At 48.3% G+C, this 66,207-nt stretch overlaps 2 protein-coding genes and 1 long non-coding RNA gene across 3 annotated transcripts in view; 1 reads left to right on the top strand and 2 right to left on the bottom strand.

The window, feature by feature from the left end:
- The window catches only part of LOC132388360 (CD209 antigen-like protein B), a 4,403-nt gene extending 3,028 nt beyond the window's left edge, over nucleotides 1-1,375 (top strand). Inside the window, exons 3-4 of the mRNA XM_059960698.1 lie at nucleotides 698-762; nucleotides 1,204-1,375. Coding sequence (XP_059816681.1) covers nucleotides 698-762; nucleotides 1,204-1,375 — 237 coding nt within the window. The remainder of the gene's footprint in view (nucleotides 1-697; nucleotides 763-1,203) is intronic.
- Nucleotides 1,376-31,269: 29,894 nt separating this feature from the next.
- On the bottom strand, nucleotides 31,270-33,106 carry LOC132388363 (uncharacterized). Its single transcript, XR_009510214.1, has 3 exons — nucleotides 32,924-33,106; nucleotides 32,360-32,424; nucleotides 31,270-31,406 (listed from the first exon to the last, which is right to left on the bottom strand). It is a non-coding gene; the product is annotated as an uncharacterized LOC132388363 (long non-coding RNA).
- A 3,240-nt stretch (nucleotides 33,107-36,346) lies between these two features.
- On the bottom strand, nucleotides 36,347-55,839 carry LOC132388361 (uncharacterized). The gene is made up of 8 exons (XM_059960700.1): nucleotides 55,702-55,839; nucleotides 55,225-55,298; nucleotides 50,406-50,473; nucleotides 46,760-46,846; nucleotides 41,932-42,111; nucleotides 40,210-40,326; nucleotides 37,198-37,296; nucleotides 36,347-36,378 (listed from the first exon to the last, which is right to left on the bottom strand). Exons 1-8 carry the CDS (start codon nucleotides 55,837-55,839, stop codon nucleotides 36,347-36,349), a joined length of 795 nt encoding a protein of 264 aa, XP_059816683.1.
- Between the last annotated feature and the right edge of the window lie 10,368 nt (nucleotides 55,840-66,207).

Raw genomic sequence — 66,207 nt, forward strand, 5'->3', positions numbered from 1 at the left:
CGGAGTGAATCTGACTCCACACTGTCCCATCAGACACTCCCGGGGTCAGGGACAGAGTGAATCTCACTTGATACCGTCCAATCACGCACTTCCGTGGTCAGTCTCATAGTGAATCTCCTCGCGGTCAGACACAGAGCGAATCTCCCTCCACACCGTCCCAACACACACTCCCGGGGTCGGACACAGAATGAAGCACCCTCCACACCATCGCATCACACATTTCCGCGGCCAGACACAAATTGAAGTTCCCTCCACACAGTCCTATCACACACTCCCGGGGTCTGAAACAGAGTGTATCTCCCTGCGCACCATCCCATCACACACTCCCGGGGTCTGAAACAGAGTGTATCACCCTGCGCACCATCCCATCACAAACTCCCCGTGACAGACACAGAGCGAATCTCCATCCACACCATCCCCACACACTCCCCAGGGTTTAGGCACAGATTGAATCTCCATGCACACCGTCCCATCCCACACTCCTGGGGTTAGACACAGAGTGAATCCCCTCCACACCGTCCCGTCACGAACTCCTGTGGTTAGACATAGAGAGAATCTCCTCCACACCGTCCTATTACATACTCCCGACGTCAGACGCAGATCTAAGATCCCTCCACACCGTCTCATCACAAACTCCCGGGGTCAGGCATTGAGAGACTCTCTTCATGCCATTAATTAAACACTTTAAATTTCGCAGGATGTTGTTTCCAACGCTCTCGGCGATAAAGACAGAGCATACCGGATTGGAAAATGTGCAGACCGGTGAGATTCGCTTTCTTACTTGATTGCGAGTGGTTCATTACGATTAGTTTGGAGACACACCGGGGCTGTGGGAAGTGAGAGGTCACGATCGTAGATTTGTTTCCGTCACTGAGTTATTGGTGAGATTGTGGGGTAACGAAGAACATTACGGGTCTGTGGGGAGAGAGTGGGTCAGTAGGATTTGTTTGGAGACAGATCTGGGCTGTGGGAAGTGAGGGGATCTCGATGGTTGATTAGATTCTGACTGAGGAATTTGGGGCAAGTGCGTTAATTTGGGGAGTGATACAGTCTGTTGGGTATAAAGTGTGTCGCGGGATTAGTTTGGATACCGATATGGTGCTGTGTGTTTAGTGCGATGCAGTGGAATTAGATTGGCACTGTCTGGGGTGTCCGCCTGCAGCTGATTTGACCCTTTTGAAATTGTTTAATCTTCTTTGATAGGGAAGAGGCGTCTAGTCTTTTTGTCAAGTACTCAAGTGGAACGTCAAACTGCGTTAACTGCGACTCGTCCAGCTGGAGGGACTATTGCAAACGTCAACACCCTTTCATCTGCCAGAAGTCTGCGCATTTGTGCCCGCATATACCTGAAGAGATCCAGGATATCTGTCAATAGTCCGTAGGGCCAACTTGAATTACATTACAAACCGTTTTCCTCCCCCGTCTCTCTTCCCCACTCTTATCCACCTCATCCTCACATTCCCGCTTCAATATCTCTGTCTCTCCGCCAACCATTCTCCTCCACAACTCGCATTCCATTCCACCAACACTCTCCTACATTCCTCTTTCTCCACCAATCTCCTTCTTTCTCGACATCTGTCCCACTCTTCTCTTCCCCCGCACCGTTCTCCACCCCTCTTTCTATATTATTTCTCTCCTTCCTCTCCACCAACTCTCACCTCACTCCTGTGCACTCTGATTCACAGATGACCCACCCTGCGGTAAGATACTGTGCGCATTCACTCTACCTATACCCCTCGGGGTTTTATACACCTCTATAATTTCACCCGTGATCTCCAAAGAATAACCTCCTCACGCCAGCCCGGTCTCCACAACTCGGCGCCTCGGATCCCGGCAACATATTCGTAAATCTCCCTCTGCCCTCTTTCCAGCTCATCTTTCCCACAGCAGGACGACCTGAACCGAACACAGTACTGCAAGTGTGGCCTGACCGATGTCTGGTACAACTGCGAGGTGAATCCGCCTCCCGCTGACGCACATGTGAGACTTGTTGACTGCCCTTCATCACTCCCTTTTCCGATTTAAACTTTGACATTTTAACTTTATTCAGTCGTACTTTTGTAACATTAGTTAGAATTATGGCTAATTCGAAGAGCACCAGACGAAATCCCAACCCCTCCAAACGAAAATCTAAAAGAACTGACGAATATTCGGATGAACCCCCTTGGTTCAGAAGATTGGAATCTCGAATCACCGGTACATGCACTGAAATAACTCAACTAAAAGAGAAAGTTGAAGAAAGAAATTGACCCTTTGAGCCTCGATCTTAATGAAGTTAGTGGAAATGCGGCTGACCTTTCTTCTCGTTTGGAAAAGGCTCAACAAACGAATCGTGGATTTGGAAGCTGGAATAATATTCGAATCGTTGGATTAAAAGAGAAGTTAGAATCTGCCGACATACCAGATTATTTTGCTAAAATATTCCAGTCTTTGATTCCGGAGGTTTGTACGCAACCCGCGGAGCTTGAATCTGCTCACGGAGCCGGTGACTTCAAATCTTTGAATGAAGGTAAAAACAGAGATATTGTTGTGCGTTTTCTCCGTCTTAGAGACAGGAACCACAATGTTTAGCTTGCAAGAAAACAAAGATTATCTCAATATCATGGTTCTGAAGTTCGTTTATTCCAAGAATTTCCACGTGAAATTGTTAAGAAAAGTGCAGCATTTGCTTCTTCTATGAAATTGGCTTTTCAAACAGAGCTCTTTCCAATATTACAATACCCAGACAAATTAAGGCTTTTTGTTAAAAATTCTGGAGCTCGTATTTTTGATGATCCAGCCGAAGCATTGACTTTTATTAACTCTTTGTCTGACGAGCCCGACGGCGAATCTGAAGTCTGAAGTTTGAACGATTTACAATAATTTGACTGTCACGTGGTGTAAAGTGATGAAAATGGAAGATTTGAATGTTATAGAAAGTTTTTACCTGAACATGTATTCTTTGCTTCGAAAAAGAATGGTTTGGATAGTTTTAACCTTCGAAGATATAGCGGGAGTACTGTTAAAAGACTGTAGATAATTCTGAACCATCGAGTTTTTTTCTGCAGCATTTAAATGAACGAACTGTTTTTTTTTTGTTCTGTATGTTTGTTTTAAGTTATTCGTTGCTTGGATTTTTTTTTACCTTTGAAAGAAAGACTGGATAATTTAAAGATGGCGATTGTTTTTCCTTCTCTGCCAAGATTTCAATGTCGACGAGTCTGAAGTTTGAAGTTTCAATGTCTTATAATGGCGTGAGTGCATCTTTGTATAGGAACTGATAAGACTGGAAGATCTGGTGGTCACAGAAAGTTTTTGCAGTAAAATTCATTTTTATTTTTGAAAAAGATTGGTTTGGATGGTTTTAACTTCAGAAAATATAGTGGGAGAACTCTTGATAGGTTGTAGTTAAGTTTGAACTGTCTAGAACTTTTTTTTCTTTCTCCAGCATTTAAATGAATTAATTGTTTTTTTTTAAATTATGTATGCTTCATTGAAGATCGTTTAATTAATTTCTTGTTTTTTGTGTTTTAAAGGAAAATTGGATAATTTAAAGTTGGCGATTGTTTTTCTTTTGTGCAAATACTTCAAGAATCGTTTTGGATTTGTTTTTCTTCCCTTATCTAATATGACAACTGGAATGAGATTTATGTTCGGCAGATGGAGATAGAGATTACATTTTTATCTTTCAAGGTGGCTGAACGATATCAGGATCCCTCGTTTCCTTGGGGCTTGCGTTGATAGATATAGACTTTTTTTTACAGCGGGCTTTGTCGTCTGGGAGAGTTTTTTTTTTTCCTTTTTCACCCCCGTTTTGGAATCCCGGAGCACACGCTAATTATTTTTATTGTTGTTCATCTCCGCCATTTTCGATCACCTTATCCTGACTTGCGTCTAAAAACTCCTTTTAGATACAAAGTTTCATGATGATATCTAAACAGCTAAGTGTCTTAAATTGGAATTTTCGCGGTTTAGGACGCGTAAGAAAACATTTAAATTTATAAATCGATTCCAGCCTGATAGAGGCGCATATCAGATTATGAGATAAAAACCGATTCTTTAAATTTTCGAGGGATCCACAGTTTCTTGCAAAATCGCAGAGTAAAACTAGACAAGTCTGAATTTTTATTAATTCCAATATTCCTTTTAATCAGGAAGATATTATAGCCGAAAGTAAGGGTAGATTTTTAATTATTGAATGAATAGTTTGTAATAAGAAAATGATTTGGTTTCATATTTATGGACGGTTCATATTTATGGATCAAACATTGACGATCCGTCATTTTTAAAGCCGTTTTTGCTATGTAACCTGATTGTAATGAATATATGTTACTAATGGGTGCAGATTGATTAAATACTTTAATAGATAAGTCATCATCCAAACATCAACTCCCTAATCGTTCTGCATAACTTATTAATTGTTTTTTAACTGAGTATGGTTTAATTGAGGTCTGGAGGCACATACATCCTTGTGATAGAGAATATTCTTTATATTCTCACATATTCACGATAAGTATCCGAGAATCGACTATTTAATAGTCGTCCCTCGACTCTTATATAATGTTCAGAAATGTGAGGATGATGCGATTGCTATCTCTGATCATGCACCTTTAATCTTAACATTCGAATTGAAAGACCATTCTGACACTTCCCATAACATTTATTACAAAGTTCAGAAATTGTTGAGTTTATTGAAACTCATAAAAGAGTTTTTATTTTCTCTTTAACAATATAGGAAAAGTCTCAAAATTAGTAATTTGGGACACTTTAAAAGTTTATTTACGTGGCCAAATTATATCGTATATAGCTAAATTTAAGAAACAAACAAGAATGGAATTAGATAAAATTTCTAAACAAATTAAAGAATTAGATAACATTAATGCAATATCTCCAAATCTTGCTTCATTTAAAAGAAGAGTCGAATGACAATCACAGTATAACTTATTACTAACAAAACCTATTGAAGAATATTTGCTTAAAATGAAAAGTAAATTTTAATGCTGCTAGCAGTAAAATAGATGCATTTAAGAAATTCTGCACATCTTACTCTCTGTTTATCCCTAACAGTGCAAACAACTTTATTATCGTTTTCCTCTGTCTCCCCTACATCCTCGGTCTGAGCACTCTCTTTCTCTATCACCTGACTACCCTTCCTGACACACAGTCTACGAGGTTTCTCTATTTATGGACTAACATCCTCTCTCCTAGTCACTTCAGTTTGATTCCCACCCTCAACCATTCTAGCCTTAGCATATCTCCCTGCCAGCTTATTGGTCCACCTAGGATTCAAATACAATCCGTCCTGTTTGTACAGGACACACATGCCTCCAAAAGTGGTCCCAAAGATTCAGAAACTTAAAACCCTGCCCCCTGCTCGAAGCCCTCAGCCACGCATTGATCCTCCACCTCATTCCATTCCTACCCTCACTGTCGCGCGGCACAGGCAGTAACCCGAGACTGGTACCTTTGCGGTCCTTCTTCGCAATGCCCTTCTTAACTCAGTATATTCTCCTATCAGGATCTCTTTCCTTTTCCTACCAAAGTCATTGGTAACTATATGTATCACTGTCTCTGGCTTCTCACCCCCAGACTTCTGGATATCTTGGAAGAAATCAGAAATATCCCGGACCCTGGCACCAGGGCGGAAAACTAACATCCTGGCCTCCTGATTGCGTCTACAGAATTGCCTATCTGACCCCCTAACTATCGTGCCCCCTGTCACTACTGCCTTACTCTTCCTTTCCCTACCCTTCTGAGCTACAGGGCCGGAATTTGGGCCTGAGCCACGGCCACTGTTGCTTCCGCCTGGTAGGCAGACCCCGTCCCCCAACAGTTCTCAAACAGGAGTACAGCCACTGCGGTACTTTCTAGTGCCTGACCCTTCCCCTTCCCTCTCCTAACCGTGACCCACTTGTCTGCCGGTGTGAGTACCTGCCTGTAACTCATCTCTATCAACTCATCACTCACGCTGACCAGACGAAGGTCATCATGCTGCAGCTGCCGTTCCCTGAGGACCGTGTGAGGACGTGTCGCATCACTGTGAGGTTTTATAATAATACTTCATTCCCTTCAGTTTAATTACGGACTGGCGGGACCCTGAGCCCATTTGAATCACTGTGGGTCGAGAGCCCGGCCACGATCCCAATGATGATGGGCAGAAATTATCAGAGTAGGCAGATCTTGCGGTACAATCTAATTCCAGTGTTCTCCATCGGCTCTTGTTTCTGCCTACTTTAAGAGAGAACATTGAGCATGTGCGTGAAATCAGCCCAGCCGTGACTGCCACTGCCTCTCTGTCCCACCCAACATCCGCGCTCTCTCCTCCCACCACGATCAACCCACCCTCTGTCAATCTCATCGACTTTCAGCCGTTGTCGCCGAGAGTCCAAATTGCTTGACTTGGCAAAGGCTGACAGATGTCTGACGGATTCCAGAGATCAATCAGATCTCCCCTGAGCCTCCTCCGCTACAGAGAAAACGACCCAGGTCTCCGACCTCTCGTTGTAACACAAACCACCGAATCCCGGCAGAGTCCTGTTAAACCTCTCCGGAGGCTCCCCAACGCCCTGACATCCTTCCGATAATGGGGTGACCAGAACTGTATACAATACGCCTGATTCAGCCTAACCAGTGATCTTTTATAAAGTGGTAATAATACTTCATTCCATTCTGTTTATTTACGGTCTGGCGGGACCCTGAGCCCGTTTCACTGACTATTGATCGGGAGCCCGGCCACGATTGCAATTATGATGGGCAGAAATTAGCAGAGTAGGTAGATCTTGCGGTACGGTCTATTTCCAGTGTTCTCCATCGGCTCCTGTTTCTGCGGACCTTTAAAGAGACCATTCAGCATGTGCGTGAAATCGGCCGTGACTGCCAATGGCTCTCCCTCCCACCCAACATCCGCGCTCTCTCCTTCCACCACGATCACCCCCTCCCTCTATCAATTCTGATTGCCGCACTGTAGGAAGGACGTGGAAGCCATAGAAAAGGTACAGAAGGGATTTACAAAGATGCTTCCTTGATTGGGGTGAGTGCCTTGTGAGAATAGATTGTGTGAACATCGCCTTTTCTCCTTGGAGCGCCGAAGGATAAGAAGTGAACCGATAGAGGTGTACAAGATAATGAGAGGCATTGATCGTGCGGACGGTCAGAGGCTTTTTCCCAGGGCTGAAATGACTAGCACGAGAGGGCAATGTTTTGAGTTGCTTGTAACTAGTTACGAGGAGATATCAGGAGTAAGTTTTTTTTACGCAGAGAGTGGTGAGTGGAATGACCTGCCGACGAAGGTTGTGTAGACGAAAACGATAGGTTATTTTAAGAGACTTAAGAGACTGCGGACAAGTGTGAGCTATTGCTCTTCGGAAGGTCAAATCAATGTAGAACATACAAAGTAAATGGTAGGACACTGGGGATGCAGTAGGGCAGACGGATCTGGGAGTACAGATACATAATTCCCTTAATGTGAAGATAGAGTCGTAAAGAGAGCTTTTGGTACCTTAGCCTTTCCGGGCAGATGGAGTATAAGAGTTGGAATGTAATGGTGAGGTTGTATAAGACATCGGTTAGACCGAATTTGAAGTATTGTTTGCAGTATTGGTCACCTAATTACAGGAAGGATATTAAAAAGTTTGAAAAAGTGCAGAGAAGTTTTACAAGGATATTGCCGGGACTTGAAATACTGAGTTACACAGAAAGGCTGAATAGGTTCGGACGATATTCCCTGGAGCGCAGGAAAATGAGAGGTGATCTGTTAGAGTTATATACAATTATGGTGGGTATAGGTAGATCGAGCGCAAGCTGGTCTAGTTTGACTGCGGCCAGTTGAGAAGAATAAACAGAGGTCGTGGGTTAAGGGTGAAGAGGAAAAGTTTAAAGTGAACATTGGGGGGGTGGGAGGGCTTCTTTACGCAGAGATTGCTGGGAGTGCGGAATGAGCTGCCAGATGAAGTGGTGAATGCGGGTTCACTTTTGACTTGAGAAAATCTTGGGCAGGTCTATTGATGAGAGTGGTTAGGAGGGATATGTAGAGGTCAGTGGGACCAGTCTGAATAAAGGATCGGCAAAGCCAAGAAGGGCCAAAAGGCCTCTTTCTGTGCTGTAATGTTCTATGGCCCTATGGTTCTAGATGAACTAACGCAGCTGTTTGAAACCACACGGGGCACAGACAAGGTGAACAGAGTCAGTTTTCTCCAGGCTTGGAGAATCGTGGACCAAAGCGCTCAAGGATAAGATGACCGCAACAGATGATGCAACAAGATCACACACTCCCACGACCAGAAACAGAGTGATGCTCCCTTCACCATCGTCTCATCACTACTCCTGGGCTCAAACACATAGTGAATACCATCCACGACGTCCCACCACGTTCTCACGTATCCAGACGCAAGGTGAAGCTCCCTCACTATCGTCCCATCACTCCCGGTCTCAATCACATAGTGAATACCATCCACGACGTCCCATCACCTTCTCACGCAGCCAGACACAAGCTGAAGCTCCCTCCACGACATTTCATTTCAGAATCTTGGAGTGAGTCTCAGAATGGATTTCCCTCCTCACTGTCCAATCACACACTCCTGGGTCAGTGTGAAGGTCCCTCCGCATCATCCCATCCCACATGTCGGGGTCAGGCAAAAGTGTATTCAGTCCACGCCTACCCATCATTCACTCCCGGGGGTCAGACGCAGAGTTAGTGTCCATCCACACTGTCCCATCACACAATCCCGGGCTCCGGCACAAAGTTTATTCTGTCCAGGCCGACCCATCACATACTCCCGGGTTCAGACTCCAGTGAATCTCTCTCCACACCGGCCCATCATTCACTCCCGGGGGTCAGACGCGAGTAAGTGTCCATTCGCCCCGTCCCATCACACACCCCCGGTGTCAGACGCAGGTTTAGCATCCATTCGCACCGTCCCATCACACACTCCCGGGGTCAGACGCAGGGTTAAGCAGTCTCCACCCCGTCCCATCACACACTCCCGGGGTCAGACGCAGGGTTAAGCAGTCTCCACACCAATTCATCGCACACGACAGGGGTCTGACAAGAGTCAATATCCCTCCACACAGTTCCGTCACGCATACTCGGTGTCAGAGGCAATCTCCCTCATCTCCGTCCAATCACACTCATCAGGGTTTGGAAGACTGGAGGATATCTCATGCCGTTCCCTTATTTATAAAGTTTTAACAGTCATCCGGTAAATGTGCCGTTGGTTGTAGGTAAATTATTGGAAGGAGTACTAAGAGATAGGATCTACGTATTTGGATCGACAGGGACTTATCAGGGACAGTCAACATGACTTGTGCGCGACAGGTCATGTTTAACAAATCTATTAGAGTTTTTCGAGGCGGTTACCAGGAAAGTGGATGAACGGAAGGCAATGGATGTTGTCTACAGGGATTTCAGTGAGGCCTCTGACAAGATCCCGCATGGGAAGTCAGTTCGGAAGATTCAGTCGCGAGGTATAAATGGTGAGGTGGTATATTGGATTAGTCATTCGCTCAGTGGCAGAAAGCAGAGAGTGATACTGGAGGATAGTTACCGTGAGTGGAGGCCAGTGACGAGTGGTGTGCACAGTGATCAGTGCTGGGTCCATTGTTATATATCATCTATATCAATGCTCTGGATGATAATGTGGTGAATTGCTCCTGCAAATTTGCTGATGATACAAAGATTGGAGTTCTAGTGGTCAGTGAGTCTCGGACCGAAACGTCGAAAGTACATCGCCTTACAGATGATGCCTGGCCTGCTACATTCCAACAGCACTTTGTGTGTGTTGTATCAATTTCCGGCATCTGCAGATTTCCTCGTGTTTGCAGATGGGGTTTGCAACGGACAAGTGTGAGGTATTGCACTTTGGAAGGAAAAACCAGGGTAGAAAATACAAGGCAATTGGCAGGGCACTGAGGAGTGCAATAGACAAGAGGGATCTTGGTATACAGATACAATATTCCATGGAAGTGCCGTCTAAAGGAAAGAAGTGTAGTAAAGAGAGCTTTTGGTACATTGGCCCTTATAAATCAATGTATTGAGTAGAAGAGTTGGAATTTTATCGTGAGGTTGTATAAGACATTAGTGAGGCCGAATTTGGAGTATTGTGAGCAGTTTTGGTCACCAACTTACAGGAAGGATATTAATAATCTTGAAAGAGTGCAGAGAATGTTTACAAGGACTTACAAAGACAGAGTGAATCTCCCTCCACATCGTCACAGCACACGCTCCCGGAGTCAGTCACAGAGTGAATCTCCCTCCACACTTTCCCATCACACACTCCCGGCGTCAGACACAGAGTGAATCTCCCTCCACACCGTCCTAGCACTCGCTCCCGGAGTCAGACACAGAGAAAATCTCCCTCTCCACAGTCCCATCACTCACTCCTGGGGTCAGACACGGAGTGAATCTCCCTCCCAACTGTCCCATCGCACACTTCCGGGGTCAGACACAAACTGAAACTCCGTTCCTTCGTCTCTCTGCCCCACTCACCTCGGGAAGGAGACTGTGAGTCCGTTTTCGTGAATTTCACGTTCACGTAAGTCTCGCTGTCGTCCATCCTGGCGAGGATCCTTTGCGTCCCTGAACTCAGATAGTTGAAGTGACCGTTGACAAAGGAAGCCCGTGTTCATAGGGGAGTTTGACCTACAGCAACAAACACCAGATCAAGGGCCGATAATGAGAAAGGCCGAGAGTAGGGGAAGGAAGTTCAGGGGAGGAGAGAGAGAGAGTAAAGGAGTGACAGCGATTGTCTCAATAGATGAGAGTGGTGGGGGCAGGAGCAGTGAGAGTGGAGTGAAAGTGAGAGAAGGAGAATGATGGAACTTTCAGGGAGGTCGGAGTGAGAATAGTGGGTGAAGTTGACAGAGTGGGCAGGGGAGTGATAGTAGGGGCTATAGGTGGGAGTGAATGGGTAATATGAGAGAAACGGGAGAGAGGGAAAAAACAGAGGGGAAGCTGACGGAGGAAGAAAGAGAGGGAGTTAGAGTGAAAAGTACAGGTAAGGGGCGAAGCGCATGAAAGGGAAGAGAGAGCTGCAGAGAGGGAGGAGGGATGCAGTGAAGGGACGATTGACAGAGATGTGGACGATGGAGTGTGATAAGAAGAGGAAAGAGGAGAAAGGAGTGGATGAAGGGGATTAGTGAGGGATGACGAGTGAAGAAGGAGTGAACCACAGCTAGATATGCGACACTCATGCAGAGCTTCAAAAGTCCTCTCCACCCCCACACGCGGTTAGATCCTGGTTTGATCCTCTGACCCTCATACTGCTCTGCTCATCACCGGGGATTCAGACCCTCTGTGCGCGGGAAACCACGGCCCCAGGGACAAACACCCAACACCCACCGAAGTAAGCAAGTCCCCTCACTCCGAGTGAAATGAGCAACTCCTCACAGTCTATCTCTCTCTCTCTCTTTGTCTCTCTCTCAAATCTACACCAAATTTAAACCTGAAGAAGTCGAAAACAGGAGCTTGTATTTTTAGACAGTGTAGTACTTATCAAAGAAAACGGACATTTTTCCGTAGAATTTTACAGGAAACCAACGCAGGCTGATCGGTATCTGAGGACTCTCGTCACCCATGGGAACATGAACTGGGGGTTGTCAGTTTTTCAGAGAGGCTTTGAAATCCTGCGGCTACACTGAGCGGGTCTTGGTCAAGACAGAAAAGCAATAGCAAGAATAGCAAAAGACGGAGTTCAGGATCTCTCACAAACATCCTGCATCACCCTGTGAATACCCCTTTGTCCTTTCTGCAACCCTTACGTTCTCTCTATTTGTCCTCCATTAATGCCTCTATCCCGGTCGAATTTCTCTCTTCCAGCTCCCTTCCTCTCTTTATCCCTTCGCTCCGGATGTCTTTCTATCTCACTGCCTTCTTCACTAAGCCCTCTCTTTTTATCCAACACTCTCTTGACCAACTTCCCATTCGCTCCCGCTCACGCTGAAATTTCACCCATCGGAAATCTGACCAAGAGAGAGAGAGAGAGAGAGAGAGAGAGAGATCCAACAGCTACTATCAGACAAACCTTCCTCTGCTTTCTTAATCCGACATATTATTGTGGTCATTCAGCTATGACCCCTCCGTCCTTCTGCTGGACCGCTCTTCTATGGTGGACTGGTCAACCCAGCATGAGTAGACACACGCACGTCCCCACCGGCCCTGCTTTTACACAGTGAGCTTTACTGATCGATCTCCTGGTTCGGTCTCCGAAGCCCCCACCTTTATTTTGGGTTCCAACACTCAATCAGTGTCCACTGGCGTGTCACGAGGGTGTCTCTCTAGACCTGTCTTTTATCCCTACTCACGGGGACTCAGCTATCCATCACTCCTGAATGACTGTGTCCATCAAATAAGGTCACTCCTTCAGTCCACTGAGGAACGTTTATGAGCAGAATAGTAAAAAATAAATAACCATTGCGGAGGTCATAATCCAGTAACATCAACAGTCTCACTCCTCCTCTTATCTGTAGCAACTGTTCTTGCCTGGGCTTTATCTCTCTCTCATGGTAAGCATAGCAGCAGGAGTAGTTCGTGTTTCTCCGGGGGGGGGATGGTTATCTCTTCACCCCTTTGCCCCTTTATCCATCAGGTCTGTTCATCACTCATAACACCCCCATCCTTATGGGAATTTTCACCAGGGGGAAAATTTACAGATAAAGCACTGAGTTAAAGAGTTTAACAAAATACAGAGGTTGTCTTCACTACAAGAATATTACAAATACACGTTCAAATTAACATCTAGATAAACAATCAGCAATAACATTATCTCTCCCCTTTACATGTTGTATTTTAAAATCAAATTCCTGTTACAACAGACTCCAATTTAGTAACCTCCTATTTTTCTTGTTCATGTTAGTCAAAAAAAACTAAAGTGTTGTAATCTAAGGGTAGATGTATATTACAAAGTGTGAACCAATACACGTGTGATTATACTGTGGTACATTACAGAAGTGGGTGCAAACACTATTCTCTGTTTTACTTTTAAACTTAACTTTCAAACAGTCAAACTTCCATGGTGTTTTTATTTTTCACATGCTTTGTCAAATTCCCTCAAAACCAGATCCTGTTTTTCAAAGTGGCATTTGATCAACCTTTGCCCCTTTTCAACTTAACTCTCACGTGGTTAGCTTGCTCACCAGTGTGGAATAGGACTTCACAGACTCCTTTCACAGGAGCTATCTTATCACCATTATTTTCCAAACTAAGCCCATTTGCTGAACTTCCACACAATTCGTTAATTTTAAGCAAGTCATTAATTTTATCTTCAGGATCTTTCATTCTATTTGTTTTCAGTTTAACAGCAGCAGATGTTTCCTCTTGGTCAAAACAACATTTCAAGTTCTGCTTCTCCCAATCACATACCTGAAGAACATCAGCAAGTTATTTATCCTTGAATTTCGCAACAAACTGTAATTGATTCACAGGCCCCTTGTTAACAAGCCATTATTCAGTGAACGGTCCCTTCCCTTTTGTCAATCCTTCTAAACCCAATCCAGACTTTAAATTCTCTTTATTCAATTTAGGAACAAAACCTTTTCCTTTTCCTTCAATAATATTCACATCACCAGCTTTCATCTCATCATTAACTTTTCGCACACCTTCTAACAGAAACAACTGAGAATTCTCACTTTCCACTGGTACCAGGGTAACCCCTTCTTCTCTGAAACAAGTCCATCTAACCCAAAAGAACTGCATTCTATTTCAACTAAATCAGATACCCCAGACCTGAGTTTCAATACTAGGTTCAGTACCCTGTGACTCCACAGCTACTTCAACAACCTGAACACTCTCAACAACCTGAACACAAACAAACTCGACATCTACCTCTTCCAGGCTTTCAATACCAGTCCCCTTTTCAAATTCTAAGATCCCCTAATCCTCCCAGTTACTCTCTGGGCAACTCCCCTTTGGAGAAAACTCAACCTTGCGGACTACAACAACCTCGTCTGCTAGCCAAGCAGACACCCTCAAGGGAGCGGCATCCTTTTCATCTAGGACAGCCCTTACATCATTATCGGGAACACATTCAAATTTTTCAACTGCAAAAAGATCTGCAAAGCCAGACAGATCATCCGTGTCCAATGCGGGACCTTCTAACTGCCATATCTGTTTCTCATCTTTACTCTGTGCCTGTATAATTCCCTCCTAACTAAGATTAGATCTACCTCCTCTCCTTTACTCTCTTTCACCTCACTATCCTCCGTTTTATCACCCTCTAACCCCTGTTGGTACAGGATCGGTAAAAACGTCTCCGCCAAATCAACACTGGACTCATTTAAACTGGCTCCTTCCTTCACAGACACTTCCCTTTCGAGATAAACTTCTCAAGCCACTCTTGTTCTCTATCTATCTTTGCCTTCCTCATCGATCTGTTGACCAACTCAATGCAACCTGTAGGCATTGCCGTTTTCCTTTTTCCTCTCTCCTTCTAGGAACCTTCCTGCCAGCCTGTTTTTACTCCTCCTTACCTTTTCCACTAGTTCCCGGCTTATTCTCTGACTTAGCCGGTGGACTTTCTCTACCGTCCCTACTGCCTCTCTGGTAGCTCTTGTTTGAGGAAAATTTTGACTTGTGGGTTAAGGCGTACTCGTCTGCTAACTCGGCAGTCGCAGACAGAGTCTCTGTGTCCTTCTCATCCAAGTACGTCTTCATACTCTCAGGGATACAACTTTTGAACTGATCTGTCAGTATTAACTGTAACAGGTTATCATAGTCTTCATCAACCCCTTTTGAAGCGCAACAACGCTCACAATATACTTGCATCTCACGGGCAAACTCTAAATACCCGTGGTTCCACGACTTTCTCATTTTCCGGAACTTCTGCCGGTATGCCTGTGGCACCAACTCGTAACTCCTCAGTACAGCCCTTTTTACTTCCTCATATTTCCTAGACTCATCCATGGACAATGCCGAATACGCTTGCTGAGCCTTCCCCCTAAGTACGCTCTGTACCAGAGCAGCCCATTTTCTCTCAGGCCGGTTCTGATTCACAGCCACTTTCTCAAAATGGAGGAAGAAAATATCGACACCCATCTCCTCGAGTGGAGGTACCAACTGGATCTCCCGTCTAATTTTGAACCCCTAATTTGTGTCATCCGCTCGGTCTCTTCCCTGCTGTACCTTTAACCTCTCTACTTCCAGAGCATGCTGCCTCTCTTTCTCCCTTTCCTCCATCTGCCTTTCAGCTTTCACTTTCCTCCTTTAAGCTTTCCTTTCTTCCTCCTCTGCTTCCATCTGCCTCATCTGAAGTTCATGCTGCCTCTTCATTTCCTCAGCCAGCTTTATATTTTCAATCTCTAACTGAACCTCCCCCTCAGCTGGTTTCCTCTCAGGGAACAGGTCCAATACATCTGGTGTCAACACACCCTTGGATACATAATGCTTAACTATTTCTCTCTGTATATCCACCTTTCGCATCGACAATTTCACCACTGGGAGATCTAATCGTTTCGCAACAATCACCAATTCAGCCTTCCTGGCAACTCTAATGCCCCAGAGTCGGGTCCTTTAAAAACTGTCAATGTCCATCTCTGCTGGTTTCCCGTCTGGATAATCTCACAACCAGCTCAGATAATGGACTTTTATCCCGAATTCACTGGACCCCTAATTTGGTAATCAAATCTCGAGACGAGGCCTCAATTTGTTACGTATCTCGTAACTGGTTGTCCAAACAGCAGAGAAAGGAGAATCCGTTGCAGATTGGTGGTACCGAACTAAAAGTGCTCATTAATAAAAGCAAAAACCATATCAATAATGCAAATATACATATAAAACAAGTTAGCAGTAATAACCCTAAAAGTGTAGGAATAATAAGCAATAATAAACAAGCTCTATGGATGTCTAGGGGTAAATAAATTGTCATAGAAAAGCATAAAGTTCAGTTCAGTTCATGTGTGCTGATGTAGTTATGATTGCTGTATTGTAATTATTGGAGAGAGAGACGAGAGAGAGAGAGAGAGAGAGAGAGAGAGAGAGAGAGAGAGAGAGAGAGAGAGAGAGAGAGAGAGAGAGAGAGAGAGAGAGAGTTGAAATCATCTGCTATCACAATCTTATATTTCCTGCAACTGTTTGCGATCTCTCAACAGATGTGATCCTTCTAATCCAGCGGACTGTTGGCTGGACTACAATATAGACCCACTGTCATGGTCATACATTTCTTGTTCCTCATTTCGTCATTTCCATTGGTGAAGGAAGAGCAGTAGATTTAGTATACTCTACATGAACTTTAGCAAGACATTTGATGCGGTTCCCCATGCAAGGCTTATTGAGAAAGTACGGAGGCATGGGATCAAAGGGGACATTGCCTTGTGGATCCAGACCTAGCTTGCCCACAGAAGGCAATGAGCGGTTGTAGACGGGACATATTCTGCATGAAGGGCGGTGACCTGTATGGTTCCTCAGTGATCCGGTCTGGGACCCTTACGCTTCGTGATATTTATAAAAGACCTGGGAGAAAAAAGTGGGGGGGGGGGGGGGGTGGGTGAGTAAATTTGCTGAAGGCACAAAATTTTCTGGTGTTGTGAATAGTGTGGAGGGCTGTCAGAGGTTACAGCGGGACATTGATAGGATGTAAAACTAGGCTGAAAAGTGGTAGATGGAGTTCAACTCAGGTAAGTGGTTCATTTTGGTAGGTCAAATATAAGGGCAGAATATAATATTATTTGTAAGTCTCTTGACTGTGTGGAGGATCAGTGGGATCTTGGGACATGAGTCCATAGGACGCTCAAAGCAACTGTGCAGATTCACTCTGTGGTTAAGAGGGCATACGGTGTACTTGCCTTCATCAAACATGGAAATGAATTTAGGAGTCGAGGGATAATGTTAGAGCTGCGTAGGACACTGGCCAGACCCCACTTGGAGTACTGTACACAGTTCTGGTCGCTTCACAACAGGAAGGATGTGGAGGCCATAGATAGGGTACAGAGGAGATTCACAAGGAAATTGCGATTGGGGAGTTTGCCTTATGAAAGGTGTTTGAGTGAACTGGGCCTTTTCTCCTTGGAGCGAAGGAGGATTAGAGTTGACCTGATAGCGGCGTATTCGATGATAAGAGGCTTCGATCGTGTGGATAGTCAGAGGCTTTTAACCAGGGCTGAAATGGCTGACACAAGGGGACTCGGGTTTAATCTGCTGTGGTGTAGGTATGTAGGAGATGTCAGGGGTAGTTTTACGCAGAGATTGGTGAGTACGTGGAATGGGCTGCCGGGAACGATGGTGGAGGCGGATATATTAACTTCTTTAAAGAGATTTCGCATAGATACATGGAGCTTGGAAAAATAGATGGCTTTGACTAAGCCTAGTAATTTCTAAGGCAGGGAAATGTACAGCACAACTTTGTGGGACGAAGGTCCTGTATTGTTTTGTAAGTTTTCTATGTTTCTATATTTCCACCCGTAAAGCTTCACTTAGACAAGTTGCCTTGTCTGTTCTGGCTGAGTTTTGTGGTGACACTTGCTCATCACTGTAATGTCACACCTCCTCCTTTAATTCTTCCTTTATCTCACGTCTAAAATAGGAAAACCCGAAGTATCGTGCTGTACTGCTTGCTCCTCCTACACCCAATTCTCAATAATGGCTGTAAAATCATATTCACTGTGTTGATTCGTATCCTGAGCTTAAATGCGCCGCTTAGAAGCTTCCTGCATTGCAATATACGGAGCTCAGGGCACCAGTCGCTTGATGCACAACTTTTTGACTCCTGACGTTTTATCTGAGGTCTTAACATTATCTGTCTCCATATCGACTCCGCTATTTTCTCTCGATCTCTGAATCCCATCCCCCTGCATTCGAGTTCAAATACTCTCCCAAAAACTCTCATGCACAGTACTGACAAACCTTCCCTCTAGGATATCAGCTCCACTCCGGTTTATCTGTGAACCGTCTTCCATCTCTTCTATTGACATCCCACGTTCCTTGGTATAAGCACAATGAATTCTGAAGCCCTCCCATCTGCACCGTAGCTTGAGCCACGTGCTAAACTGTATGGTCTTCCTAGGTCTGGGCACACTGGGACGGGTAGTGGTCCTGACCTTTTATTTAATAGCTAAATCCCTGACCTCACGCTGCAGGACTACCTCCCCATACATATCGATTTCATTGGAACATATATGGACCAGGGAGTCGAGCTTCTCACTCACACACTTAAGAATCATTGAATCGTTTTGCAATTGCAGTTGAGCCTCTTTCTATTGCACTTGCGTCAACTACATTATTTCAAGTTGTAAGGGGAGGGGTCACAGAACATTTCCATTAAAATCTTCTCAATTCACATCTAGTCCTGTCGTGCGTTCCACCCTCAAAAAAATTTACAACAATTTTGCTGCCACTATGCGTTCACATCAGTTCAGTTTTGGGTCCTGTTCATAGAAACCATCTATTTCTTCCCTGCATACTCGATTTTGTTTTTAGGCAATAGGGTTTGAACGGTCTTATGCACATGAAGGAATTGTGCACTGATAATATATTCAATAGTTTTGATAACTTGAATATGGCCTTCTGTATAATCATTTTTTTCAATACTTGCAGATTCTCCTCTTCGTCAAGGAAAAACTTCCCTCTTTTCCTGATCTACCACCTGCTATGTTCTGGGACAAACTCACTCTCTGCTGGAATGATAAACAGCTGATCTCTGTGCTATACTCTCAGCTGATGTCTTTGTGTGTTCAAGATCTAAACAAAGCTACTACTAGCTGGGAGGATGACCTTGGTGTGGATCTGTCTGAGGAATATTGGGCAAAAGCACAGAATAGGGTTCATTCCTCGTCATCATGTGCGAGACTCGGGACTCATACAATTTAAAGTTTTACACAGTACATTTTAGTAAAGCCAGGCGTGCTGACATATATCCTGTGACAGGTGGTCCTTTTCTCTGGCTGGTTTATTTCATGCATTTCGGTCTTGCCCTCGGATTGATGGCTATTAGGCCCCGGTTTTTAAAATTATCAGTGAGGTTTTGGGGGTGACACTCAGACTTTGTCCGCTTATAACTGTGTTTGGTGTGGCAGATGATGTTTTAGGTTTAAATGCAAAGCAGTTGGATATCATTTCACTTACACCGCTTTTGGCCCGTAGGAGAATCTTGCTGGTCTGGAAATCTGCCACTCCCCCATCTGCTGCTGCTTGGTTAGAGGGCGTTTTTTTCCCTGAAATTAGAAAATATTAAATTCACTCTGACGGAGTCTGTGAAGAAGTTCTCTTTGAAATGGAGAGATTTCTTGTCATATTTTGGGAGTCTTAAGGAATTACCTACTAGCTGAGGGCATTTGATTGTACTTGGGAAGTTGCTTCCGCTTTAATACTCATATGGTTTACCTCACACGGTGGTTGATGAATTGTAATATGAGTGTATTCTGGATCATCTGAGATGTTGTAGATGTGTGTGGGACTTCGTCTTGAAGTAGTGTGTGGGTATGGCTGTGAAATGTCCGTACTTGTATTTGTGAAGCGTTGTATAGTAAATACATTCGCTGTCATCGTATGTTCGGGGAGGGTAGGTGAGGAGAGGTTTGTTCAGGGGTAAGATACAATAGCAAAATGGAGGAAAATATAATTCATTATGTATTCTTTATTGTGCCGTTCCTTCAGTAAAATATATTATAAAGAAAGAATCATAGAGAAAGGATGGTGTTCTGTCAAAGAGGAAGGAAGGGGCGGAGAGTGGGGCCACAGAAAGGGTGTTCAGTTTGCAGCCGTTGAAGCAGAACGTGTGAGGCGCCATTTTCTGGCTCCCTGTCTTTATTTGGAGTATGTTTCAACGCCAAAATCCACTGAACCATGTCTAGGAATCACAGACAGAGCGAGCATCCCTCCATACAATCCCAACAGCCACTCCGGGAAACACTCCTGAGTAACGCTCGCTCCGCAAAGATCAATCACACACCCCCGGGATCATACACAGTGTGCAACTCCCTCCGTATTGTTTCAACCCACACTCCGGGCTGACACAGAGTGAAGCTCCATCCACACCGTCCAAACATGGAATTCTTGGGTCTGATAACCGGCGAAGCTCCATAAATATTATCCCATCACACTCCCGGTGTCGGACATGTGAAGTACCTCCCGCCCCATCGCAGCACACCTTACCGGAGTTAGCAAAAGTACGAAACCCTATCCCTCCTCCCATCTCCCTACTCACCATTACCAGATTTGCGGCTTTCCAGTAGTCTTGAATCGTGTGTGTCTCTCGGAGATGGTGTGTGCGTGTGAGCGGACTGTGAGCGGACTGTGAGCGGACTGTTTGCTGCTGTTAGAGGAAGGAAGGGGAGGAGAAAGGAGGCCAGAGAAGGGGTGGTGAGAATGAAGACACTGATGGAAGTGGTGTTGTACACGTGACCGGCCTGTGCATGCAGAGTTGTGGAGAGATTCAGATCCTGGCGATCAATATCCACGGTACGTGGGGAGGTGAAACACCACCCATTATCTACCCCTCATACTCTGCACAAATGCCTGTTTCATAGGGTGTGAGGAGAGTGGGGAGGCGACGTGGATGGGGAGCGTTTAGCGGGTGGAGTGTATCAGGGAAAGGGCGGGGCGTATGGGTACGTACCCGATGATGGAGACGGCGAAGTGTGCAGGAGAGTGTGTCGGTCACGGAGACTGGGTTGCTTGTAGGCGAGTGACGCGTGACGGAGACGGGAGTGGTGTACTGCAGTCTGTGTGACGGTGACTGGGAATGGTGTAGGAGTAGGTTAACGGGTGGGGGAGTGGTTTTGGAGAGGGAGAGTGTTATGCATACGGAGAGGACTGTACTCAAGTTACAGTGCAGGGCCTGACTCTGTGTTGGTATTGTTGAGTGGTGAGATCCTGCTGTGGTGCAGAGCCTGTCAGTGTGTCAGTGTCACGATGAAGGGCGTGTTCATGTCAGATGTGGGTTGTGGTCGTGACACCGAAACACTTCCAGTGATCCATTGAAGAACTTCTTCGTATCACAGTGAGGGTTGTGTGTCTCGTTCAGAGCTTATGCAAACGGTACTGTCCCGCCTGCAATCAAGTCTCACTAATAACTGCCGTGTCAGGCTTAGAGGTGTTGACCCCTGACCTGAGCGCATCTGCCCTTCAAACAATACTTCCTGCATTGAAAAGTACGCAGCTCAGAACATGAGTCCCAGCAGGCTCAACCTTTTGCTTCTTGACTGCTGCTGTGACTTCTATAAACAACCACTCAACTATCTGTAAAGGCGTTCTTGTTTACATGTCCCTGCAACTCGAGTTTATACCACCACTCTCCGTTCCAATGGCAAAACTTACCGCTGGGATATTAGATCGATTCCAGTTCAGGTGCAAACTGAGAAAATTGTTCATGAGAGAGCAGATGAAGGAGCTGAGCAAGGTGAGGGCGGTGTGGCGCGGCCTCTAGGCTGGAGCCCGTGCTGCACCCAAGTGTTTGGTCGGCAGAATACAATCAGTTTTGTGAACAAATGTAGCTTGCAGTGGGATTAAAAATGCCAAGTGTGTCTCAAGCTGCATAAATGTGTGTGTGTGTGTGTGTGTGTGTGTGTGTGTGTGTGTGTGTGTGTTTATGTGCGTGTGTGTGCGTGTGTGTGTGTGTGTGTGTGTGTGTGTGTGTGTATGTATAAATTTCTAATTTTGGACACACCTGCACATACATAAGATTGTAGAACAGAGTCCCTTTTCCTCCAATACACTGGTGACGGTAACGACCGCATACCATCGAGGAATCTCGTACTCGTCCACAGTACCGCTTTTCCGTTCCCCTAAAAAAGAGAACCCTATCGATAGAGTTCGCCATATTCCACCCGTTTCACTGCAGAGCCACAGAACCATAGTCAGTGCCGGAGAGCTGATCGGTGCGACTTTCCCCTGCTTGGTCATTAGCACCTCTCTCCTCCCAGCCAGATGTGTCCAAGAGGGTTATCTGTTATTGAGCGGGTTGGCCACAAGGGCTCTCTGCACAGCTTCAGGCTGTTTAACCCCTTTCACCTGATTTTCTGTCACCCAGTTTTCTGTATCCTACACCCTGGGTGAAATTACCTCTTTATATGTCCTCCCTATCACCCCCTCAGCTTCCCGAATGATTCCCGAGTTCATCCAGTTCCAGTTCCAACCCTGTTACGCAGATCGTCACGGCGAGATGCGTGTGGGTGTCACGGTTTGGAGTCGCTTAGCGTCCGGTCGGGGTTATGTCCACGTCATGGTGAGGGATTTGTAGGTGCACAGTGACAGCTGTGTGTCTCGCTCACTACCGATGCTGTTTGTGAAGTTCTAGTACTCCTTTTTGAAGAATCTATCTTCAAAGTCGGTTATATAACCAACGCCATTGTCTGCCCACTCGATGTGGTGAAATCTGTCTTTTGCCCCACTTGCAGAGCAGTGAACGAAAATCTCCTAACATCAGACCCTTGGGCCCACAATGCTGTGATATACCAATTGAGTAAATCACTTCTGACTGCACGACAACCATCTCCCTGCATTCGCTTCACATTAACGTCCCTGTCAAAGAGGCACATGAACCCCTCTCTCCCTGAGTTTGTCAATGATTCTCATGCGACCCGTAAAGCCACCCCTCGACTTTGAATACTTCCTGCTCCATCACGACTAATACAGCCGATACCGGGAATGTTAAGCGGACGCTCCTGCCAGCCCTAAAACGCCGTCTCACTAATGTCTACACAATCATAATTCCAGCCATTGACCCCTGCCCTGAGCTTATTGGTCTTTCCTACAATACTTCCTGCATAAAAACGGGGGCAGCTCAGAACATGACTAACTGCAGGCTCAATTTTTGCCTCCCTCACTTTGTCTGTGGTCTTAACCCCATCTGCCTCAACAAACACTCCGCTATTTGTTTTGGCATTCTATTTTTCACCGCCCTGCATGTCTAATTCAATCCCCAACCCTTCTCCTCTTTAATGACAGAACTTCCCGCTGGAACATGAGTTTCAGTCCAGTCGACGTGGAAACGGTGAGATTTGTTCGGTAGCGGAGAAAGTGAAGGTCTGCGCTACGTGGGGGCGCTGTGGCGCAGCCTCTGGACAGGTGTATGTGCCGCCCTCTAGTGTTCGCCCGGCAGAATACAACCTTTGTTGGTGTCGAATCAAGATTTCGGTCGCATTTTGTGGTCCCCGGGCCTCAAGCTGCGTTGTGGTCTATTTTAAGCCTAATATATTATAGTTTGCTTTTGCAACTTGGTCCTGGAGTAACGCTGTTTCAGCTGGCTGCATTTATGCCTATTCATCTGAGATTGAATGAAAATTCATCTAGGATTATATTGAAACAGGACTCATACACTGGTCACACTTTCCTTAGAAGAGAACCCAATGTTCCAACCATCAGAAGCCCTCATTTATACCTCGACACCTTAGCCACGTGTTACTCGGTTTTGCCTTCCTATTTCTGGCCACATCAGCACGTACCGAACTTCGCCTGCTCACCCTCCCAATGAATATTGCTGAGGACCCGCTCAGAGCGATAGTGACCCCGACACTCGAGAGGCAAAATACCATCCAGTAATCCCTCTATCACACACAGAACGTCTTTTCTCATTCCCTCTCATCACAGCTCTCCTCATCTCGCCCTCCCCCTTCCCTTCTGAACCAGTCGAAAACCACTGCAAGAGACCCGACCTGAGATACTTCCATCTACTTTGTCATTTCACACCTCCGCCCAAGTTGATAGACCTGTTATTGTGTGGGTTGGCCACAAGGGGGCACTTTCTCTAGGTCTGGCTGTTTAACCCCTTTCATCATCCTGACTGTCACCCAGTTTCCTGTCATCTGTACATTAGGTCTAACTTCCTCCCAATATGTCCTCCCTATCACCCCTCAGCTTCCCGAATGATCCCGAGTTCATCCAGTTCCAGTTCCAACCCCTTAACGCCGATTCTGAGAAGCTGCATCATGATGAACTTCTCCCTGGTGAAGTCGTCAGAAACACTGAGGTCTCCCTGTCGTCCCACGTCCTGCAATAGAAACATTCAACTCTCCTACCAGGCAAGGCCTACTGCTCTAATTGAAGGAAACAATAAATAGACTGAAAACAAATACATCAACAGTGGCTCCTGTCTTTAGTCTTGGCTGATGAATCCGCTTCCCTGATTGGTTGTGGTTCAATGAAACGCGAGGCGCTGTCACAACGACTCCGTCTGTCAGACTCAGAGCGAAATAGCCACATTAAACCTCCCTCCCCTGTGTTTGTCAATGCATCTGATGTGACAGTTAAAGCCGCCCAGCTCCCTTCAATTCTTTCCTCCTCAACCAAAATCCGGAATGATGAGCTTGTAGCGGTGTGCTACACGCAGCGCTAAAATTACGACACGGAGTCGGTAACTGCAGTCGAAGGAAAAAAACTTTATTCGAAAACTTCAGCCTCACTTTTAAGCCTTTGTCAACCTGCCCCCCCCATGGCGCAGAGGCTCCAAAGCTCTGTGCTCGCAACCCCCCGTAGGCTATCTAATTGTGAGTCGGTTCGGATACGCTAGGAAATGGGTCGCCACATAACCCCCCACCCCCCAGAACCGGCGATACACCCCCCAATGTCCACAGTCTGGGCCAGAACCTGCTTGGGAGGTCGGCCTCTGCGCCGAGGCGCCGGAAACTCGGCCGGTTGCGCCAGGTCCACATGGGCCGGCTTGAGGCGGTCCACCGTGAAAACCTCCTCCTTCCCCCCAACGTCCAGCACGAACGTGGATCCGCTGTTCCGGAGCACCATAAACGGCCCCTCGTATGGCCGCTGCAGCGGCGGCCGATGCCCGCCCCTTCGTACAAACACAAACTTACAGTTCTGTAGGTCTTTGGGTACGCAGGTCGGGTGCCGCCCATGCTGTGAAGTGGGTATGGGGGCCAGGTTACCGAGCTTCTCGCGCAGTCTGCCCAGGACTGCTGCGGGTTCTTCCTCTTGCCCCCTTGGTGCTGGTAGGAACTCCCCGGGGACGAGCAGGGGCGCGCCGTATACCAACTCGGCCGACGAGGCGTGCAGGTCGTCCTTGGGCGCTGTGCAGATGCCGAGTAGGACCCAGGGAAGTTCGTCCGCCCAGTTGGCTCCTCGCAGGCGGGCCATGAGGGCCGACTTCAGGTGACGGTGGAAACGCTCCACTAGCCCGTTCGACTGTGGGTGGTAGGCAGTTGTGTGGTGCAGCTGAGTCCCCAAAAGGCTGGCCATAGCTGACCACAGGCTGGAGGTGAACTGGGCGCCTCTGTCGGAGGTAATGTGGGCTGGTACACCAAAGCGAGATATCCAGGTGGCGATCAGGGCTCGGGCGCAAGATTCGGAGGTGGTGTCGGTGAGCGGGACCGCCTCTGGCCATCTTGTGAACCGGTCCACGGTAGTCAGGAGGTAACGCGCTCCGCGCGACACTGGCAGGGGGCCCACGATATACACATGAATGTGGTCGAAACGCCGGTGGGCAGGATGGAAATGCTGCGGTGGGGCTTTGGTGTGCCGCTGCACCTTGGCCGTCTGGCAGTGCATGCACGTTCTGGCCCATTCACTGACCTGTTTGCGGAGACCGTGCCAAACGAACCTGCTGGAAACCATCCGGACAGTTGTCCGGATGGAGGGATGCGCCAAGTTATGAATGGAGTCGAAAACGCGGCGCCGCCATGCTGTCGGGACGACTGGACGGGGCTGGCCGGTGGCGACGTCACAGAGTAGGGTCCTCTCACCCGGGCCCACGGGGAGGTCCTGGAGCTGCAGACCGGAGACTGCGGTCCTGTAACTCGGAATCTCCTCATCCGCCAGCTGTGCCTCTGCCAGCGCCTCAAAGTCTACCCCTTGGGAAAGGGCATGAACGGTAGGGCGAGAGAGCGCATCCGCCACGACATTGTCCTTACCCGAGACGTGCCGGACATCCGTCGTGTATTCAGAGATGTAGGACAGGTGGCGTTGCTGGCGGGATGACCAGGGGTCGGATGCTTTCGTAAACGCAAAGGTAAGCGGTTTGTGGTCCGTGAACGCGGTGAAGGGCCGACCTTCTAGGAAGTACCAGAAATGCCGGATTGCCAGGTAGAGCGCCAACAGTTCCCGGTCGAAAGCACTGTACTTAAGCTCGGGTGGTCGCAGGTGTTTGCTGAAAAACGCCAGGGGTTGCCAGCGACCTGCGATGAGTTGCTCCAGCACCCCACCAACTGCCGTGTTGGATGCGTCCACTGTGAGGGCGGTAGGGGCGTCCATTCTGGGATGTACTAGCATTGCGGCGTCCGCCAAAGCTTCCTTCGTTTGAACGAAAGCGGGTGGCGGACTCCTCGTCCCAGGTAATGTCCTTGCTCGGACCCGACATCAGGGCGAACAGGGGGCGCATGCTCCGGGCAGCTGAAGGGAGGAAGCGGCGGTAGAGATTGACCATACCTACGAATTCCTGAAGGCCATTGATCGTGGTGGGTCGGGGGAAGTGGCGGACTGCAAGTACCTTAGCGGGCAGAGGGGTTGCCCCGTCTTTAGTAATTCTGTGGCCCAGGAATTCAATGGTATCGAGTCCGAACTGGCATTTGGCAGGGTTGATTGTAAGACCGTACTCACTCAGTCGGGCGCAGAGTTGACGGAGGTGGGACAGATGCTCCTGACGACTGCCGCTGGCTATGAGGATGTCATCCAAATAGATGAACGCGAAGTCCAGGTCCCGTCCCACCGCGTCCATTAACCGCTGGAACGTCTGTGCGGCATTCTTCAGGCCGAACGGCATGCGGAGGAACTCGAAAATGCCGAATGGGGTGATGAGAGCCGTTTTGGGGACGTCGTCAGGATGCATCGGGATTTGATGGTATCCCCGGACGAGATCTACCTTGGAGAAGATCCGTGCGCCGTGCAGGTTTGCCGTAAAGTCCTGAATGTGCGGCACAGGGTAGCGGTCCGGTGTGGTAGCCTCGTTCAGCCTGCGGTAGTCGCCGCACGGTCTCCAGCTTTGGGCACCATGTGCAGGGGGGAAGCCCATGGGCTGTCGGACCGCCGGATGATCCCCAATTCCTCCATCCTCTGGAACTCCTCCTTCGCCAGTCGGAGCTTGTCCGGGGGAAGCCGCCGAGCACGGCCATGGAGGGGTGGTCCCTGGGTCGGGATGTGGTGCTGTACGCCGTGCCTGGGCATGGCTGCTGTGAACTGCGGTGCCAGAACCGATGGGAACTCCGCCAGGACCCTGGTGAAGTTGTTGTCGGACAGCGCGATGGAGCCGAGGTGAGGGGCCGGCAACTGGGCTGCACCCAGGGAGAACGTCTGAAAGGTCTCGGCGTGTACCAGTCTCTTCCTGGGCAGGTCGACCAGCAGGCTTTGAGCCCGCAAAAAATCCGCACCCAGAAGCGGTTGGGCTACGGCGGCCAGTGTGAAGTCCCACGTGAACTGGCTGGAGCCGAACCGTAGCTGCACCTGGCGGGTGACATAGGTCCTTACGGTGCTGCCATTCACGGCCCTCAGGGGGGGACCCGGTGCCCTGCTGCGGGTGTCGTAACTCGTCGGAGGTAAAACGCTGATCTCAGTCCCAGTATCGACCAAAAACCGGCGTCCCGACCTTCTATCCCACACATACAGGAGGCTATCCCGATGGCGTTTCCCGGGAACTCGCAGGGCGGGCGACAACGGCGGGCTTCTGCACCCCACCGCTGGTGGTAGAAGCACCAGTGTTCATTGGGCCGGGGGTTAGCGGACTCTGCGGCCGGGCCTGGACTGGTTTGCTGCCGGGAGCGGGGCTGGGAGATCCGTGCTATGGACGCCCCGCTCACCTTTTTGGCGTTCCACAGCAAGTCCGCCCGGGCTGCCACCTTCCGGGGGTCACTGAAATCTGCGTCGGACAGCAGCAGGCGTATGTCCTCGGGCAGCTGCTCCAGGAATGCCTGCTCAAACTTGAGGCAGGGTGTGTGTTCGTCGGCGAGAGGCAACATCTCATTCATTAAAGCCGATGGAGGTCTTTTGCCCAAGCCATCCAGGTGCAGTAAACGGGCAGCCCGCTCACGCCGTGAGAGTCCGAAAGTCCTGAGGAGCAGGGCTTTGAATTCCGTGTACTTGCCGTCTGCCGGGGGCGACTGTACGAACTCCGCGACCTGGGCCGCTGTGTCCTGGTCGAGGGAGCTCACCACGTAGTAGTAGCGGGTGTCTTCTGAGGTGATCTGGCGAACGTGGAATTGGGCTTCGGCTTGCTGGAACCATAGGTCCTGGCGCTGTGTCCAGAAACCTGGCAGTTTCAACGAAACCGCATGAACAGAGGCGGCGTCGGTCATTTCTGGTCCAAAAATCGTTTGGACCGTCGGGGTCACCAAATGTAGCGGTGTGCTACACGCAGCGCTAAAATTACGACACGGAGTCGGTAACTGCAGTCGAAGGAAAAAACTTTATTCGAAAACTTCAGCCTCACTTTTAAGCCTCTGTCAACCGGCCCCCCATGGCGCAGAGGCTCCAAAGCTCTGTGCTCGCAAACCCCCGTAGGCTATCTAATTGTGAGTCGGTTCGGATACGCTAGGAAATGGGTCGCCACAAGCTAACTGTCCTGCCCGCCCTGCAACCACCTCCCACTAATGACTGCCATATTATAACACCAGTCGTTGGCCCCTACCCTGAGCTCATCTGCCTTTCGTACAATACTTCCTGCATTGAAATGTACGCAGCCTAGAACATGAGTCCCAGCAGTCTCAACATTTTGCTTCCTGACTTTGTCGGAGGAATTACCAACATTTGCCCCAACAACCACTCCACTAACTGTTATGCCAGTCTGGTTTTCATTCCACCGCAACTGTAGCTTAATCCGCAACATTCCCCCTTTTTAATGCAAACCCAACTGAGTTGTTATGTCCACAGCATGGTGTAAACTGAGAAGTTACTCGCTTGGAGGGAAAATGAGGTGGCTGTGCAACGTGGGGCGGTGTGCTGCCCCCTAGTGTTCGCCGAGTGCGAGAAACTCCAACTGGATGCACTTCTCACAGGTGAGGTCGTCGGTGTGACTGGAGGTCTCTCTTCCGTCCCATGCCCTGCAATGAAAACATTCAACTCTCTTGCTAGACATCCCTACTGCTCTAACTGTGCAATTCTAAATAAGCAAACTATAGATTAACTGAAAAATAAAAATCAACGTCGTAATTTCTTGCACTTGCTTAATGAATCGGCTTCAAACAAACAAACAAACAGCAAATAAATAAAAGAAACTCGTGCTACTGCTTTCTAATTGTTTCTCATTGAAACCAGTCCTAATGCCAGAATTTTATGAGTACATGACTCCGACAGTCATACACTGAGCAACGCTCCATCCACAACATCACATCACACAGTCCCGGGGTCAGACACGGAGTGTATCTTTCTCCACACTGTCCCATCGCCCTGATTAAACCTCCTCCAACAGTGTCCAGTCACTCTCTCCCTGTTAGAGGCATATCGAGAAATTTCTTCCTCATCCCATCAGACACACGCGATTTAGATATTATGTGTAGCTTCCCTCTGCCCACTCATTTTGAGAAGACCAGAATGTAAAACCAGTGCTAAACCATAAGAGTTCCGTCTCCAGTACGACTGCTGGAGATGTCGTCTTTGGTTTGGGTTGGTGCCGGCTTGTTCATTTCGAGTCTGAGTCTGAATTAATTCCAGACCTGACTCTGCATTTGGGTTCTACAACATCCAGAGCTGTCACGGTTCGGAAGGGATCACAGCTTTAGGAGTTTGAGGGGATGTGCTCTCTCAGTGAAGATGAGGAAAATTCTATGGATGTACAGTGGGGATCTTTCTGACTCGCCGCATCGCCGCCGGGTGCGGATGCTGCAAAGCACAGAATAGTAACGGGCTACAGAGGGTTCCAGCCTCAGACCGCCGCTCTGACGGTCAGACCTCTCCCTACCATGGAGGGCATTGTCAACAGGCGATGCCTCGAGAAGGCGGCATCCATCACTGAGTACTGTCCCCACTCGGGAGAAGCTCTCTGCTCGTTAATACCATCAAGGAGGAGTCGCAGGAGCCTGAACACCCACACACAACGATTCAGGAACATCTTCCCACCCTGCGCCATCACGTCTCTGAACGCACGAACACACACTCGACATTTTTGCGGTGTTTATTAATGTTTGTAATTTACATTAACTAACCATTTTTTTTTTTCAATTCTGATGCAGCACAAGAACACATTCTAAATTTCAGATAAAAAAAATAAAAATCAAATAGCAATTCTGCTTAAAAATATTCGATAGGACAGGACACTTGGCACGCTGGCCTTCACCGGTCAGGACACTGAACTCAGGAGTCGGGAGATCACGTTGCAGTGGTACAAGACGTCGGTGAGGATTTCTGCTTTAGGAAAACTGTCACTGAACCGGACAGAGTGTGCAGGGAGTTTTACGGGGATATTGCAGGAAATCGAGGCTTATGTAGAGAGGGAGGGAAGTTTGCGACTTTATTCCCTGGATCAGTGTTGCAAAGTTACAGAGATGCATAAACCCAAGAGCGGCACAGACAGAGGGAATGCGCACAGACTTTCCCCCAGTGTTGTGTTATCGAGAATCAGATGACACAGAATGGTGGTGAGAGCGGGTGGGAAGAGAGAGAGAGAGAGAGAGAGAGAGAGAGAGAGAGAGAGAGAGAGAGAGAGAGAGAGAGAGAGAGAGAGAGAGATGGAGAGGTAGCAGAGAGTTTGAGAGAGTTGGCTGAGAGAGAGGAGAAAGAGCGGGCAGAGATAGTGCGAGGCAATAGGGGGTGGAGAAGGACGGGACGGGTTGGAAATGGCCACAAAGCAGGGGGTCAATGAGGACAGAGTTTTGTCGGTGTGTAGTGAGGAGAATGGGGACCACTCAGCAGTTGGAGAATGGGGTAGGAGGAAGGGACAGAGAGGGCGAGGAGGGAGTTTGAGTGGATGGAGGCTTGATAGTTGACAAAGAGACAGTGGGGAAATAAAGGGGATGGCACTGGATTCAGATCGGCAGCACTGTCACAGACGACACAGGATTGAGGGGAGTGTGGATGGAAAGGAGAGAGAGAGAAATATCTGGGAAATGGAGAGATTAGAGTGAACGGTGAGGGAATCGAGTGGTGTAGAGAGGCGTACGAAAGTGGGGGAGAGGTGAAAAAGGAGGGTAGAGGGAGCAGAAGAATGCGGCCGGAGGAAGTACGAGGTAATAATAAGATAGGTAGAGGGAGCAGAAAGAGCGGGACGGGGAAATGGAGGGAAAGAAGGGGATGGACGGGGAGAGAGGTTTGTCGTGTGTGCTGGGGAGAATATAGTTGCGTTAAAAGGAGGAATTGGCGTAGGAGGGAGGGGCGGAGAGTGTGGGCGGGGAATCTGAAAGGATCGGGGAGTGTGAGTGAAGGAGAAACTGGAATTAGTCATTTGATTCACGTCGCCTCCACTGGCTGTTGACAGAGACCCTGTATCTTTTCAGGAATATCCGGCAACAACGACTTCTCGCAGATGAAATGCTGATCAAGATCGCAAGGATAATTCCTACTGACTGCAGTCGGATCACACTGCCAGCAGTAGGGCGTCCCCGAAATCTCCTTATACAGGAGACGGAAGCTCGCATTCCTATACAAGAGGGTTAAACAATTTCAACAGAGACAAAACAGCTCCAGCAGAGAACTCGAGCCGAGACCGTCCACAAGCTAATCCCAGGAAATCGCTCTCTCCCAACAGTCTCTGTCAGTCCCCAAACTCCTCCCACTCAAAGGCTCTCCCTCACCGCCCAGTGCCCGGTACCCAGACTGATACCACGGTCCCAATGTCTCCCCACTATCCTGGGTCAGTTCCCAACTAATTGCACTGACCCAATGTCTCCCCACAGCCCCGGATCCCCCAAACTAATCACACCGAACCGCTTCCTCAACACAGTCCTCTGTCAGTCCCCATACGAATCGAACATGCCAACTCTCTCCCCTCTGATCTGTTTCAGTCCCCGCACAACCCCCACTGTCCCACCGTCTAATTCCGCTGCCCAGCTCTGTTCCCTCAGATCTATGTCAATCAGCAAACGAATCACACTGTTCCTCCCTCTCCTCACAGCCCGGAGACTAGCTCTGAACTAATCACTTTACCTCACTGTGTGCCCATCGCCCTGTACTGATCTCCAAACTAATCCAGTTGTCCTACTCTCGCCCCTCAGATCTAACTCATTCACTAAACTAATTCCGCTGTTGCTTCCTCGCCTCACAGTCAGGCGACTATCTCCAAAATGATCCCACTGCAGCGCGCTCTCCTGACTGACATGAGTCAGTACCAAAATAATCGCCGTGTACTGATCTCTCCCTACTGCCCCATGCCAGTTTCCGAAATATTCACACTGCCCTGTCCTTCCCCGGCAGACATGTGTCGGCCCCAAGATGCTCCTTTTGTACCACCCTATCCCCTACCCACTTACAAACAATTCCCAATACCCCTCACTTTTCCACAAAACTACTTCAGACCGTAAACGAATTCTATTTTCTCCCATCAGGTCTATCACAATACCCAACTCTCACCCGACAGATCCGTCAAACTCTCACCTGTTTTCGCATTTTCCAATCCAGTATATGCGGGTTTGGTTCACAAGATTGCGGGATACAAAGTTCTGGGAAATTTAAATTTACTGTATCAATGCCAAGAATCGAAAACTATGATACGGAGATTCTCTCAGTTGAAAACAACAGGAATCTCGTCCGGGACTCTGTGAAGGTAGCTTCAGTGTGTGTGTGACCCTAGGTGTGTGTGATTGGACGCTGTAGAGGGAGGTTCGCTCAGTGTCTGACCCCGGGAGAGTGTGTGACGGGACGGTGTGGAGGGAGCTTCACTCTATGCCTGACCCATGGAGTGTGTGGTGGGACTGTGTGGAGTGAGTCTCACTCTGTTTCTGTCCCCGGGAGTGTGTGATGGGACGGTGTAGAGGGAGAGTCACTCTGTGTCAGACCCCAGGAGTGTGTGATGGGACAGTGTGGAGGTAGCTTCACTCTGTGTCTGACCCCGGGAGTGTGAGATGGGAGTGTGTTGTGCGTTTTCACTCTGTGTCTTAGCCCGCGGGTGTGTGTTGATTCATGTGTTACTGTCGTACCTGCTCGTGCTGTGCAACATACCGCTTCATCCTTTGAATTGATTTCGAGCAGCCTTGAATCACGGTTTGAACATTCTTGAATCGCTTTGTATAAAGTTGTTACAAACGTGGAAACGTAATAACACCAGTTTTTATTTGTGACCCAATTCTCGGAACAGGTTTGCTCTGGAAATCAGGAACAAGGAACAGTGAGACACAGAGTGAGACCCGGGGTGACGCTGAGAGTGAATTTCACGCCATGCGGTCCCATCACGTTCACCTGAGGTCAGGCACAAAGAGAATTTCCCCGCCTTCAACATCGTTCCATGGCGCATTAACAGTAGCAGGCACAATGAATATCCCTCCACACCATCCATCACACACTCCCGGATGAAAATACCTGAGCACACACGTCAGATAGAGGCAGATATACAACATAGATTAGTACAGCACAGAACAGGCCCTTCGGCCCACCATGTTGTACCGACTCTTAAACCCTGCCTGGAATATATCCCCAAACTTAAATTCCTCTATAGACGTATCTAGTAATATCTTAAATTTCACGAATGTTTGTGCCTGCAACACTCACTCAGGCAGTACATTCCACGCACCAACCACTCTCTTAGTAAAAAACCTTCTTCTAATATCCTCCTTGAACTTCCCTCCCCGTTCCATAAAGCCATGTCCTCTTGTACTGAGCAGTCGGCCCTGGGGAAGAGGCGCTAGTTGACCACGCTATTTATTCTTCTTAATATCTTGTATACCTCTATCATGTCTCCTCTCATCCTCCTTCTTTCGCAAACAGTAAAGCCCTAGCTGCCGTAATCTCTGATCATAATCCATACTCTCTAAACCAGGCAGCATCCTGGTAAATCTCCTCTTTAGCCTTTGCACTGCTTCCACATCATTCCTATAGTGAGGAGACCAGACTGGACACAGTATTCCAAGTGTGGCCTCACCATGGTTTTATAAAGTTGCATCATTCCCTCGCGACTCTAAAAACACTATCCCTTGGATTATGAAAGCCAATACTCCATAAGTTTTCTTAAATACTTTATCTACCTCTGAGGCAACTTTCAGGGATACGTGGATATGTACACCCAGATCTCTCTGCTCCACAACGCTAACAAGTATCCTGCATTTTACTTTGTATTCTGTCATGGTGTTTGTCCTTCCTAAGTGTACCACCTCACACTTCGGGTTGAACTCCATCTGCCATTCTCAGAACATTCCTGGATCCTATCGATGTCTCTCTGCAATCTTCAACAATCCTCTACGCTATTGACAACTTCACCAACCATTGTGTCGTCTGCAAACTTGCCAACTCAACATTCTACCCCCCCACATCCAGGTCGTTAATAGAAATGACGAACAGTAGTGGTCCCAGATCCGATCCTCTTGGAACACCATTAGTCGCAACTTCCAATCGGAATATACCCCCTCCGTCACGGCACACTGCTTTCTGCAGTCAAGCCAAACATCCTGGGATCACATGCCTTACTAAAATCCATATAGATCACATCCACTGCACTACCCTCATCTAGATAAATGGACGCCTCTTCAAAGAACGCTACACGATTCCTGGACACGATCTGCCCTTCACAAATCCATGGTGACTGTTCCTGATCAGACTATGATTCTCCAAATGCCTGTTCATCCTATCTCTAAGAATCTTTTCCAACATCTTCCACACCGCAGACGTAAGGCCTATAAATACCTGGACTATACCTACTAACTTATTTGAACAACGTACAACATTCACCTCCCTCCAATCCACCGGTGCCATTCCAGTGGACAACGAGGACAGAACGATCCTAGCCAGTCTCAGCAATCTCTTCCCTTGCCTCGTGGAGCAGCATGGGGAATATCCTGTCAGGCCCCGCGGTTTTATCCGTCCTAATGTACTTCAAAAACTCCAGCACCTCCTCTCCCTTAATATCAGCAATGATCCTGAGCTTCAACCTCGGTTATATTGTCCACACTTTAATCAGGTTCCTTCATTGGTGAATACAGAAGAGAAATATTCAGTGAGGAACTTGTTCATTTCCACAACTATCAGGCACAACTTCCCACCTTTATCGCTAATCAGTCCTACCTTCACACCTGTCACCCTTTTGTTCTTCACATAATTGAAGAATGCCTTTGGGCTTTCCCTTACCGTACTCGACAAGGCCTTCTCATGCCCATTTCCTGCTCTCCTCAGCCCCTTCTTAAGCTCCTTTCTTGCTACCCTATATTCCTCAATAGCCCCATCTGATCCTTGCTTCCTAAACCCCATGTTTGCTGCCCTCTTCCACCTGACAAGATTTTCCACCTCACTTGTCACCCATGATTCCTTCACACTACCATCCTTTATCTTCTTCACCGGGACAGATTTATCCCTAAAATCCTGCAAGAGATCCCTAAACATCAAACACACATCCATAGTACATTTCCCTGCAAATACGTCGTCCCAATCCCCAGCCGCAAGTTCAAGTCCAAAATATGCTTCCCAATCTGTTCCTCGATGTCTCTGCTGCTACGGGGGCCTAGAGAATATTTTAAATGGAGTAACTGCTCCCTTCCTGCTCCTGACATCCACCCACACTGACTCAAAGGAGGATCCTGCTGCATTAACCAACCTTTATGTAGCCGTAGTGTTATTGCAGACCATTAACGCCACCCCTTCTCCCCCTTTCCCTCTCTCTATCCCTTTTAAACCTCTGAAGTCCAGGAATATTGAGAATCCAAACCTGCCCTGGTGCCAGCCGTCTCTGTAATCGCCACTATATCGTAATTCCATGCACGTATCCAAGCCCTCAGTTCATCTTCTTTGTTCCTGTCGCTTCTTGCATTGAAGAGACGCACTTTAGCCCTTCTACTTTACTATCTTTACACCTTTAATTCTGTTTCTCTTTCCTCTAAGCCTCTTTATATGTTAGATCTGGCTTTGTCCCATGCACTATACTTGCAGTTCTCTCATTACCTTTATCCTCCTCCACCTCACTATTTGCTCTATCGCTCTGGTTCCGCCCCCTCCCCCCGGAAATCTTGATTAAATCCACCGCAGCAGCTCGAGCAAACCTTCCCGCAAGGACTTTAGTCCCCCTATAGTTCAGGTGCAACCCGGCCCATCGTAAAAGGTCCCACCTTCCCTGGAACAAGAAACATGAAGCCCTCCTTCCTGCAACAACTCCTCAGCCACGTATTTATCTGCATTATCACCTATTTCCAGCCTCACTGGCACGTGGCACTGGTAGCAATCTTGACATTGCAACCCTGGAGTCCCGTCCTTCATTGTTGTACCAAACTCCCTAAACCCTCTTTGCAGGACCTCCTCCTTCTTCCTATCCTCCATTACCTAATTTGAAGCTAATTAGATTAATTAAAGTAGCTTGCCAAGCCTTACCTCACTGGGAGCAAGCTCGTCTTCAGTCTCTGCTCGCAGATGTCTCTAGAGCCAAACCCTTGCTTCAGAGGCCGATTTTCAAGTGCTTGCGTAGTCGTGCCCCGTCCAAACTGCGGAAGAAATGACATCCCCCTCTCAATCTGCTCACTTTTTAAACTCACCCGTTCTCTCAGAGGAAGAGTGATTCTCCCTCTACAGCTTCTCAACACACCACAGAGCAAAGTGACAGACACAGAGAGAAGCTGCCTCTACACGGTCCCATCAGACATTCACGACTTCAACACCGTGTGAATCTCCATCCTTTCGTCCCATAACACACTTCCTGTCGAGTCACAGAGTGAAGCTCCCTCCACACTGTCCCATCACACACTCCCGGGGTCTGACATAGAGTGAATCTCTCTCCGCACCGTCCCATCACACACTTCCCGGGTCAGACACAGAGGGAATCTCCCTCCACACCGTCCCATCACACACACACGGGGTCAGACACAGAGTGAAGCTCCCCCCCCCCACACCGTCCCATCACACACACACGGGGTCAGACACAGAGTGAAGCTCCCCCCACACCGTCCCATCTCACACTCCCGAGGTCAGACACAGAGTGAAGCTCTCTCCACACCGTGCCATCACATACTCCCGGGGTCAGACACAGAGTGAAGCTCCCTCCACACCGTCCCTTCACACACTTCCGGGGTCTGACACAGAGTGAATCTCCCTCCACACCGTCCCATCACACACTCCTAGATTCAGTGATAGAGTGAAACTTCCTCAACGCAGCCCCATCACACAAACACCTGGTCAAACAGAGAGAGAATCACCCTCCACGCCATCTGTTCTCATACTCCTAATTTCAAGCACAGAGTGACGCTTCCTCTCTCCATGCCTGCCCTGTGACGAGGAACGGGATAAAGAGGGGGATGATGCCTCACCTCTTCTGCTGGTCAACAATTCACAGATTTGAGCCTTGGTTTCGTTGACAGATCTGTACTTCGTTTCCATCTCAGTGAACTTGTGACTGACCTGTGACACTGAGAGAGATGGTGAAGAATGTTGAGCCTTTAAGTAAGTCAACGTCACGCTACCGAACCGTTCAGAGTGTCACAGTGCAGCATGTCCTTTTGGGCACAGTGGGAGGCGTCGGCGCCACCTTGGGGGAAAATCAATGTTCCTGTGAAGATTTTGTTATTACTATGGGGGTTTGCGTCAGTGTCGTGCGTGGCATGTCCGGGTTGCTGTGAGGAACGTGTCGTTGTCACTGTGATAGCAGTTTCTGTGCCCCGGCGGGAGGTGGGCCGGGTAACAATGACGTGTCACGGTGTCATGGTGTGGGGTGTGCTGGTCGCACAGAGTAGGGTATGTCAGTGCCACGGTGAGAGACAGTTCATGGCCACGGTGTGTGTGAGAGTGACACGCTGAGGTGTGTGTCGGTGCGAACGAGAGTTCTATGTCCATGTCATTGTGTCTTTGTGAATTGAAGTGTCGGTATCTGTTAAGAATTTTACCTGTGTCAGGGTGAGGTGAGGGTAATTGCCTCAGTGAGCGGTACATCGGTGTTATGTTGAGGAGTGATACTGTCGCCGTAAGGGGTGTTGCAGTGAAGTGTGAGTCTTTGTCACAACGCGGTGTAGAGTGGATCACGCGGAGGAGAGTGAAGGTGTCACGGTGTACGGTACCTCAGTGTCACGATGAAGATCGTGTTGGTGTCACTGTGTCGCTTGAGCGGATTATCAGTAACACGGTCAGAGGCCTGTCGATGTTACAGACACGTGTGTGTCACGGCGATGGTCGTGTCAGTGTCGCGGTTAGGAGTGCATTTGCGTTTTGTGGAAGGTCGTGGCCGTGCTACGGTAACGGCATTGTTGATGTGATGGTGAATGGCGTGTCTGTGTCCGCATGAGTCTTGATTATGTTACGGTATAGACCGTGTTTTATCACGATTTGAGGTCTGTCCGTATTATGGAACATAGAATAGTACAGCACAATGTTGTGCCGACCCCTTACACGCTGCCTCCCATATAACCCATCACCTCAAACTCATCCATATAACTGTCTAGTAGTCTCTTAAATTTCACTGGTGCATCTGCCTCCACCACTGAATCAGGCAGTGATTTCCACGAACCAACCACTCTCTGAGTAAAAGACCTACCTCTAATATACCCCTTGAACTTTGCTCCCCTCACCTTAAAGCCTCTTGTATTGAGCAGCGGTGCCCTGTGGAAGAGGCGCTGGGTGTCCAATTTAGCTATTTCTCTTCATGTCTGGCATATCTCTATCATACTTACTCTCATCCTCCTTTTCTCCAAAGAGTAATGCCCTCTCTCCCTTTATCTCTGATCATAATGCATACTCTCTAAACCAGTCAGCATACTGGTAAATCTCCTCTGTACCGTTTCTAATGCTTCCACATCCTTCCTATAGTGAGGCGACCAGAACTGGACACAGTCCTCCACGTGTGGCCGAACCAGAGTTTTATGGAGCTGCATCATTACCTCGAGAGTCTTAAACTCTATCCCTCAACTTATGCAAGCTGACAACCATAAGCCTTCTTAACTACCCTATCTACCTGTGAGGCAACTTTCAGGGATCTGTGGACATGTGCGCCCAGTTCCCTCTGCTCCACCACACTACCAAGTACCCTCCCATTTACTTTGTATTCTGCCTTGGAGTTTGTCCTTTCAAAGTGTACTACCTCATACTTCTCCGGGTTGAACTCCATCTGCTACTTCTCTCTGCAATCTTCGACAATCCTCTACACGATCCACAACACCAGCATCCGTTGTGTCGTCTCCAAGCATGCCAACCCATCCTTCTACCCCCACATCGATTTCGTTAATAAAATCACGAAAATCCTAGAACCGATCCTTGTGGAACACCACTAGTCACGGCACTCCAATCCGAATGTACTCCCTCCGCCAATTCACTCTGCTTTCTCCAGACAAGCCGATTCTGAATCCACCCGGCCAAGCCTCTCTGGATCCCATGTCTTCTGACTTTCGAAGTAAGATCGACCGCGTAGAACCTTGTCAAATGCCGTACTAAATTCCATTTATATCACACCCTCTGCACTATCCTCATCTATATGCCTGGTCACCTCCTCAAAATTGTATCGGGCTCTTTAGAAACGATCTGCCCTTCAGAATGTCATGCTGACTGTCCCTGTTCAGACCATGATTCTCTAAATGACCATAGATTCTATCTCTAAGAATCTTTTCCAACAGCTTTCCCAAAACAGACGTCAGTCTCACTGGTCTATAATTACCCGGAGAATCCCTCTAACTCTTTTGACCAAGGTTCAACATTCCCTCGAATGCTCCCATACCATTACCGTGGACAACGAGGACATAAATATCCTAGCCAGAAGCTCAGCAATTTCTTCTCTCTCGTCGTGAGGCAGCCTGGGGAATATTCTGTCAGGCCCCAGTAACTTATCCGTCCTTATGCATTTAACAACTACAAGAGCTCCTCTCCCCTAATATCAACATGCTCCAGAAGATAACATTCTATCATATTGTCCTCACCGTCATCTCGTTCCCTCTCAGTGGAGTGTTCCGAATCGAAGTACTCATTGTGGACCTCGCTAACTTCCACAGTCTCCAGGCGCATCTTCCCACCATTATCTCTAATCAGTCCTACCTTCATTCCTGTCATCCTTTTGTTCTTAACATAATTGAAGAATTTCTTGGGGTTTTCATTTAGCCTACTCACCAAGGCCTTCTCTTGCTTCATTCTTTCTCTCCACAGCCCCTTCCTCATCTCTTTTCTAGCTACTCTATGTCCAATAGACCCGTCTGATCCTTGCTTCCTATACCTCATGTATGCTGCCTTCTTCCATCGGTGTTACGGTAAGGGGGGTGTTGGTTTCACTGTTGTGTTTTACAATCTCAATTTATTCCACTCTCTTTATTGCCGGTCTGACTCCACCCGGAGACGGTTCCACTCACCATGGATCGAGAGACCGGCCACTATCACGATGAGGGCGGATGTAACTAGACAGAATAGGCATATCTGACGATATGGTCTATTTCCGATCTTCACTTTCGACTCCCGTTCTGGCGCAGCTGTGGAGATATCATACGACCATAAGATCATAATAAATATTAAATAAGACAAAAGGAGTTACTTAATGAATATTTTACTTCGGTATCTTAGTGATTGTAGTGATGACTTCCAGCAGACTGAAAAGCCTGAGCATGTAGATCTTGAGAAATGGATGTAATGGAGCTTTTGGAAAACATTAAATTGTTAAGTCGTCGGTACCGGCCGAAATATACCACAGGCTAGTGTGGGAGGCGAAGGAAGAGATTGCAGTGGCTCTGGTGATGATCTTTGCATTATCAATGAAGACGTGAGAGGTTCCGGAGTATTGGATGGTTGTGAATGTTGTTCCTTTACTCAAGATGTGGAGAAGATATAGCCCAGGAAATTTTAGACCAGTGAGTCTTAACTCAGCGGTTGGTAAGTTGATGGAAAGGATCCTGAGAGGAAGGATTTATGAACATTTCGAGAGGTATAATATGTTTTGGGATTGTCAGCTTGGCTTTGTAAAGGGCAGTTCGCGCCTCACAAGACGGAATGAATTTGTGTGGGGATGTGACGAAACACACTGAAGAGGGAAGAACAGTTGATGTGGTGTAGATAGATTTTAGCAAAGCCATTTTATAAGGTACCCCATGCAAGGCTTAGTGAGAAAGTAAGGAGGAATGGGATCCAAGGGGGCATTGCTTTGAGAATCCACAACTGGCTTGCCCAAAGAAAGCAAAGGGTGATTGTAGACGGGTCATATTCTGCATAGGATTCGGTCACCAGTGGATTGCCTCAGCGATCTGTTTTGGGACCCTTATTCTTCGTGACTTTTATGTGAACTGGATGAAGATATGGAGGGATGGGCTAGCAGGTTTGCTGATGGCACAAAGTTTGGGTGTTGTGGATGGTTGTAGGGCTGTCAGACATAACAGCGGGGAATTGATAGGATGCAAAACCGGGCTGAGAAGTGGCAGATGGAGTTCAAACCAGTTAAGTGTGAGGTGGTTCATTTTGATAGGTCAAATACGATGACAGAATATTGTATTAATGGTAAGACACTTGGCAATGTGGAGAATCAGACTGATCTTGGTGTCCGATCACAAAGCAGTTGCGGAGGTTGACTCTGTGGTTAAGAAGGCGCATGGCGTATTGGCGCGACGGATACAAAAGAGGAGGGAAAGCGGGAAGGAAAGGGAGAGAGAGTGGGAGAGAGGGAATAGAGGGACACATAGCGTGAGAGAGGGCAGGGGAGAGGGGTAATAAAAGTGTATGTGGTTGAAGGAAGGAGAGAGTGGGGTGGGCCGTTAGAGGGAAGGGAGAGAAAGGGAACAGCATGGGAAAGAGAGGGAAAAGAGAGGGACAAGTGGCTGAGTGAGGACAGGAGAGCGGAGAGTGGATGAGATGGGAAAAAAGGGATACAGGGGAGAAGAGAGTGAAAGAAGAATGACGTGAGAGGGAAAGGGAGAGAGAAGGGGGAAAGTTATAAGGCTTGTGCAGAGTGAGAGGAGGGAGAGTGGAGCGAAGGGACAAGGGGGAATTAAAATATATTTTAGACGGCTCCCTGCACAACGTCCAATCCCACACTCCCGGGGTCAGACACAGAGTGAAACTCACTCCCTCCATCTCTCTACCCCACTCACCTCGGGAAGGAGTCTCTGAGTCCGTTTTTGTGAATTTTATATTCACGTAAGTCTCGCTGTCGTCCATCCTGTCGAGGATCCTCTGCGCTTCTGAGCTCAGGAAGGAGAAGTAACCGTTGTCAAAGGAAACCTGTTTTGACAAGGGTGTCCGACAGACACCATGAAAAACGAGATGAGCAGCTGAAAAAGAGGAACCGAGAGCAGGTGGTGGGGGAGGTTCCGTGGAGAGGGATTGGAGTGTGCGAGCGGTAAGAGATAAGAGTGGCAGTGGACAGAGTAATGAGAGAGGGGAGAAAGAGGGGGAGAGAGAGAGTGGGAGATAGCGTGTCGGCGGAGAGAGAATTGGGTGACAGTGGACTGAGTGCGGGGAACGGTAGAGGGAAATGATGGGAGAGATGTGGGAGTGAAGAGAAGAGCGATGGAGATGAGAAAACGGAAGTAGATGGGTAGCGAAATAGAGGAAGAGGCGTTTGGGAGAGTGGGGGAGAAAAGTGGGGGAGAGAGGGGGAGCAAAGTGGGGGCGACTATACGGGAGGAAGAGAAGGAGAGAGATGGAATGAGAGGAGCGGAGAGGAGAATAGGAAGGAGAGAGAGTGTGGCACAGGGAAGAAAGCGGTCAGGAGAGGGATGGATGAGGGAAAAGGAATGTAGACGATGATGGAGAGCGTAGTTGAATGGGGAGAGAGATGAAAGGAATGGAAGGAGGGAGGTAGAGAAGGAGGGCGGGTGGAAAGAATGTCGGAGAGACTTGCTCCAGAGCAAACACCCAAACACCAACGAGGTTAGTGAGCTCCCCCTCCCACCGATTAACCTGAACAGCTCCCCTCCTCTCGTGCACTTCGCATTGTTTTCCCGTCTATCTCTTTCAGTTGTGCACTCTATATTTTATTCTTTGGCGCTCTCTCTCTCTCTTTCTCTCTCTCTCTCTCTCTCCCTCTCTCTCTCTCTCTCTCCTCTCCCTCGCTCTCTCACACACACACGCCCACGTTCTCTCTATCTCCTCTCTCTCTCTCTCTTTCAGCCTCTCTGTCCCTTCTCTCTCACCCCCTTTGCCTCCACCATTCTTCCCTTCTCACCCACCTTCCCCCACTTTCAACAATTCCTCATTATCTCAACCCACTACTTCATTTGTCTGTCATTCGTTTTCTCTTTCTCCTCTCCACCAACGACGCCTGTCACCCCAAACTGTAGATACCCCTCAACCATATATTGTTCGCCCCCCGAACACAGTTCCCTGCATTATTCCCCATCATTCCGCTTTTTCGAGGGTTGGGGGAGGTGGTGTTTGGGAATTTTGTAGCGTTCAGCCGGGGACTTCCAGCTGTCTGTCAGAATCTCTCCCTTCTCCCAGTTACCCTCCCTCCCGCTCCGTCGCCCTCTATCCATCCCTCCCTTCCTTACTCCTCCACCCAACCCTCCCCTTCTCTTGCACCACATCGTTCCTCTTTTCATTTTGCCCTTTCCCTCCTACTTTCGTCTGACACAATCACTCCCTCTCTTAATAGGGTTTTATTATAGACTAACAGTTAGCAAGAATTGGAGGAGCAAACCTGCAGTGAGATGGCAGGCAACTGCAGTAAACATAAAGTTGTGATAGAAGGGGCTTTTAATTTTCGACATATTGGTTAGGGCTCTCATACTGTTAAATTTAAAGAAAGGTTTGGATTTGTAAAATATGTTCATTAAAGTTTTCTGCATCAGTATATAGAGGTATCGGCTGGAGATTATGCAATATTAGATCTCCTATCAGGAAAAGAGTTAAGACAGGTGACGGAAGTGTGTGTAGGGGGACACATTGGTTCCAATGATCATAACAATATTGGTTTCAACTTGATCATGGATAAAGATAGATCAGGCGCTCGGGTAGAGTTTCTAAAATAAGGTTAATTTGAAGACATGAGAACAAAATCTAAAAAGTGTGGATTGAGACAGGTTGTTCTCTGGAAAGAATATCGTTTGTAGGCGGAAGGCCTTCCAAGGACAAATGTTGAGAGTACAGAGCTTGTATGTTCGAGCCAGGATTAAAGGAAACGTGAAAAAGAGTATGGAAACTTGGTTCATTATGGATATTGGAACTCATAAAGAAGAAGAGAAAGGTCTATGACAAGTATAGGAAACAGGGAGGGAGCTACTTGAGGACTATAAAAGTGAAACAAAAACTACTTCAGAAAGAATTCAGGAGGGCGAAAAGAAGACATGAGGTAGCTTTGGCAGTCAAGGTGAAGGATAATCTCAATAGATTCTACAGGTATATTAAGAGCAAAAGGATAGTAAGGGGTGTTTGTCCTGAGCTTCCTGTACCTCCCTCCCTCCTGATGGTTGAAGTTTAGTAACTGTTCCTGAACCTTGTGGTTTGTGTCTTGAGGCTCCTGCCACTGTTTCCGATGGTGGAGGGATAATTATTGCTCCTGAACCTTGCGATGTGTGTCCAGAGGCTCCTGTAACTCCCCCCTGATGGCTGAGCGGCAGTAAGTGTACATGAAACAAAAGGTGTGCATCCTGAAGACCCTATACCTCCCTCCTGATGGTTAAGGGGTAATAACCGTTCGTAATCCGGGCGGTGTTGGTCCTGAGGCTCCTGCAACCTCTTCTCTTTCTTCTATTTGGGACTTCTACTTACGAATTATCACTTTCTTATGTTTCCTGCATGCGTCTGCGATCTCTCTACAGGTTTGTTTATCCTAATCCAGCGGACTGTTGTCTTGTCTATAATGTAGCCCCATGATCATGGCCATACATTTCTTATTCCTCATTTCCACCCATAAAGCCTCACTTTGACGAGTCGGCTTGTCTGTTCTCACTATGCACTGTGGTGACATCTCCTCAGTCAAGCAATGTCACCCCTCCTCAATTTCACGTCTAAAAATAGGGAAACCCGAAATATCGTGCTGTCATGCTTACTCCCCCATAAGCAATATTCTGAAAACAATATCAAACATATCATAATTTATTGTGCACAGCGGCTTAAAGCTTCCTGCATTCACATATACGCGGCTCAGGACACTGGTCGCAACATGCTCAACCTTTTGATTCGAGACTTTTTCTGAGGTCTTTACAACATCAGGACCCACAACCACTCTACTCCCTGCGCTGGAACTCTGAATCCCATCCCCCTGCATTCGAGTTTAATAACTCTCCCCAAAAGTTTCATGTATTGTTCTGACAAACCTTCCCGCTGGAGTATCAGTTCCCTCCAGTTCAGGTGTAAACGGTCCTCCACCTCTTCTGTAGACATCCCACCTTCATTGGTAAATAACACAGTGAAGCCAAATTTTGAAGCCATCCCTACCACACCATCTCCAGACCACGTGGTGATTTGTATGGTTTTCCTATGTCTCGCCTCACTGGGACGGGTGGTGACCCTGTACTTTAATTTAATTGCTAAATCCCTGCCCTCATTTTGCAGAACCACCTTCCTTTACATACTGATGTCATTGGTACCGATATAGAACAGGTCTTCCTCCGTCTGGGCACACTGCGACCGGTAGTGGTCCTGACCTTTAATTTAATTGCTAAATCACTGCTCTCACTATGAAGAACCATCTTCCCATTCATATATATGGACAAGGAATTGGGGGAAATTCAAGGAAAGGGAGGAGAGTTTAGACCACAGAAATGGTGATCAGATTGCAGTCTTTGCAGCAAAATATGTAAGTTACCATTTTTCTGCACCCTAACAAAGATTGGAGTCTGTTTAAACGCCGAAATCCACTGACCCATGACTGGGAGTCAGAGACAGAGCGATGCTCCCTCATTTCCCCATTTCCATCCATAAAACCTCAAAGAGACGAGTTCTCTTGTCTGTTCTGACTGTGCACAACGGTAACATTTTCTCTGCCCAGTAATGTCACCCATTCTTTTGTAAATCCTTCCGCTTTCCCTCGTCTGAAAATAGGGAACCCCGAAATTACGCGCTGTTCCGCTTTCTACTCTTGCAACCACGTCTCAATCATGGCCGGAATATCATATCTCCGTGTGTAGATTCATGCCCCGAGCAGCTCAGCTGCCTTTCTTTAAAGCTCGTGCTTTGAAATAACCCTTTGATTCCCGTCTCTGTCTTTACAACATCCGTCTCCACACCAGCTCCGCTATCTGCTCTGGAACACTGAATCCCATCCCCCTGCTACTGGAGTTCAACAACTCATCCGACAACTCTCATGCCCAGTACTGGCAAACTATCAGTTTATGAGTAAACCGTCCTCCATCTCTTTTGTGAAGATCCCACCTTCCTTTAAAAAATACACAGTGATGTCAAATTTTGAAGCCCTCTCACATACGTCGACACTTGAGCCACGTGCTAATCTGTAGGGTCTTCCTGTGCCTGGGCTCACGGGGACGGGCAGTTGTCCTGTCCTTTAATTAAATTGGTAAATCCCTGATCTCAATTTTGAAAACCAGCACTTTATTCATACCGATGTCCTTGGAACCGGTATGGACCAGGACCTTTGGCTGCTCACTCACCCATTTAAGAATGATAGAGAAGGAATGCTGTTCTGAGGGCAGAGGAAGGAAGGGGGAGATAACTGGAGGCCACAGAAATGGCGTTCTGATTGCCGCCTTTGGAGAAGAACGTGTGAGTTACCATTTTCTTGCTCCTTTCCTCTGATCGGAGTCTTTTTAAACACCGAAATCCACTGACTCATTACTCCGAGTCAGAAACAGAGCCAGATTCCCTCCGTATAACACCATCACACACGCTCCCTGCGCAACGATCCATCACACACTCCCCGGGTGAGACATGTGAAGTTACTCCCGCACCATCGCAGCACACTCGACTGGAGTCAGAAAAAGTGCGCAACCCTCTCCCTCCTCCGTTCTCCCCACTCACCAATACGCAGCCTTTCGGCTTTCCGATGGTCTCGAATTGTGTGTGTGTCTCGGAGATGGTGTGTGGTGTTTGTGACCAGTTGGTGTGCTGCGGGAAGAGGAAGGAAGGGGAGGAGAGAGGACGCCAGGGTTAAGTTGCATGTTCTGATGCAAGTGGTTTGCAACCACATGACCAGCCTTTGCATAGAGAGCATTGGAGAAGCTCACAAGATATCGTGGAAAGGGGGAAGGGTAATACTAAACGACATCTCTCCCTCATACTCCCCACATTTGCCTGAGATACGGAGAGAGGGAAGAGTAGGGAGCTGGGGAGGGAGGCGACGTAGTTAGGGAGTGTTTAGCAGTTGGAGTGAATCACGAAGACGGGGAGGGTCGTAGCGAACGGACGGGATGATGGAGACGGTACAATGTGCAGTAGAGAGACTGGGTCACAGAAACGGGTTTGCTTGTACACGAGGGATGGATGAGGGACATGGGAGTAGTGTAGTGGAGACAGTGTGTCACGGTAAAGAGTACAGAGAAGATAGGGTAGTAAAGAAAGATTATGGAGAGTTAGCTTTCAGAAGTCAAGGGACAGAATTTAAGAGTCGCAGGGTAATGATGCAGCTGGATAAAACTCTGCTTAGCCCATCCTTGGAGTACTATGTCCTGTTCTGGTCGCCTCACGATAGGAGGGATGTGGAAGCATTAGAAAGATTGCAGAGGAGATTTACCGGGGTGCTGTCTGGTTTAGAGAGTATGGATTATCATCAGAGATTAAGAGAGCTCGGGCATTATTCTTTGGAGAGAAAGAGGATTAGAGGAGACATGATAGAGGTGTACAAGATATTAAGAGGAATAGACAGAGTGGACAGCCAGCCCCTCTTCCCCAGGGCACCACTGCTCAGTACAAGAGGACGTGGCTTTAATGTAAGTGGAAGGAAGTTCAAGAGGGATATTAGAGGAAGGTTTTTCACTCAGAGAGTGTTTGGTGCGTGGAATGCACTGCCCGAGTCATTGGTGGAGGATTACACACTAGTGAAGGTGAAGAGTCTACTAGACAGGTATATGGAGGAATTTAAGGTATGGGGTTATATGGGAGGCAGGGTTTGAGTGTCGGCAAGACAGTGGGCTGACGGGCCTGTAACGTGCTTTACTATTCTATGTCCTATGTTATATGTAACTGTGAGTTGTGTAGGAAATCTTGTGTTTCACTGAGTTGGGGAGGGGCCTTGTCGCGGGAGGGTGTTATGTTTACGGGGAAGAGTGTTTTAGAGTTACAGTGCAGCGCGTGACTCTGTTGCCTCACTACAGGAAAGATATGGAAACCATAGAACAGGTGCAGAGGAGATTTACAATGATTTTGCCTGGATTGGGGTGCATGCCTTCTGAGAATAGGCAGAGTGAACTCGATGTTTTCTCCTTGGAGCGACGCAGGATGAGAGGAGACCTGATAGAGGTGTACAGGATAATGAGAGACATTCATCGCATGGACATTCAGCCAGATTTTCCCAGGGCTGAAATGTTTGACACAAGAGGACACAGATTAAGGTGCAAGGGAATAGATACAGTGGATATGACAGAGGTAAGTTTTTTACTCAGAGAGTGGTGGGTGCGTGGAATGGGCTGCCGGCAACGGTGGTGGAGGCAGGTATGAAAGCGTCTTTTAAAAGACTTTTGGATATGGAGCTTAGAAAAATAGAGCGTCATAGGTAACCCTGGAAATTTCTAGGTTAGGGAAATGTTCGGCAAAAAATTATAGGCCGAAGGACCAGTATTGTGCTGTAGGTTTTCGATGCTTCCATGTATTCATGAATATTCACGTGTAGTTGAATGACGATTTATCTTGGATTGCATAGAAACCATCTCTTATGCACAGGTCGCCACTTCCTTGGAAGAGAACCGAAAGATCCAGCTGTGTGCGTTCCTCATTCCCACTCCAAAACCTTAGTCACGTGTTAATCTCGATTATCCTCCCTTGCCTTCTGAGCCACAGAACTGATCTCATTGGCAGAGTCCTGACCCGTCAACATCTTTCTAATTGGACATCGGCGCCGCTCTCCTCCCACGCAGAAGTATGAAAAGTGGTTTACGTGTCATTGAGGAGATAGCCCACAGCAAGCACTCTGCACCGGGCATGGCTTTCAAACAGGTTTCATCCTCCTGACTGTCACCCAGTTTACTGTGAACCGCACATTGGGTCAAACTAACTCCCATATGTCCCCTCTATCAGCTCCTCAGTTTAACGAATGATCCCGAGATCATCCCGTTCCAGTTCCAGATCCTTAACGGGGAGGGTTCGACGCTGCAGCTTCTCACAGATAAATTCGTCAGAGACACTGGAGGTCTCCAATTCGTGCCACGTCTTTCAAGCGGAGTCCTGCCAGGCATGACTTCTACTTTAACTGTGCAATTAAAATGAAGGAAACAATCAACACACTGAAAACAAACCTAACAACTGTTTGCCCCTGCTCTATCTTTATTTTCCCTTGCAAATGTTATGGCTTCGTTGATTTGTGATTGGCAGAACAAATGCGAGGGACTGCTTTTTAAAGCACACATTCTTCCCGCTCCAAATATCTGACTGGAAATTGTCCCAACGGCTCCCTTCATACCCCCAGCATTACACACTCCCGGGGTCAGACACAGAGTGAATCTCCCTCCACACCGTCCCATCACACACTCTCCCGGTCAGACACAGAGTGAATCTCCCTCCACACCGTCCCATCACACACTCCCGGGGTCAGGCACAGAGTGAATCTCCCTCCACACCGTCCCATCACACACTCCCGGGGTCAGACACAAAGTAAATCTCTTTCCACACAGGCCCAAAACACACTCCGGTGGTCAGACACTGAGTGACGCTCAGTTAGCAACGATCCATCACACCACCCGTGATCAGACACATGCTGAGGACCATCTATACTCCAACATCACATTATTCCTGGTACAGACACAGAGAGTAACCTCTTCCTCCTCTTCTCGTCATCCACTCGTGTTTCAGACATAATGTGCAGTTCCCGTCCAACCATTCATTTCGAGAGGAGTGGAATGTACAAAAGAGGATGTAATTTTATGACCTAATAAGGAACTGTGAGGCCACATTTGCAGCATTGTGAGCAGGTTTGGATCCCTTATCGAACCAAGTATGTGCTGCTATTGGAAAGGGTCCAAAACAGATTCACGAAGATGATTCCAGGATTGGACGGATTGTCATCTGATTCAGTTTGATGCTCTGGGGCCAGTACCGGCTGGAATTCAGAAGGGCGAGGAAGTAAGGGAGGAGGGAGCTGGAGCAGTGAGGTAGACGGAATGGCGACCAACTGGACGGAGTGGCGATATGATGACAAAAGAAAAGGACAGATGGGGAGAGAGGTTTGTCGGTGTGTGGTGGGGAGAATGGGGTTGCGACAACATGAAGAGAGTGGAGTGGCAGGGAAGGACATAGGAGGTCAGAAGGGAATTCGGGGGCGATCGGGGAGTGAGTGCAGCAGAGAGAAAGAGGAAAAAAGACGAGGTAGGCACTTGATTCAAGTAGGTCCCAGGGTCTGATCAGAGACCCTGCATCTTTGCAGGAATATCCCAGCACAAAGGTACAGACTTCTCGTAAGCGAAACGTTCAGCCCGATTACAAGGCAAACCCCATATGGACGATTCGCACTGACTACCTGCATACTTTCCAGAGCTCATATTGTACAGGAGGCCGGAGGCCACTTTGCTGTCGAAGAGCGTCAAACTGGTTCAACAGAAACAAAAGAGCTCCAGCAGATACCCGAGACCATCGCCAAAGTAATGCCGATAAACCGCCCTCTCCTCACAGCCCTGTGTCGGCCCCAAACTAATCACACGAATCCCCTCTTTCCCCACTGACCCACTGTATCCCCACAGCCCTGTGTCAGTTGCCAACAATAATCCCAGTACACCACGCTCCCCCGACACTCTCTGGTCCAACGTCAAACAAAACCCACTGACACACTCTCTCTCCACAGTAGTGTCAGTCTCCATACGAATCAAACACGCCCACTTTCCCCACCTGAGATTGTTTCAGTCCCCAGAGGAATCCTACTGCCCCGCCATTTCCCCACTGATCCATGGCAGTCCCGAAATGCGTCCCACTGACCCACTGTATCCCCACAGCCCTGTGTCAGTTGCCAACAATAATCACAGTACACCACGCTCCCCCAACACTCTCTGGTCCGACGTCAAACAAATCCCACTAACACGCTCTCTCTGCACAGTGCTGTCAGTCTCCATACGAATCAAACACGCCCACCTTCGCCCCTGAGATTATTTCAGTTCCCACAGGAATCCTACTGCCCCGCCATTTCCCCACTGATCCATGGCAGTCCCGAAATGTGTCCCACTGACCCACTCTCTCTCGACAGTACTGTCAGTCTCCATACGAATCAAACATGCCCACCTTCTCCCCTGAGATTGTTTCAGTTCCCACAGGAATCCTACTGCCCCGCCATTTCCCCACTGATCCATGGCAGTCCCGAAATGTGTCCCACTGACCCACTCACTCTCCACAGTACTGTCAGTCTCCATACGAATCAAACACGCCCACCTTCGCCCCTGAGATTGTTTCAGTCCCCATTGGAATCCTACTGCCCCGCCATTTCCCCACTGATCCATGGCAGTCCCGAAATGTGTCCCACTGACCCACTCTCTCTCGACAGTACTGTCAGTCTCCATACGAATCAAACATGCCCACCTTCTCCCCTGAGATTGTTTCAGTCCCCAGAGGAATCCTACTGCCCCGCCATTTCCCCACTGATCCATGGCAGTCCCGAAATGTGTCCCACTGACCCACTTTCTTTCCACAATACTGTCAGTCTCCATACGAATCAAACATGCCCACCTTCTCCCCTGAGATTGTTTCAGTCCCCAGAGGAATCCTACTGCCCAGCCATTTCCCCACTGATCCATGGCAGTCCCGAAATGTGCCCCACTGACCCACTTTCTTTCCACAATACTGTCAGTCTCCATACGAATCAAACAACCCCACCTTCTCCCCTGAGATTGTTTCAGTCCCCAGAGGAATTCTACTGCCCCGCCATATCCCCACAGATCCATGGCAGTCCCGAAATGTGTCCCACTGACCCACTTTCTCTCGACAGTACTGTCAGTCTCCATACGAATCAAACACGCCCACCTTCTCCCCTGAGATTGTTTCAGTCCCCAGAGGAATCCTACTGCCCCGCCATTTCCCCACTGATCCATGGCAGTCCCGAAATGCGTCCCACTGACCCACTGTATCCCCACAGCCCTGTGTCAGTTGCCAACAATAATCACAGTACACCACGCTCCCCCAACACTCTCTGGTCCGACGTCAAACAAATCCCACTAACACGCTCTCTCTGCACAGTGCTGTCAGTCTCCATACGAATCAAACACGACCACCTTCGCCCCTGAGATTATTTCAGTTCCCACAGGAATCCTACTGCCCCGCCATTTCCCCACTGATCCATGGCAGTCCCGAAATGTGTCCCACTGACCCACTCTCTCTCGACAGTACTGTCAGTCTCCATACGAATCAAACATGCCCACCTTCTCCCCTGAGATTGATCAGTTCCCACAGGAATCCTACTGCCCCGCCATTTCCCCACTGATCCATGCCAGTCCCGAAATGTGTCCCACTGACCCACTCACTCTCCACAGTACTGTCAGTCTCCATACGAATCAAACACGCCCACCTTCGCCCCTGAGATTGTTTCAGTCCCCATTGGAATCCTACTGCCCCGCCATTTCCCCACTGATCCATGGCAGTCCCGAAATGTGTCCCACTGACCCACTCTCTCTCGACAGTACTGTCAGTCTCCATACGAATCAAACATGCCCACCTTCTCCCCTGAGATTGTTTCAGTCCCCAGAGGAATCCTACTGCCCCGCCATTTCCCCACTGATCCATGGCAGTCCCGAAATGTGTCCCACTGACCCACTTTCTTTCCACAATACTGTCAGTCTCCATACGAATCAAACACGCCCACCTTCTCCCCTGAGATTGTTTCAGTCCCCAGAGGAATTCTACTGACCCGCCATATCCCCACAGATCCATGGCAGTCCCGAAATGTGTCCCACTGACCCACTTTCTCTCGACAGTACTGTCAGTCTCCATACGAATCAAACACGCCCACCTTCTCCCCTGAGATTGTTTCAGTCCCCAGAGGAATCCTACTGCCCCGCCATTTCCCCACTGATCCATGGCAGTCCCGAAATGCGTCCCACTGACCCACTGTATCCACACAGCCCTGTGTCAGTTGCCAACAATAATCACAGTACACCACGCTCCCCCAACACTCTCTGGTCCGACGTCAAACAAATCCCACTAACACGCTCTCTCTGCACAGTGCTGTCAGTCTCCATACGAATCAAACACGCCCACCTTCTCCCCTGAGATTATTTCAGTTCCCACAGGAATCCTACTGCCCCGCCATTTCCCCACTGATCCATGGCAGTCCCGAAATGTGTCCCACTGACCCACTCACTCTCCACAGTGCTGTCAGTCTCCATACGAATCAAACATGCCCACCTTCTCCCCTGAGATTGATCAGTTCCCACAGGAATCCTACTGCCCCGCCTTTTCCCCACTGATCCATGGCAGTCCCGAAATGTGTCCCACTGACCCACTCACTCTCCACAGTACTGTCAGTCTCCATACGAATCAAACACGCCCACCTTCACCCCTGAGATTGTTTCAGTCCCCATTGGAATCCTACTGCCCCGCCATTTCCCCACTGATCCATGGCAGTCCCGAAATGTGTCCCACTGACCCACTCTCTCTCGACAGTACTGTCAGTCTCCATACGAATCAAACATGCCCACCTTCTCCCCTGAGATTGTTTCAGTCCCCAGAGGAATCCTACTGCCCCGCCATTTCCCCACTGATCCATGGCAGTCCCGAAATGTGTCCCACTGACCCACTTTCTTTCCACAATACTGTCAGTCTCCATACGAATCAAACACGCCCACCTTCTCCCCTGAGATTGTTTCAGTCCCCAGAGGAATTCTACTGCCCCGCCATATCCCCACAGATCCATGGCAGTCCCGAAATGTGTCCCACTGACCCACTTTCTCTCGACAGTACTGTCAGTCTCCATACGAATCAAACACGCCCACCTTCTCCCCTGAGATTGTTTCAGTCCCCAGAGGAATCCTACTGCCCCGCCATTTCCCCACTGATCCATGGCAGTCCCGAAATGCGTCCCACTGACCCACTGTATCCACACAGCCCTGTGTCAGTTGCCAACAATAATCACAGTACACCACGCTCCCCCAACACTCTCTGGTCCGACGTCAAACAAATCCCACTAACACGCTCTCTCTGCACAGTGCTGTCAGTCTCCATACGAATCAAACACGCCCACCTTCTCCCCTGAGATTATTTCAGTTCCCACAGGAATCCTACTGCCCCGCCATTTCCCCACTGATCCATGGCAGTCCCGAAATGTGTCCCACTGACCCACTCTCTCTCCACAGTACTGTCAGTCTCCATACGAATCAAACACGCCCACCTTCTCCCCTGAGATTGTTTCAGTCCCCATTGGAATCCTACTGCCCCGCCATTTCCCCACTGATCCATGGCAGTCCCGAAATGTGTCCCACTGACCCACTCACTCTCCACAGTACTGTCAGTCTCCATACGAATCAAACACGCCCACTTTCTCCCCTCAGATTGTTTCAGTCCCCAGAGGAATCCTACTGCCCCGCCATTGCCCCACTGATCCATGGCAGTCCCGAAGTGTGTCCCACAGTCCCAGTCTCTCTCCACAGTACTGTCAGTCTCCATACGAATCAAACACGCCCACCTTCTCCCCGGAGATTGTTTCAGTCCCCAGAGGAATCCTACTGCCCCGCCATTTCCCCACTGATCCATGGCAGTCCCGAAGTGTGTCCCACTGGCCCCTTTCTTTCCAGCAACGCCGTGTCTTTTCCCAAATTAACCCCATTGCCCCCCTCTCCCCACAGCGTCGTGTCTGTCTCCAAACTAATCACAGTTTACTTCACTCTGCCTACAGCCCTGAGCCAGTCCGCAAAATAATGCCAGTTGACTGATCCCTCCCCACTGCCCCCATCCAGGTCTGAAAGCATTCCCACTGCCCTGTCCGTCCCCGATAGACAGCTGATGGTCCCAATCTGTTCCCATTGTACCTCCCTCTCCCAACAACGTGGTACAGATTTCAAACAAATTTCAATGCCGTCCCCACTTCCCAAAAACTACTTCAGTAGTATTTGTGTTTTGTGCCGAGTGTGCTTGTTGGCACTGTGTTTCTTTATGCTGAGTAACGCTGACGCGTTTGGCTGTATTCATGTTTACTGATATACGGTTGAATGACAATTAAACTCGAATTGGATTGAACCGGTCTCATATGCACAGTTTTCGCCTTCCTTGGAACAGGCCCTGTTGATTCAACTATCTGAAACCCTCATTCCCATCCCAACGCCTTATCCACGTGTTAATCTCTATTATCCTATTTCTGGCGACACCAGCCCGTGCAGAACTTTGCCTGCTCACCCTTCCACTTGACATTGCTGAGGACCGGATCGGCGAGGTCGCGGCCCTGGCACATGGGAGGGAAAGAACATGTAGGAATCTCTGTCTTGAACACAAAACCACTTTTATGTTCCCCAAAATAGGAATCGCAAATATCACAGCTTGTTTCATGTCGCCCTCCATTCTTAACCACAGAGACAAACTCGAAGTCAGAGACCGGAACTGTGAGACTTTCCTCTTCCCGGTCATTTTTGCCCGTCTCCCCGACCCGGACGTTTACAAAGTGGTAGAACAGTTATTAAGCCAGTTGGACACAGGGGTACTCTACAGTGGGTCTAGCTGCTTAACCCCTTTCAACCTCCTGTCTGACACCTAGTTTCCTGTGAACTGCACATGGGGTCTAAAATCCTCCCAATATGTACTCCCGACCACCAAACACCTTCTCGACTGACCCTGAGTCAATCCAGTACCGGTTCCAACTCCATAAATCCGCGGGATTGAATCTGCATCCGGAGGCAATTATCAGAGGCGAAGTTGTCGGAGACACTGCAGGTCTCCCTGCCGTCCCGGATCCTGCAAGAGGAGCATTCAACTCTCTTTTCAGGCATGCCCACTATTCTAACTGTGCAATTGTAAACAAAGAAACAATAAATAAACTGAAAACAAATCTACCAACAGTTTCTCCCAACAGTGACATGCAAAGGCTTGGTCACCCCGGTCAAAACTTTTGTTACTGTGAATAGCTAAGCGAGTAAAAGAGGAGCTGAATTCCAAAAAAAATGCTGTTAAAGATGACGCATTTCTTTAATATTTTAAGCAAGAGTACCTTTTTTTTAAAGTTTCTATCTTTTACTTAGTAACACACAAGAGTCTTTCAATTTTTGTACATTCATACATTTTTCATACATTCTTCCTTGCAAAGGACTTCTTGCGTGAACTGCTCTTTTGAGGTCTATCCACAGATTGTCGCTAATGTTTAGGTCGGGGTCAGTGAGGGTCATGGAAAAACATTCAGCTGGCGCCTCTTGAAGTAGTCCGTTGTGGAGTTTGAGTTTAGGATGTGTTTCAGATGATTATCCTGTTGTTGTGGCGTCCTCGTTTCATCTTCAGCATTTTTACAGACGGTTCCTTCATGGAACGTTAGTCGGTGAAGGCCTCACGCCGAGCACTCAGTGCTCAACCGGACGGGATCCATTTCTTGTACCGCTGCTTGTGACTTTATCTTTGGATTTCATCACTGTGCTCTTGCTTATTTCCAGTCTGAGCCGGAGTGTATTCTAGACTCTACTCGGCCCTTGTCTTCTCCACCATCCATACCTCTCTCGGTACAGAAGAGATTGCAAGGTTAGTAGTATTAGGGGATGTAGTCTCTCATTGAGGACTCGGGAATTTCTCCGGATGTACTGTGGAGAGCGTTCTGACTTGTCGCATTGCCGCCTGGTGTGGAGGCTGCAACGCAGAGGGTCGCCAGAGGCTGCAGAGGGTTCCAGGCTCAGCCAACTCCATCACGGGCACAAACCTCCCCTCCATCGAGGACATGTTCAAGAAGGAATGCCTCGGGAAGACCGCATCCATCAGCGAGGACACCTTTCCCCCGGAAAATGCCCTGTGCTCATGGGGTTCCATCGGGGAGGGGGTACAGGCACCCGTAAACTCAACAATTTACAAGCAGTTGCTGCCTCTTCGCCATCAGTTTAAGAACACTCCCTACACATTTAAACGCTCCCTCGGTATTCACCTTTGAACCAGTATTTATTATTTTTCGCTATTTACTTTAATTTTGCATCTTCGACCGTGCTGAGGTCACGTTTAAGTTGTACAAGGTGTCGGTGAGTCCGCACTTGGAGTGCGGTGTTCAGTTCCGATCGCCCTGCTGAAGGAAAGATGCCACTGAGCTGGAAAGAGTGTAGAGGGAGATTTACGAGGATGTTGCCGGGACTCGAGGGTCTGAGTTACGGAGAGACGGCAAGAAGGAGGGGACTTTGTTCCTTGGAGCGTGGGTATGAAGCCAGGAGAGGCACAGATAGGGTGCATGTACACAGATTTTTTCTCCTGGATTGGGGAGTTGAGAGCCAGAGTGCACAGAATTGAGGTGAGAGTGTGTGGAGAGATCGTAGAGAGCAAAGGCAGAGAATGGGGTCCGAGGGAAGAGGAGGGGTGGAAAGGGAATGAGTTGGTGAGAATGGGAGAAAGAGAAGAGGAGTAGAAAGGGGGACTCAATGGGGGATCGGGGGAGTTCGGTCCGGGAAGGGAAAATAGTTGACTAGATGGGGAGAGGAAAAGCAGTGGAGGAGTATGCGGATGTGAGTAGAGGAGGATAATGGGGTAGGAAGGAGTGGCCGAGAGGGTGGGAGTGTAAGAAAAGATGGGGGAGTTAGAGTGGTGTAGATTAAATTGGGAAAAGTGGAGTGAAGTCACTTGATTGAAGTCGGCCAGAGAGGCTGTTGACAGAGACCTCGGATCGCTTCAGTAATATCCTGGTATAAATGTGCCGACTTCTCACAGATGAATCTGTATTTACTTTTGCAATTGCAGCTCCAGTACGCGTCGTACTTACTGCAGCTGGACCGTCTCTCGGACATCGAGTGGGAGGAGAGCAGAGGGACGACGTAGTTGGGGAGCGTTTAGGGGTTGGAGTGTATCATGGAGACGGGGCGGGGCGTATGGGTACGTACGGGATGATGGAGATGGCGAAATGGGCAGGACAGGATGTTGGTCAAGGAGACGGGATGGCTTGTAGGCGAGGAATGGGTGACGGAAACGGGAGCGGTGCACTGCCGTCTGTGTGACGGTGACTGGGAATCGTGTAAGAGTAGGGTGACGGAGTCCGGGAGTGGTTTTGGAGAGGGAGGGTGTTATGCATACGGGGAGGACTGTATTCGAGTTACAGTGCAGGGCCTGACTCTGTGTTGGTATCGTTGAGTGGTGAGATCCTGCCTCGGTGCAGAACCTGTCTGTGTCAGTGTCCCTCCTGCAATCCAGACTCACTAATATCTGCTGTGTCAGGCTTAGAGGCGTTGACCCTTGACCTGAGCGCATCGGCCCTTCGAACAATACTTCCTGCATTGAAGCGCACGCAGCTCAGAACATGAGTCCCAGCATGCTCAACTATTTTTATATTCCTTAAAAATGTCAGTACTTCCTTCTCTTTAATTGTCATAGTATCCATAATTTCCTTACTTGTTCCCTTTAACTTACACAATTCAATTTCCTTCTCCTTAGTTAATAGCGAAGCAAAGAAATTGTTCAAAATCTCCCCCATCTCTTTCGGTTCCACATATAGCTGTCCACTCTGATTCTCTAAGGAACCAATTTTATCACTCTCTATCCTTTTGCTGTTAATATAGCTGTAGAAACCCTTCGGATTTATTTTCACCTTACTTGCCAATGCAATCTCGTATCTTCTTTTTGCTTTTATAATGTCTGTCTTAAGATTCTACTTACATTCCTTATATTCCTCGAGCACCACATTTACTCCATGCTGCTTATATTTATTATAGATCTCTCTCTTTTTCGAACCAAGTTTCCACTATCCCTAGAAAACCATGGCACTCTCAAATTTTTAATATTTCCTTTCAAAGTAATAGGAACATAAAGATTCTGTTCTCTCAAATGTTCACTTTTAAATGACCTCCAATTCCCTATTACATCCTTCCCATAAAACAAAATGTCCCAATCCACTCCTTCCGCCTCTTTCGCATCTCCTCAAAGTTAGCCTTCTTTAATCAAAAATATCTACCCCGGGTCCAGTCCTATCCTTCTCCAAAGTTATATTGAAACTAATGCTATTGTTATCCCTGGACCCGAACTTCCCCCCAACACATACCTCCGTCACCTGACCTGTTTCAGTCCCTAATAGAGATCCAACACTGCCCCTTCGCTAGTTGGTACCTCTAAGTATTGCACACATTTTACAAACTGCTATTCATCCAGCCCTTTTACAGAATGAGCTTCCCTGTCTCTGTGTGGAAAATTTCCCACAATCACAACCTTGCGCTTTCTACAAATATTTGCTATCTTCTTACAAATTTGCTCCTTCAATTCTTGCTCCCCATTTGGTGGTCCATAATATACGCCTACAAGTGTTACTACACCTTTCCCATACCTGAATTCCAACCAAATAGTCTCTCTGGATGTGCCTTCTAATCTGTCCTGCCAAAGCACCGCTGTAATATTTTTCTCGCACAAGCAATGCCACATCTCCTACTCTTCATCCTCCGATTCTATCACACCTGAAGCAACAAAATCCCGGAATATTTATTTGCCAATCACACCCTTCCTGCAACCATGTTTCACTAATAGCTACAACATCATATTTCCAGGTATCAATCCGTGCTCTAATCTCGTTCTCGTTCACAATACCTCTTTTCTGCTCCCCTAACAAAGGCAACCCGATCGATACAGCTCGCCAGATTTCACAACTTAATCCCTTCTGAGCCACAGAGCCATAGACAGTGCCAGTGACCTGACTGGTAAGACTTTCCTCTGATTGGTTATTTGCACCTCTCTCCTCCCATCCAGAAGTATCGGAAGTGGTCTACCTGTTATTCTGCGGATTAGCCACTAGAGGGCTGTGCAATGGCTCTGGCTGTTTAACCTCTTTCCCCTTCCTGTCTGTTACCCAGTTTCCTGTACCCGTCACCGTAGTTGTAAATACCTCTCTATATGTCTTCCCTATCACCCCCTCAGCTTCCTGAATGATCCGGAGTTCATCCAATTCCAGTTCCAACGCTTTACGCAGAGTGTCACAGCGAGATGCGTGTGGGTGTCACGGAATGGGGTCGTTTAGAGTCCGGTCGGTGTTGTGTCCAAGTCATGGTGTAGGTGTCACAGTGAGAGCTGTGTGGCTCGCTCACTGCCTATGTAGTCTGTGAAGTGGCTGTTCTCTGTGTTTCGCAACCTATCGTCAAAGTCCTTGATCTAACCCACCTTCTTATCTGTCCACTCGATGAGCTTAAATTTCTCTTTTACCCCTCCTGCAGAGCAGTGAAGGTAAATCACGGAACAGAACAGACCATTCGGCCCACAATGTTGTGATATACCACTTGAGTACAATCACTTCTGACTGAATAACAATCAACTCCCTGCATATTAACGTCCCTGTTAAAGAGGCACATGAACTCCTCTCTCCGTGCTTGTCAATGAATCTCACGTGACTAGTAAAGCCACCCCTCAATTTTGAATACTTCCCGCTTCATCACGACTAATACAACCGAAACCGGGAATGTTGAGCTGACGCTCCTGCCCGCCCTGCAACGGCGTCTCACTAATGTATACAATATCATAATGCCAGCGGATGACCCCTTCCCTGAGCCGGGCGGTCTTTCGTACAATACTTCTCGCATTGAAACGGAGGCAGCTCAGAACATGAGTCCCAGCAGGCTCAACCTTTTGCTTCCTCACTTTGTCTGTGGTCTCAACAACATCTGCTCCAACAACCACTCCAACATCTGTTTTGACATTCTGTTTTTCATACCCTGCATCGCTGGTTCTAGCCCCACTCCTCCTCATCTTTATTGACAGAATTTCCCGTTGGAATATCAGTTCCAGACCAGTCCAGATGTAAACGGTGAGATTTGCTCTTGGCAGTGTAAAGGAAGGGGATGTGTAGCATGGCCTCCAGGCAGGTGTATGTGCCGCCCCCTATTGTTCACTCTGCAGAAGACAACTTCTGTCGGTGTCGAATCCAGATTCCGGTTGCATTCTGTGGACCCCGGGACTCAAGCTGCGATGTGGCTTATTTTAAGCCTTATGCATATAAGGTCTATTGTACCTTCCTTCGAAGAGATCCAATGATCCCGCTATCAGAAGCCCTCACTCATCCCAGGACACCTGAGCCACGTGTTAAGCAGTGTTATCTTCCTATTTCTGGCCATACCAGCGCGTATCGAACTTCGACTGCTCACCCTGCCACTTAAGATTGCTGAGGACCCGCTCAGAGTGGTAGTGTCCCTGACACTCGGGAGGCGAAATACCATCAACGAATCCCTCTGTCGCACACAGAACCCCTTTTCTAATTCCCTAACGAATAATCCCCTATCCCACAGCTCGCCTCATCTCGCCCTCCCCCTTCCATTCTGAACCACAGTGACAAAATCAGTGCCTGAGACCTGACCTGAGATACTTCCCTCTACTTGGTCATTTGACCCGTCCCCCACCCAAAAGTATACAAAGCGGTAGACCTGCTATTGAAGGGGTGGGCTACAGGGGGCACTCTAACCTGGGCCTGTCTGTTAAACTTAGTCCTTCTGACTGTCCCCCAGTCTCCTGTGAACTGCACATTGTGTCTAACCTCCTCCCAGTATAACCACCTCATCACACCTCAGCTTCCAAGCAAGAATGCCAATAAATCTAAGGCTAAATAAGGAACTGTGAGGCCACATTTGGAGAATTGTGAGCACGTTGATATCCCTTATTGAACAAAGCATGTGGTTATATTGGAAAGGTTTCAAAGGAGGTTCCGGAAATAAATTGCCTGTCGTTTGAAGAACGTTTGATGGTTGTGGGTCTCTACTCGCGGGAACTCAGAATAATGAATAGTGAACGGTGCATATTGAAAGATTTCAGATTGTGAAAGATCATGACAGAGTTGGTATGAAGAGAATGGATCTAGGATCAGACGAAACAGCTTGAGAATATAGAGATATCTTTTAAAAAGGGGATAATGAGGAACTTCCTTCGCCAGAGCGTGCTGAATCCGCCGAATCCAGCGCAGCAGGCAGGCGTGGACTACCAGCCATTCTGTATCTTTAAGAGATAGTTTGAAAAATTCTTCATTATTGAAGGAATGAAGGCGGGAGTTTGGAACCAAGAGGACTATGGATCAGTTATGAAACGACCAGCAGACTCGATGTCCTAATTCTCCTCCTGCGTCGTATGGGTTTAATTGAAGTTTCTAGGTTACTGTGTGTCAGCAACTCAGAGGGTCTATTGTGGCCCAACACGTTCCATGCAAACACAAAGCAGGTGTCATGTTTCCGCACGTCCATTTCCCAGAGTATAGTTAACTGTCAATTTTCTTCTAAAGATTCAGAGATATAATTGTGCAATGCCACAATTCCTTATGGACAGTCTATAGTTAAAGCACTGTAGCAGAGCACTCAGTGCTCAATCGTAAGAGTCCCGTCTCCAGTCCGACTGCTGGAGATTTTGGCTTTGGTTGGCTTGGTGCCGTATTGTTTACTTCGTTTTTGAGTCTTAATTCCAGACCTGACTCTGCATTTGGGTCTCGTTACAGAAGAGATCACAGCTTTAGGACTTTGAGGGGATGTGCACTCTCAGTGAAGATGAGGAAAATTCGATGGATGTTCGGTGGGGAACTTTCTGCTAGCCGCATCGCCGCCGGGTGCGGATGCTGCAACGCACAGAATAGTAACGGGCTACAGAGAGTTCCAGCCACAGCCGCCACTCTGACGGTCACACCCCTCCCTACTATCGAGGGCATTGTCAAGAGGCGATGCCTCGAGAAGGCGGCATCCATCACTGAGTACTCTCCCCACCGGGGAGAAGCTCAAAGCTCGTTACTACCATCAGGGAGGAATGGCCGGAGCATGAATACCCACACAACGATTCAGGAACATCTTCTCAACATCCGCCATCACTTCTTTGAACGCACAAGCACACACTCGACATTTTTTGCGGTGTTTATTAATGTTTGTAATTTACATTAGCTCGACATATTGTTGCCGTACTGATGAAGCTTAAGAACAAATTGCATGCCGTATACATTTCAGGGCAAAAGTCAAATAGCGATTCTGGTGAAAAATATTCGATGGGACAGGACACTGGGCACGCTGGCCTTCACCAGTCAGGACACTGAACACGGGAGTCGGGAGATCTCGCTGCAGTGGTACAAAGCGTCGGTGAGGCTTTATGCTTTAGGAAAAATGCCACTGAACTGGAAAAATAAGTACATGGAGTTCTACCGGGGATATTGCAGGAAATTGAGGGTTATGCAGAGAGGGAGAGAGTTTTGGACTATTCCCTGGATTAGTTTTGTACCTTACAGTGTTCCATAGATCCAAGAGAGGCACAGACAGAGGAAATAGGCACAAACGTTCCCCCAGGCTTGGGTTATGGAGCACCAGACCGCACAGCATTGACGTCAGAGTGAGCGGAAAGGAGAAAGAGTACATTATGAACACCGACAGAGTGACGGAGAGAGAAGGCAGAGAGAGGGGTAGATAGAGGGTAGAGAGGGAGCAAAAAGAGGGAAAGGGTTGGCGGAGAAAGGGCGAGCAGTAGAGGGTGGAGAAGAACGGCACCGTCTGGAAATTGCAACAAAGCAGGAGATCAATGGGGACAGAGGTTTGTCGGTGTGTCGTGGGGAGAATGGGGATGCGAGCACTGATGGAGAATGGGATAGGAGGAAGGGACAGAAAGGGTGAGGAGGGAGTTCGAGAGGATGGAGCAGTGATGGTTGACGAAGACAGAACGTTGAACTAGAGGGGAGAAAGTATGAGGTAATAATAATATAGGTAGAGGGAGCAGAAAGAGCGGGACGGGAGAATGTCGGGAAAGAAGGGGATGGACGGGGAGAGAGATTAAAGAGGGGGGTTGAGGGTGCAGAAAGAGCGGGACGGAGAATGTCGGGAAAGAAGGGGATGGACGGGGAGAGCTGAAAGAGGTGGGTAGAGGGAGCAGAAGAAAGCGGGCGGAGGAAGTACGAGGTAATAATAAGATTGGAAGAGGGTGCAGAAAGAGCGGGACGGGGGAATGGGGTTAAAGAAGGGGATGGACGGGGAGAGAGATGAAAGTGGGGTGTAGAGGGAGCAGAAGAAAGCGGGAGGAGGTAGTACGAGGTAATAATAAGATAGGTAGAGGGAGCAGAAGGAGCGGGACGGGGAACTTGGCGTGAAAGAAGGGGATGGAAGGGGAGAGAGGTGAAAGAGAGGGTAAAGGGAGTAGAAAGAGCGGAACGGGGGGGAGTGAAAGAAGAGGGTGGACGGGGAGAGAGGTGAAAGTGGGGGGGAGAGGGAGCCGAAGAAAGCGGGTGGAGTAAGTACGAGGTAATAATAAGGTAAAGGTAGCTGAAAAAGCAGGACGGGGGAATGGAGGGAAATAAGGATATGGACGGGGCGAGAGGTGAAAGTGGGAGGTTAGAGGGAGCAGAAGAAAGCGGGAAGAGGAAAACGAGGTAATAATAAGATAGTTACTGGGAGCAGAAATAGCGGGACGGGGGAATGGAGTTAAAGAAGGGGATGGACGTGGAGAGAGATGAAAGAGGTGGGTAGAGTGGGCAGAAAGAGCGGGAAGGGGGAATTGGAGGGAAAGAAGCGGATGGACGGGGAGAGAACTGAAAGAGGTGTTTAGACGGAGCAGACAAAGCGGGACGGGGGATTGGATGGAAAGAAGGGGATGGACGGGGAGCGAGATGAAAGCGGGGGATAGAGGGAGCAGGAGAAAGCGGGAGGGGGAAGTTCCAGGTAATAATAAGATAGGTAGAGTGAGCAGAAAGAGAGGGACGGGAGAATGGATGGAAAGAAGGGGATAGACAGCAAGAGAGGTTTGTCGGTGTCTGGTGGAAACTATATGGTTGCGATAAGAGGAGGAATTGGTGTAGCAGGGAAGGGCAGAGAGGGTGGGCAGGGAATCTGGAAGGATTGAGAGTGAAGGGGAGACTGGGGACAGTCATTTGGTTCACGGCGCCTCCACAGGCTGTTGACAGAGACCCTGGAACTTTTCAGGAACATGCGGGAACAGAGGTGCCGATTTCTCGCAGATGAAACGCTGATCAAGATCGCAAGGGTAAATCTTTCCGAGTGAAATCAGATCACACTGAGTGCAAGGGTGCGCTCCAGAGGACCCCTTGTACCGGAGACCGAAGCCCACATCCCTGTTCAAGAGGGATAAACAAATTCAACAGAGACCAAACAGCTCCCGCAGAGAACTCGAGCCGAGACCGTCCCCAAGCTGATCCCATGATTTTGCTCTCTCCTAACAGACTGTGTCAGTCCGCAAACTCATCCCACGCAACCGGTCTCCCCCACGGTCCGGTGCCGGTACCCAGACAGATACCACGGTCCCAATGTCTACTCACAATCCTGAGTCAGTCCCCATCTAAGGCACTGACCCAATGTCTCCCCACAACCCCGTATCCCCCAAACTAATCCCACCGAACCGCTTCTTCAACACAGTCCTCTGTCAGTCCCCATACGAATCGAACATGCCAACCCTCTCCCCTCTGATCTGTTTCAGTCCGCGAACAACCCCAACTCTCCCACCGTCTAATCCACCTGCCCAGCTCTGTTCCCTCAGATCTACGTCATTTAGCAAACGAATCACACTGTTTCTCCCTCTCCTCACAGCCCGGCAACTACCTCCGAACTGATCACATTAACCCATTGTGTACCCATCGCCCTGTACTGGTCTCCAAACTAATGCAGTTCTCCTACTCTCGCCCGTCAAATCTATGTCATTCACCAAGCAAATCCGGCTGGTGTACCCTCGCCACACTGCCCGGCGACTATCTCCGAAATGATCCCACTGAACAGCGCTCTCCCACCGACATGGGTCATACAAAAATAATCCCTGTGTACTGAACTGTCCACGCTGCCCCATGCCAGTTTCGGAAATAGTCCCACTGCCCTGTCCTTCCCCGGCATACACCTGTCAGCCCCAAAATGTTCCCACTGTATCACCCTACACTCTACCCGCGTACAGTCTACAGACAAATCACAATGCTCCTCCCTTTTCCCACGAAACTACTTCAGTCAGTAAACGCATCCCACATAATCCCATCAGCACTATCTGAATACTCAACTCTCACCCCACACATCAGTCCAGATCTTACCCGTCTTCGCATTTTCCAATCCAGTACTCAAGTTTGTTGTACACAAGATTGTTGGATACAAATCTCTGAGAAATTAAATTTATTTGATTAATGCCAAGAATCGAAATCTATGTACGGAACTTCTCTCAGATGACTACAAAAGGAATCTGTGATGGGACGGTGTGAAGGGAGCTTCACTCTGTGT

Source organism: Hypanus sabinus, unplaced genomic scaffold, assembly GCF_030144855.1.
Source record: "Hypanus sabinus isolate sHypSab1 unplaced genomic scaffold, sHypSab1.hap1 scaffold_305, whole genome shotgun sequence".
In the NCBI taxonomy this organism is placed as follows: domain Eukaryota; kingdom Metazoa; phylum Chordata; class Chondrichthyes; order Myliobatiformes; family Dasyatidae; genus Hypanus; species Hypanus sabinus.

Coding starts and splice junctions, on each gene's coding strand:
- LOC132388361 (XM_059960700.1), bottom strand. CDS start 55,839: ATGCCTGAAAAGAGAGTTGAATGCTCCTCTTGCAGGATCCGGGACGGC. Junction 42,112..46,759: donor AGCCGAAAGGCTGCGTATTG/GTGAGTGGGGAG, acceptor CCTCTTTTTCAG/CTGCTCATCTCGTTTTTCAT. Junction 40,327..41,931: donor CTCAGAGACTCCTTCCCGAG/GTGAGTGGGGTA, acceptor ATATCTCCACAG/CTGCGCCAGAACGGGAGTCG.